Source organism: Electrona antarctica (assembly GCF_951216825.1).
Source record: "Electrona antarctica genome assembly, chromosome: 15".
Taxonomy (NCBI): domain Eukaryota; kingdom Metazoa; phylum Chordata; class Actinopteri; order Myctophiformes; family Myctophidae; genus Electrona; species Electrona antarctica.
This window is the reverse complement of record NC_136796.1, coordinates 44,236,810-44,308,898: the sequence shown is the minus strand read 5'-3', so window position 1 is coordinate 44,308,898 and position 72,089 is coordinate 44,236,810. Positions and strand designations below refer to the sequence as shown.

Below are 72,089 nucleotides of genomic sequence, written 5' to 3'. Positions count from 1 at the left end.
TATGAAGTCAATTAATTGACCACAACACGGTCCATTACTTTTTCGTGGGGCCCCTCCACCCCCCCCCCCCCCCCCCCCCCCTCACCCATGACCCCCAGCATGCCCCCCCCTCCCAGCCATCCTCTGCTACCCAGCGGAGAAGCAACATGGCATTCAGTATGGATCAAGACCAGTTGCTCAGACACGTGCAAACTCTTTGAACTCAGGGTTTATGTAAATATTATTGCGAATGAGGTTTTTTTAAAAACCTGTAGCCTATAGGCTGCAAACACATAGGACTGCGCGCCAAAAAAAAAAAGAAGAAAAAAAAAAAGGACAACATTTAAAAGGATGTGAAAAACATGTAAGCCTATATGGGGGCTGCATGGGATTTAGTTATACTGCTGAGGTTAAATAATCACATCCCTGTTACAAAGTGCTAGGTTTGGCCTTCTTGTCTTCGTGTCCCAGACATTTAGTTTTCATCCGACGTTCTATCCTCATATTTATTATTTTGCAGTTCTTTCCCGCGGGAAAACCACCATGAAAACCCCCTTTTGCTTCTCAACAAGTCCCTGGTTCAGCACTACAGTGCCGTTCTCCCCCTCCATGCCCATCTCATATCCTCGCACATCAAAGTGGGCTCCCCTGGCACGGGAGCTTTGCCGCTGTTTTTGTGCCTACAAAATGAAAACATGGCTCCCATAGGCGTTTCCCCCCAAAGGGTTGATCCCTCTGGTGAGAATGTGGACGACGTACGGACGGTGCTGATGTGAGCACCTGTTCCCACAATCAGACTAAACGTACTGTGTATAGCAGTGGCGTGCACAGACATTTAGAGGGGCAGGTGCTCAAGTTAAAAAAGGGCACCTTGTGCAGCGCGTGGAACCGGCCGGTTGCCTTAATCCATTTTGGGCGGGAACCCCTTTTGGTGTTAGCATTATGTTATGCTTTAGCTATTGAAAAATAGCAGATCTACAAGCTCATAGCGCGCCACCGAGTGGCGCGCTATGAACTTGTAGGTCTGCTATTTTTGAAAAATCAAAAAAAAGAAGAAAAAAATAAAGTTTTTTTTTCTTTTTTTTTTCAAAAGGGCACATTGCCAAAAGGGCAGGGGGTGCTCTAGCACCCCCTAGTGTCTATCTGTGCACGCCACTGATAGGACCAATATGTGATGATGGGAAAGCATTTTGCACACCACACTCTTTGTCATGAACTTTACTTTGACTTATAACCCTTAAATCCCCTTTGCGGTATGTTTTTTTGGGGACCATAGGTCATTTCTCCAGCTGGTGTTATGGGTCATCTTCTCTGTTTGTGTTCTTCCTCGTCTAGACCGTATAGATAGTGTCACCTTTGTCAGGAGGCAGCTTTAACATTTTTACTTGGTAAACAACATGCATTCAACGAAGGCTCGCAACCAGGGGCGTGCACAGACATTTAGAGGGGCAGGTGCTCAAGTGAAAAAAAGGGCACCATGTGCAGCACGTGAAACCGGCCGGTTGTCTTAATAGTGTGATATTTATAGATTTTGGGGCCTAAATACTATATTAGAAGCTTTTTATCAAGAATTGATCAATGTCACCATGGTCCACATACTGTACAAAAAAATAAAAATAATAATAATAATAATTATAATTTTTTCCCCCTTTTTTCCCAAAAGGGCACATTGCCAAAAGGGGCTCTAGCACCCCCTAGTGTATATCTGTGCACACCAGTGCTCGCAACTCACTTTTGTAATGCTCCGAGTATTAATTCACAATCACAGCAGGCAGGACATACGACGTTTCGACCGGTGTTGGTCTTTTTCAAGGTCTTTTTATACTTGAAAAAGACCAATAATACCGGGTCGAAACGTTGTATGTCCTGCCTGCTGTGATTGTGAATAAATACTCGGAGCATTACAAAAGTGAGTTGCAAAGCCTTTGCTTTTCTTCGTGATATCTGTTAGTATAACAGTTTGGCTCGAGCACCAAGATCGGAGGATATGTGCGCCGTTCTATTTTATTCTGAAACATGCATTCAACTCCGCGTCATTTTATACCTCATAGCCTGCTGATACTATCTCTTTTTTACCCAGTCTTTTTTATCAATGGCTGAAAAGAACTTTTTAACTGCAGCCGGATCTACCCAAGTTCCACCTAGTTTTAATGAGAGCAAAGCTCATAAAGTCCAGGCCCAAATGTATAGTTTGGAAGAGATGGGTGGATCAGAAGAAATAAACTACATTTTTTCACATACTGTACAAGGCTCTCTTTCTACTGGTGACACAAAAAAATTGCTTTTAGCCAAGTTTCGGTGAGATAGAAGAGCGATTTTGAGGTTTGCCTCAATGCAAATACTCTGACAGACTCCGCACAACAAGGTCGACTTCAGTCGAACGCTGAAAAACACGATGAAAGGTGGTGCTATTTTTTACCTCGGGCAGCTCAAGAAAGAGAACTTGCAGAAGAATTTTTGGCCTCCTCAAAAAGGCTAATGAGAAGAAAAAGTCTACCGTTTCCTGAGTGAAAGTTTGACGAGACGCCAATGCCTACATTGCATAATTTGTGTCGTGCATGCGGTCAAAGAGTGCAGAAATAGATATGACTTTCAGACTCTTTGGTATGGTTGAAGCCTTCTCATCCTGCAAGGCTCTCTCTGGGTATTTCTGCCCAAAAGTGGCCTCAAGGAGACCTGCTGGGGTTACAAAAGCACCTCTTCTTTAATGAGGAGGAGAGGTGGGGGGGGGGGGGGGACGGGACTAAAAATAGCCACGGCTCCTGGACAGAGCGAGCTGCACCGCTGCCTTTTCCTTCTCTGTTTCCCCCAGGATGTTGTTGAACGTCTGGTACATTCCTCACACGCTTGGCCAGGCTGCATTTTTGCCCCCCCCCCCCCCCCCCCCCCCCCCCCCCCCCACACACACCACCACCCCTACCCACCCCACTCCAGTGGTGGAAGAAGAAGTTATAAAGTCAGATTTTTCCTGAAGTATTGCTACTTTTTTTTTTAAAGAAAAAGTAGCAATAGCACAATGTAGAAATACTGCAAATGTTGCAAGTAAAAGACCTGCATTAATTAAAAATTGTACTCCGAAAGTCCAAAAGTAGTGCATCGAAATATACCCAAACGTAAAAGGTACTAAACGTTTTCAAAACTTTTTTTTTTTTATTATTATAAATATAGAAATCTACCACCTCTCAACGCTCACAACACACGTACAGTACGTCGCGATGTGTTGATCTGCTGTTATAAAATAGGGCTTAAATGGGGTAATAATGTATATTTTGTGATAAATCTGTTTTCAAATAATTGTCGTGTGGTAAAACTAAAAGGTACACAAAGGTATTTGCCTCTGAGATGTAGTGGAGTAAAACAGAAAAGTAAAAGTATCCATGCAAAATTGTACTTAAGTACAGGCCTTGAGTATATTAGCATACTTAGTTACTTTCCACCCCCCCCCCAATCCACCTTCTCATTGCCTGTAGAAGAATTCCGAAGGACACTTTGTACCATAGCTGTGGTTAACTGGCTCTTCTGAAGCATCGTCTAGTTATGTCGGGCAGCCGTGATGTCGAACACAGCTGGTTTGCTGTCATCTTTATTTACTTTTCATATTTTCTCCAAGAAGCTGGGACCGACCGCAGCACCAAATTGCCCTTTTTTTCTTTTCTTTTTTGCAGTTTCATAACTGTGATCGCCGGTGAACATTGAATGTCCCCCACTGTGCTTCCAACTCTCACGTAGAAGAGTTTTTCTTTTTTTGCTGCTGCTGACACGACACGACACGACACACACGCTCTGTGCTTGCATGCACTGCAGTGCCAACGTGCCTCGATCAAGTCGAGAACGCTTGTTTGTATATGAGCTCTGCTCTTGCAATTAACCTATTCTGGGCGGGAAACCCCTTTTGGTATTTGAAGGATTACTTTAGCTATTGAAAAATAGCAGATCTACAAGATCTGCTATTTTTGAAAAATTTGTGAAGATGTGGTGCAAAACTTGGAATATTCAGAGCGAACGTTTTTAACTCAAATCTTTGCTACTGGGAGGGTCCCTGGAACAACATATTTTCAGATGGGGGGGTCGGCGGCCAATTACATATATTCTTGAGGGTCCTAGACATGAAAATGTTTGAGAACGACTGACATAGAAATATGGGTTTTTTTCAGAAAACTGTCAGGATTTAGAAGCCATTTAAATGTCGACGTCAGGCCTAAACGGGTTAAGGCCATGTACTGTACAGTACAGTACATAGTGTCTACGTTCTCCCGTTTGCCCCTCGATCTGGACTCTCTGGAGGAGGAAACCCGATGTTAAGGTGATGTCCGATCGCTGCGGAACATCTGTCTGCCCTTCCGTGCAAGGCGTGTCACAGGAAGCATGAATGAAAGACATGATCCTCACTGTCTGCAGCACATGTGTTCCACACACACACACACACACACACACACACACACACACACACACACACACACACGCGCGCGCGCACGCGCACGCACGCACATTTCCACACCTGACCTATACAGCTTGGTCTTCCTGCGCCCTTCAAAACCAGTGAGGCCTTTCACGTCCGTTCTGCGTCCCCGATGTCCCAGAGTGACCCTCTTATTTTTGTTATATCCAAATATTTTCCTGTGTTTACGCACCAGCCACTGACCCCTATATACACTGGGACGGGCCAATAGATACAAGAAGAATTCCACCTTGCCCCATTGTACGTTCGTTCCCAGGAACTTCCAGTAAACCTCTGTTTCACCAGCTGTGATCTGCAGACCACCCTTGTTAAAACATCAATCAGTCAGTCAGTCAGTCAGGTGGCCAAAACGCCCACAGTACGCCAAACGCTTTCACTGACTTATTCTCTTACACTTTACAACTGTTTGAATTAAACCAGAATGTCACCTTTTAACACATCTGAGCTATGGGATATGAAATATGTGCAGGCTTAATATATATATGGATTAAATTAATTCAGGGTAGTGTTGATAGGAAAGGCTCATGGTAACGTGTTATGGCAAATTTATACTTCATCGCATACACCGTGTATGCTTTCGACAAGTGTGGTTTTATTATTATTATTACAAAAACAGTGAATTTCAAATTGAGAAAGTGTCGTACAACACGTTTTTGCTGCATGGCTCCGAGGGGCTGTTCTAGAATAGTGGTTCCCAAAGTGGGGTCCGGGGACCCCCAGGGGTCCTTGAGGGAGTTCCAGGGGGTCCCCCAGCTAAATGATAGTTTAGAACCAAATGGATTCTTATGGGTCTGTAACTCTGAGAGTGTACAAATGGAACCAAATGGACCCTAACAGGTCCATTTGGTTCCATTTGTATACACTCTCAGAGTTAAATTAACATTGATTTTGCAATATAAATTGGGGGTCCCAGAGAGAGAAATGCCATTAAATGGGGGTCCGTAGACTAATGCATGTCAAACTGGGGGTCCTTGAAATTAAACGGGTTGAGAATCACTGCTAGAGCCATAAATATCTTCTCTTATGGAGGTCCCTGGCATATATTTTCTAATGGGGGTCCGCAGGCTTATTTATAAGTATCAATTTGGGGGTCCTTGACATGAAAACGTTTGGGAACCACTGATTTAGAAGACTGTCCGTGTCTGTCTGTCTGTGGGGCTAATCCCACAATGCACTGGGCTGGTCAGTGTGTCTGTCTGTCTGTGGGGCTAATCCCACAATGCACTGGGCTGGTCAGTGTGTCTGTCTGTCTGTGGGGCTAATCCCACAATGCACTGGGCTGGTCAGTGTGTCTGTGGGGCTATAATCCCACAATGCACTGGGCTGGTCAGTGTGTCTGTGGGGCTAATCCCACAATGCACTGGGCTGGTCAGTGTGTCTGTGGGGCTAATCCCACAATGCACTGGGCTGGTCAGTGTGTCTGTCTGTCTGTCTGTGGGGCTAATCCCACAATGCACTGGGCTGGTCAGTGTGTCTGTCTGTCTGTGGGGCTAATCCCACAATGCACTGGGCTGGTCAGTGTGTCTGTGGGGCTATAATCCCACAATGCACTGGGCTGGTCAGTGCCACAGTTCGTGTGGACGCTGCCAGTAGGTCAAGGAAGTAAATTCTTCAATATTTTCCCACATATTGTAAATATTTATTTTACTTTACAGAACTTACATTTTACACTTTAAGGAAGTCCAGGAGCGCCAAATACGTGTTTTATACGTGTTATTTAGCGTTCAATTTAATGATAAACATATAATGTTGGCTTACCGCATATCAAAGCTCTCGGTCGGTCGATCGGCGAATCTGGGTTCGATTGGCTTTCCCTTCAGCCTCAATGCATGCATGGTGAAAACAAAAAGGTGGGGGCTGCATGGGGGGGGGGGGGGGGCTGAGGCATCTCTAGTCCTTTGTATCTGAAGATGATGTCACATGGAAGCCGTACCATTAGAAGTTGTTCAGTTGAAGCAAGCCTGTGTTGGTTTCATTCATAGATAAGTAGATCAATTAGTCTTCATGTTCAATAGATGCTGTACATTTGCAGACCGCGGCCATCTTGCCATCAGGGTTTGGAAGCACTCGTTTTCAGTAAAGCAATGTCCTGCTGCCTCTTGCGTTATGTGCAAATTCAAAACAGGTGGTACGCAGGACAGTTGAGTGATATCTAATGAGCGCTTCCAAACTGCAACACTTAGAAAAAGAATCACCTGCGAGGACAGAAAGTAGCTCATAACAACATGTCTACGGTGGATTTTTATGAAACAAACACTTCGAGGATAGAAAGAGAATAATTCAAGCTTTTCGTACAGCTGCAATGTTGGTGAGTTTGACGTTGTGTAATACAATCAGATCAGGACCTCTCTGTTTGGATGAATATGGCTGTCCAATGGGAAGTTGCACCTTGTTAGCACCATAGACATATAAAGGTAGACGCCCCTTTCGGCTCTGGAGCGTATGTGCTCAAGCTAGGGAGGGCAAAAAATTCCCGAGATTCCTTGCGAAGCCCCGGGGAAGCATGAGCGCATGTTCGGGTCTGATAAGTCCCGGAAAAGATGCGCTGTGATTGGCCAGTAGTCACTTTAGTGGCAGCGTGACGTAGCGTGCCTTCCACTCTTCCGGCGCTAGCGTACCAGTGTACATTCTTCCGACCTCCCGTCAACACACATCGCTCCAACGAACTGCAGCGGCCAATGAGGCATCTATTTTTGAGTGGTGTAAACCACTCCTACAACTGGCTTTGTTAGTTTGTCTGTCTGTCTGTTCGTACCAAAAAATGAGCATGGTTGCTATGGTCACCCAGTTCACATGGGTGTGATTTCATTACGTCAGACATTACGTCAGACCACAGCTGATCAGTCTATATAAGACCTTACACCACTCAGTTCACACGGGTGTGATTTTTTAAATATCTATGGTTAGCACCTTGCCATTAACTTATATGGTAAGATGGCCGCGGTCTGCATATGGTCCATACTTAGGTTGGAGAAGAAAATCTTGAAAGCGTTTAGGACCCACCTTGTTAAGTTATCAGATGGGTTTTGATGCCAGTCACAGTATATTTTCCAATCATTTGAGGGCAAAAAAAAGTGTATAAATAAATATAATAAAAGTTAAAATCCTTCATCTGAATGGTACTAATAGTGGCTATACTACTACTACTACTTTGGGAAGTTCAGCAATACAAATGCAATGCGAGTACACGACAACAACCCAACACACTTACACATACTTACACATACTTTGGGTGTGTCATCATCATATCCCTGAACCGGTATATAATTGTATTCATTATTATTTCAAAAATCTTAGTGTTTGATCGCCAATTATTTTGGGGCCCACTTGCAATACCCTCGTGGCCCACCAGTGGGTTCCTGCAGGCCCACAGCTTTGGAGCCGCGCCGCGGCGCCGCTGACCTGGGGAACACCCTATACTGGTCAATTATTTTCGCTCTCTAGAGTTGAATGAACGAACACTAGGTCGGGAACCCCCTAGGTTTTCATGTGTGAATTATAGGGCTTGAACTCTTATGTCGTATTCCTGTGGAGGAAACAACTACCGCATGCACCAAAAAGCTCCGGGGTGGTCCTACGTGGTCGTTTTAGGTCCGTTACAAAAACACTGTCATGACGTCATGCAACACTAAAATGCCTGTGGTCACACAGAGCTCTCAGTCCTTTGGTTTTATACCTCCTTCCATCTCCTCCCACTTTAGGTCATTTAGGCCTGAGCTCCATTCTATACAAAATGTCTTCTAAATCATGACAGTTTTCTGAAAAACCTCATGTTTCTTTGATTGATTGATTGAAATTTTTATTAACAGTTTGCAGAATTACAGTACATTTCAAGCACAAACTCAATACAAAGGCTGTTAACTGTGAGTGGACGACCCAATTAAGCATTACACTTGTTTACAACAGGGTCCACCATGTTCAATTCATCAGTGGCCAGTGGTCAGTGGTGCTCCAAACTATTTCATGTCAAGGACTCCAAAAATTACATGTATTTGGCCTCCGACCCCCAATCTGAAAATATGTTGTTCCAGGGACCTCCCCCCAGAAGCAAAGATTTGAGTTAAAAACGTTCGCTCTGAAAGAATATATATTCAAAGATTTGCGCCAACATTTTCACGATTTTTGCCACGCTATGAGCTTGTAGATCTGCTATTTTTCAATAGCTAAAGTTTATGTTTATGTTTATTCAACTTTCAGCATGATCACAGGTTTTAAAAGACAGGTGCCATTAAAAACACTGAATTATTTTGCCGATCACAAATATAAAATCTAAAATGCAATAGCCTATCTAAAAATCCAAATGGTGTAAAACTCAAATCTAAAATCCACTATAATTTATAACATAATACTTAAAAACACCAAAAAGGGGGTTCCCGCCCAGAGTGGGTTAGGTCAGGAGACCTCTGCGCTGCGCATGGACCTCTCTCTAAGGTACGTCAGGCCGTGGAAAGACCTGACATGGTCTGATTTATAGGACATCCTCTTGCCCTTCATAAAATGGAAATGGATAACTGCACATTTTCTCGGGTGTGTTCGTCTCAGAATTGCCAAGAAAAAAAGAAAAATGTGCATAACTCAGCATTCGCTTGACCTGAGATTGACTCAACTCTTAATAGCAATCAGATTTGGAGTGTGTGTGTGTGTGTGTGTGTGTGTGTGTGTGTGTGTGTGTGTGTGTGTGTGTGTGTGTGTGTGTGTGTGTGTCTGCTTGGCTTACACTCTTGATAACTTTTTTGGTTCGCATTAAAGCTCCTATATCCTTATTTTAACAAATCAGTTTGTGTAACCAATCTGTATGGTAGAGTTAGTGAACACGATGTAAACTATTATGCAGTACGGTTGGAGGTGATCTTCCTACCGTATCGGGAGGCATACTTTGGCATACTTTGGTTAGACATAACATACCATACATACCATATATAGGTCTTGATACCGGAAGGTCGCCAGTTCGAATCCCCGGACCGGCACGTTAAAATGACCACCGCTGAAGTGCCCTTGAGCAAGGCATTGAACCCCTACCATGAAATGTTCTATGAGCAGGGTGTGGCTGTAAACAAGCATCTCGAGCTTAGTCCACTTCCCTGGGTAAACAAAGAACTTTGCTTTATACCATATACCACTGTCTTGTCCGTGTCTTGTGTCTTGTCCGTGTTTAATGGCCAGCCCCCCAATGCATTTCCAATGGAAGTCACATGGTTGTTTCACCAAACATTTATGTTTGATGTGGGGGAGGGGGGCACAACACAGCCATCAAACAAAAATGTTTGGTCAAACCATGTGACTTCCATATTGGAAATGCATTGGGGGCGGCCATTAAACACGGACAAGACAGCCGTCTCAATAGTGTGAGTGAGGCCTTTAAGGCTTCGTACACACATATCAGACAAACATGCTCTGTGCTGTCCGTGTTTCATACATGGCCGCCTCAATGCTTTTCCAATGGAAGTCACGTGGTTTGACCAAACAGTTGTGTGTGATGGGGGGAGGGGGGGCAATCAAACACAAGTGTTTGGTCAAACCACGTGACTTCCATTGGAAAAGCATTGGGGCGGCCTTGAAACACAGGCAGAGCACAGCACAATTGTTCTTTATGTGTATACGAAGCCTAAGGCCTCACTCACACTATTGAGACGGCTGTCTTGTCCGTGTCTTGTCCGTGTTTAATGGCCAGCCCCAATGCATTTCCAATGGAAGTCACATGGTTGTTTCACCAAACATTTATGTTTGATGTGGGGGAGGGGGGCACAACACAGCCATCAAACAAAAATGTTTGGTCAAACCATGTGACTTCCATATTGGAAATGCATTGGGGGCGGCCATTAAACACGGACAAGACACAAGACACGGACAAGACAACCGTCTCAATAGTGTGAGTGAGGCCTAAGGCCCTGTACACACATATCAGACGGACATGCTCATGTGCTGTCCGTGTTTCATGGCCGCCTCAATGCTTTTCCAATGGAAGTCACGTGGTTTGACCAAACACTTGTGTTTGATTGCCCCCCTCCCCCCAATCAAACACAAGTGTTTGGTCAAACCACGTGACTTCCATTGGAAAAGCATTGTGTACGAAGGGTTGGGAGAGGGTTAAGGTTAGGTTTAGGAGGTGTGCTGTCCCGTGGGAGGTTATAGGGTTAGGATGAGGGTTTGAGATATCAGACCAACGGTATATGTCTAACCAAAAGCATGCACCCCCCGACACCAGGGTCTAAACGTGAGACGTTTAGACCCTGGTTTCGGGGTATAGGACACCTCCTGGTTGATCAGTATCTCCGCTGGCCTATACACAGCAGGCGATTCCGTCTTGGAAGAGCGCTGGAGGTTTGGTCTCCCGACTCTCCTGCAGTGCGGGAGACGTACACCGGGGGCTCAAACAGCTAGGAGGACATGACACTAACGGATTGCAGCTTTAATGTCTCCTCCTCCCTGAGGTTGGAAAGCTAGCTGCTTCCATCCCAGCTCTCCAACGGTCCCCTTTAATCCTGCCTGCTCTGGGAGGTCATGGCAGAGTCACTATAGTTCGGGGAGGTGTGTGTGTGTGCGTGCGTGTGCGTGTGCGTGTGCGTGTGTGTGTGTGTGTGTGTGTGTGTTTCCAGGGTCTGGTGCTGCCTTGGTGGCGGTGGTGAGATGCAATCAGTGGGGAATGAATGATCCATGCTGCTCTCTTGTGACAATTACGTGACTCAGAAAAGAATGATGAATGAAGGACTCATGCCTATATTAATGCAGTGGTTCTCAAAGTGGGGGACCCTGCACCGGGGTCCTGGAAAGGGTTCCAGGGGGTCCCCAGAAGACCGGGGAACCCACCGGGGTCCTGGAAAGGGTTCCAGGCGGTCCCCAGAAGACCAGGGAACCCATCGGGGTCCTGGAAAGGGTTCCAGGCGGTCCCCAGAAGACCAGGGAACCCACCGGGGTCCTGGAAAGGGTTCCAGGGGGTCCCCAGAAGACCAGGGAACCCACCGGGGTCCTGGAAAGGGTTCCAGGGGGTCCCCAGAAGACCGGGGGAGCCCACCGGGGGTCCTGGAAAGGGTTCCAGGGGGTCCCCAGAAGACCGGGGAACCCACCGGGGTCCTGGAAGGGGTTCCAGGGGGTCCCCAGAAGACCAGGGAACCCACCGGGGTCCTGGAAAGGGTTCCAGGGGGTCCCCATGCAGAGAAATGTGTTAAATATATCACGGTTTAACCACTTTAACCCTATTTTATACTTTGGATATTTATTTAATAATGAATACATTTTGTATTTGGAGTCATTTAAGAGATGTTGGAAAAATTGTAAAAAAGCAAATCTTTGAATATATATTCTTTCAGAGTGAACGTTTTCACTCTCCTCCTAATTTCTCCTCAGTGGCTGGAGCAATAGAGCGTATTCATTTAATAATGAATACATTTTGTATTTGGAGTCATTTAAGATATGTTGGAACTCAAATCTTCTATTCTGGGGTCCCTGACATATATAGCATCTTTTCAGATGGGGATCTGCGGCCGGGGCGCCCGCTGGCCTAGCGGTCCAGGCGCATCATGCCACATATATAGGCTCTGGCCTGACAGCGTGTCGCGTGTTCGAGTCCCGTTCTATGACCACCTTTGCTGCATGTCTCTCGATCCCTTCTCTCTATCCCTTTCAATCTTCACTTGATACTATCAATAAAGGCCTGTAAGACCCGGATATATTTCTACGTGCAAAAAAGAGATTTCAACCTTACTTTGTACTACTAGGACTTATGTTCTTTCACAATAATACATAACACATATTCTAGACATTCTAATGATCACAAAAATATATGTATTACATGCATTTTAGTTACTTCTATCAGGGTTAAAGATTAAAGGTCATAGGTCAAGAGATTCCAGAGATTTTTAAGTTGTGTAAATTTGGGCCTATATGCAAATGTCATGACCAATGGCCTTGCAAGACTAAACAATGAACATCAATGATGATGTTTAGGTGGAAAAAAGAGCAGAAAAATAATAATAATAATTAAGTAATTAATTAAAATAAAAATGTTACCGAGAAGCATCGTTGGGTCTTACAGGGCACATTACAACGTTTGAGAAGCACTGGCCTAAAGTCTGCTACGTCGTACGCTGGTGATTAAGCCAGGCTTCAAGTCGTTGAGAGTCAGTGAACGGCTCACTCGTCCATCGCAGCAGAGAGAGAGAGAGAGAGAGAGAGAGAGCCAAGGACATCAGATGCTGTCTCTCTCTGTGGGGGTTGGAGAACAGGCAGTTCTGAAGAACTGCAGAACCTGTAGTGTACATGAGCTCACATAAGCCCACCGGAATCAGGATTAGAAGGGCTGAATGAACTGAGGCTTAATGGAAGGCGATCCCCTCAGGATAAGGATGGAGGATGTTTGCAGCACACGGTGGATTGATCACATTTCTCAGGTGTTGTGTCATTCAGGAGGACAAGACAACAACATCCCAGAATCTGTTGAAATCGGGCCTCTGTGTGGTGTGCCGTGCACCAATAGCGTATCGGTTAGTGCGTTGACAATATGATATATATTTTGTATCTGAATACATAATGTTAAAAGACTTGGCCATGCATGATAATAGAGAGTATCATTATTTTTTCTATAATTTTTATCCCACAATTTTGTAACCCATTTTCTTTCACCCAGTGTCAATTATCTATTGTGATCCTGGGCTCTACACTCCCTCCGCCAATCTAGGGAGAGCAACGGACTGACCTCATGCTTCCTTCAATGCATGAGGAGTCCAAGCCGCTTCTTTTCACCCGACAGGGGGGGGAGTTTCCCCGGTTGGACGTAGCGCGTGGAAGGAACACGTTATTCCAACCAGTTCCCTCCATCAGGCGCCCCCGGCTGGCCAGGGGGAGGCAGTATAGAGACCAGTTCCTCTCCCCTCCATCAGGCGCCCCCGGCTGGCCAGGGGGAGGCAGTATAGAGACCGGTTCCTCTCCCCTCCATCAGGCGCCCCCGGCTGGCCAGGGGGAGGCAGTATAGAGACCGGTTCCTCTCCCCTCATTCAGGCGCCCCGGCTGGCCAGGGGGGAGGCAGTATAGAGACCGGTTCCTCTCCCCTCCATCAGGCGCCCCGGTTGGCCAGGGGGAGGCAGTATAGAGACCAGTTCCTCTCCCCTCCCATCAGGCGCTCCGGCTGGCCAGGGGGAGGCAGTATAGAGACCGGTTCCTCTCCCCTCCATCAGGCGTACCCGGCTGGCCAGGGGGAGGCAGTATAGAGACCGGTTCCTCTCCCCTCCATCAGGCGCCCCCGGCTGGCCAGGGGGAGGCAGTATAGAGACCAGTTCCTCTCCCCTCCATCAGGCGCCCCCGGCTGGCCAGGGGGAGGCAGTATAGAGACCAGTTCCTCTCCCCTCCATCAGGCGCCCCCGGCTGGCCAGGGGGAGGCAGTATAGAGACCAGTTCCTCTCCCCTCCATCAGGCGCCCCCGGCTGGCCAGGGGGAGGCAGTATAAGAGACCAGTTCCTCTCCCCTCCATCAGGCGCCCCCGGCTGGCCAGGGGGAGGCAGTACAGAGACCATTTCCTCTCCCCTCCAACAGGCGCCCCAGGCTGGCCAGGGGGAGGCAATATAGAGACCAGTTCCTCTCCCCTCCATCAGGCGCCCCCGGCTGGCCAGGGGGAGGCAGTATAGAGACCGGTTCTTCTCCCCTCCCATCAGGCGCCCCGGCTGGCCAGGGGGAGGCAGTATAGAGACCAGTTCCTCTCCCCTCCATCAGGCGCCCCCGGCTGGCCAGGGGGAGGCAGTATAGAGACCGGTTCCTCTCCCCTCCATCAGGCGCCCCCGGCTGGCCAGGGGGAAGGCAGTATAGAGACCAGTTCCTCTCCCCTCCATCAGGCGCCCCGGCTGGCCAGGGGGGAGGCAGTATAGAGACCAGTTCCTCTCCCCTCCATCAGGCACCCCAGCTGGCCAGGGGGAGGCAGTATAGAGACCAGTTCCTCTCCCCTCCCATCAGGCGCTCTGGCTGGCCAGGGGGAGGCAGTATAGAGACCAGTTCCTCTCCCCCTCCCATCAGGCGCCCCGGCTGGCCAGGGGGAGGCAGTATAGAGACCGGTTCCTCTCCCCTCCCATCAGGCTCTCCGGCTGGCCAGGGGGAGGCAGTATAGAGACCGGTTTCTCTCCCCTCCATCAGGCGCCCCGGCTGGCCAGGGGGAGGCAGTATAGAGACCAGTTCCTCTCCCCTCCCATCAGGCTCTCCGGCTGGACAGGGGGAGGCAGTATAGAGACCAGTTCCTCTCCCCTCCATCAGGCGCCCCGGCTGGCCAGGGGGAGGCAGTATAGAGACCAGTTCCTCTCCCCTCCATCAGGCGTCCCCGGCTGGCCAGGGGGAGGCAGTATAGAGACCGGTTCCTCTCCCCTCCATCAGGCGCCCCCGGCTGGCCAGGGGGAGGCAGTATAGAGACCGGTTCCTCTCCCCTCCATCAGGCGCCCCCGGCTGGCCAGGGGGAGGCAGTATAGAGACCAGTTCCTCTCCCCTCCATCAGGCGCCCCCGCCCCCGGCTGGCCAGGGGGAGGCAGTTTAGAGACCAGTTCCTCTCCCCTCCATCAGGCGCCCCCGGCTGGCCAGGGGGAGGCAGTTTAGAGACCAGTTCCTCTCCCCTCCCATCAGGCGCCCCGGCTGGCCAGGGGGAGGCAGTTTAGAGATGAGAGAGTTGGGTCAGGTGGTCTGTTCACAGAGACCACATCAGAAACCAGGCCTTTTCATTGGTATTCCGTGGTGTAAATGGGCCTCTATCCTATAAGGCTATTACAGTACAGGAAAATAACCTTTAAAATCACATAAGATCAAAGGCCTGATCCTACAAAGTAAACCCCTCAGTATTAAAGCTGCATTCCCGGAACTTATATTTTACTATATACTACTAGTACTATTATACTATGTTCTATATTTCACTACAACACCTTTAAACCCATTTTGGTGTTAGCATTATGTTATGCTTTAGCTATTGAAAAATAGCAGATCTACAAGCTCATAGCGCGCCACCGAGTGGCGCGTTACGAGCTTGTAGATCTGCTATTTTAAAAAAATCGAAGAACGACTGACATATAGAAACATAGCTTTTTCAGAAAACTGTCATTTTCAAACAGACATTTTTAGAATCTGATCCCAGGTCAAAATGGGTTAAACCTTGAGATGAACACACGTCACTGTGCTGGGTCCCTTAATTCACCTAACCTTCCCCTGTGGCAGGTGCACTTTCGGCTGGTTATAGACATCTAGCTTACCGCTGCTGTCGACGGGCAGAAACCTTGTATGTCTTTACGGCCTTGCTATAGCACAGTGGTTTGATCTCTGTGTGGGAAACAGACACAGGTCCAGGGGAACAGTCAGGAACCAGCAGGTTGGACTCATCAATCTTAGTCTAGTAGCCAGAATGTGAACCCGGACAATCCATTTCAAGCATTAGTTTTTCAAAATAGGGCTAAAAACGGCCATTGCCGTCATCACAAATGTGATGATGTCAGCACAATTGGGCAAGTGGGCATGGCCGTTTTTAGCCCAATGAGTGTTTTTTTTTTGTGCAAAACTAATGCTTGGAATGGATTCAGCATCATGAAAACCCCCTAGTTCGACACGTCACATGCTACATAAAGCATGATGACATTTTGAATATTTTGCCTTCTATAGGTTGTTAATGGTATGGTCACAGATTATGCCGATTACGAAAATTGCTCAACATATGCAAGTTAGCATCCGGCAGTTTCTAAATGCTGGGGACCCATACTAAACATTTCTAACATAAAACGTTGGTGTACTCAACATGTCCGGGTTCACAATGGGGCTCTATGGGCTGGCTACTAGACTATATCTATCAATGAGATCAATAATAAGACACGATCATATCAAATGATGCTACAATTGGGCTCCTCTGCAGCTGTTCTGTACACACCTAAACCTGACCAAAAACTGTGTCGACCCCCGACCCCGCCCACTGGTACTATATGGCAGATCTACAAGCTCACTGTGTGTCCCAATGCGGCGTGCTGTGAGCTTGTAGATTGGCTATATTTTCGCCATTTGTCATATACGACAAAATATACATACTAGGGTTTAAGTGGTTAACTGCAGCAAAGCTGCGAGCCAGAATGGCTTAATGTTACTTATTTTCTTTATCCATTCAAGTTAGAAAAACAAGACGTGTGCAGGTGGAAAAGCATCCATTTCCAGTAAAGTGCTCTAGTCCATTTTGGGCGGGAACCCCCTTTTGGTGTTTTAAACATTGTGTTATGCTATTGAAAAATAGCAGACCTACAAGCTCGTAGCGCGGCACCGAGTGCCGCGCTACGAGCTTGTAGGTCTGCTATTTTTGAAAAATAGTGAAAATGTGGCGCACATCTTTGAATATATATATATATAACGCTTTTGACTCAATTCTTTGCTTCTGGGAGGGGGGGGGGGGGGGGGGTCACTGGAACAACATATTTTAAGATGGGGGTCGGCGGCCAAACACATACAATCCTGGGGGTCCTTGACATGAAATAGTGTGAGAACCACTGACACAGAAACATAGGGTTTTCAGAAATGTTCAGATTTAGAAAAAAATGTGTTGAATCGTTCCATCAGGTCTAAACGGGCTACAGTCTCTGATCACCAGTAACTGCCCCTCCTGCCCGCATGTGTTATTCTAGCCTACCGATGGGGTCATGATTTCTCACAGGCAGCCGGGTCAGACTGTTACAGCATCCCACCGTCAACCACGTTTGTCTTAGTTAATATAACTTTTCACATTTAATTTTCCACCTGGAGTGGCATAGCAGGTGCAGCGTGCGTGCGTGCGTGCGTGCGTGCGTGCGTGCGTGCGTGCGTGCGTGCGAAAAGGCTTGTGGAAGAGGCAGAAAAAGGTTGTGGGAAACATAAGACTAGCATTATCCAAATAACGGGAGACCAGTGATCCTCAACCTTTTTAAAGGCATTAGGGGCACGGAGTCGGACGGACCCCCATTTGACATAATTGTCATCTTTGGGGGTCCCAATCTACACTGTAAGATTTAACTCAGTTATACACACCAGTAAACAATTAGATTCCTAATTATTAATCATTTTGCTGGAGACCCGCCTCTGGATCAATTCAATTCAAATCAATCTTTTATGTCAGGACTCCAAGGTTCCCTCCCCTTCAAGGACCCCTCCATGGAAGTCCCCTATAACTCTATGTACTGTATAACCTTACCAGTAAACCATGTAAAACCAAAAACCTTTAGAGTTTCATAAAAGGCTGTGTGTGTGTGTGTGTGTGTGTGTGTGTGAGTGCTTACGTGTGCGCATCTATATCAGCATTACATCAGAGCCCCTACCATCACCCCCCCCCCAACACACACACACACCAGTGGTGGAAAATAACTAAGTACTTTTACTTAAGTACTGTACTTAAATGTACAGTACTTATGTATAGTACTTAATGCGACGCATTGTCAGCTTGTAGATCGGCTATTTTCAATAGATTTTGTACACATTTTGAACTTGTGAAATGGAACATTCTGCAATATGAGTACTTTTACTTTTAGTACTTTAAGTACATTTTGATGCCGATACTTTTGTACTTTTACTCAAGTACATTTTCAATTCCGTACTTTTACTTGTTAGTTAGTTCTAAATTGCAGTATTGGTACTTTTACTTAAGTAAAACAATTGAGTACTTTTTCCACCACTGCCCCACACACACACACACGCACGCACGCACGCACGCACGCACGCACGCACGCACGCACGCACGCACGCACGCACGCACGCACGCACGCACGCACGCACGCACGCACGCACGCACGCACGCACGCATACGCACACGCACGCACACGCACACGCACACGCACACACACACACACACGACTTTGGGTACTTAGAAAAGCACTATATAAATTCCAGGAATTATTATTATTATTATTATTATCTCAGTGTCCAACTATTTTGGGTCGGTCTGTTTTGAGTATGGCACTCTCAGCAGCTGGGGGCAGCTCTTACATAACATTGTAACGTCAGGTGGAAACATATTGTATATGTCTAAAACCGTTAGTTTGCAGCAAGTGTAAAAAAAAACCTAGAAAAGTCGCAATTTTGAAAAATTGCAAAGTGTGGTTGCCGCAGTCACTTACATAGGCCCCTCCCACTCATTTTGCCAGCCAATTACAATGTCGCGTCACCCCTGTGATCATGTGTAAGTAATTCGGAGGGGATTTATGACCCCAAAAATCATTTTTCTGCAACAAACAGTTACATTTTCTTTTCATTTATGGCGCCCCCTATGGATGAAAATGGAATTGCTTTTGGCTTTTGGTTGATTAAACCACCCGCGACATTTGATTCAAATTTGGAGTGGATTGGACGTTTGGTTCGTGATTTGTTGCGTTTTTTGTCAAATAGGCCCCTTAGTCTTATACTCCAGTGAAAAGAAATAATAATAAAGTGTTACAATTACAATAGTCTGGTTGAACCACACTAATAAAGTGTTACAATTACAATAGTCTGGTTGAACCACACTAATAAAGTGTTACAATTACAATAGTCTGGTTGAACCACACTAATAACGGGTTACAATTACAATAGTCTGGTTGAACCACACTAATACAGTGTTACAATTACAATAGTCTGGTTGAACCACACTAATAAAGTGTTACAATTACAATAGTCTGGTTGAACCACACTAATAACGTGTTACAATTACAATAGTCTGGTTGAACCACACTAATAACGTGTTAGAATTACAATAGTCTGGTTGAACCACACTAATAACATGTTACAATTACAATAGTCTGGTTGAACCACACTAATAAAGTGTTACAATTACAATAGTCTGGTTGAACCACACTAATAACGTGTTACAATTACAATAGTCTGGTTGAACCACACTAATAACGTGTTAGAATTACAATAGTCTGGTTGAACCACACTAATAAAGTGTTACAATTACAATAGTCTGGTTGAACCACACTAATAAAGTGTTACAATTACAATAGTCTGGTTGCCCTGTTAGGGCAACCACACTAACTACAATTAAAACCTGCGTTGCAATGGGTCTTTCTTGTGTAGTTATTATAGTCACCAGTATAAGGCATTCATTTACGAAGAAAAGTTGGAATATGGAGCGAACACCATGTTCAATTAAACAGGGCATTGCAGCCAACGTGCTACACAGGTGGTACTCATCGAGACCCGAGACGACGTCAAATGAGAAGAACTTGAAACAGAAATCAAAGTAAAGTTGTGGCAGCTGTGGCGATCTAAACCTATTAGCAAGTTCACTCTTCATTGTTGTTGATGGTTTGTTTTTCATTCGAGAAGCCCGCCCGGGGCCCTGCAAGGCAGCACGGCCTAGCTAAATTTAGCTTTGGCTGAACAGGCTGCTGCCGTGATGTCTCTTAAAAAAAAAAGAAATCCTGGGTAATACACAGGCTGTCGTGCCCTTTTAAAAAAAAACCCTACAGCTGTATAAATGGAACACAGAGTGTGCATGCCTTGCTTGCAATGGAAAAGAAAGTCAGGCGGAGAGAGAGACGAGAACAAAGCAGGATTTAGAGGCAGGTGCGTGCATGACAAACAAGAAGTGGGGAAAAAAAGTGTCTAAAAAAAAAAAGTGTCTTCCTGTGAGGCTTGTAAAGAAAGGAGCTTCACGTGAATGACACAACCGTCCCGGTGTCTCTCTGTGGGTGGGTTTTTGTGCATGAGCAAATTGTAAATATGTGGTCAACAGAGTCTGCACTGATGTAACAGGTACTGTGCGTGTGCGTGCGTGTGCGCGTGCGTGCGTGTGTGTGTGTACCGGTCCTCATTGAACCTTTGTGAATATCATTTATTTGTATAGAGGGTATGCGCGTGACATCATCATCAAACCAGGAAGTTATGCAGGAACGCCTACTGAGTGGCAAAAAACTACTTTCTGGCCTTGACAGCCCATATATACATCCACACAGAAAAGTCATATCTGATTGCATTAAACAACATTAAACAATGTTAAACTCACTTTGCCTGTTGCTTTGCCACTCGATGTGCCATTCACTTTAAGCATGCGCATACTCTCTATAGTAGCCTTTATTAATCCCACAGCAGGAGAAATACATTTTCAGCTGCATCCAGCTGATGGCTGCTCAGATGGTCATGATGAGCCGCTGGGGGGGAGGGGAGGGGGGGGGGGGGGGGCTCCAGGTGTCCTCTTTTTATTCACGAAGCTATATGGCCACCATCATACTGTGTGTGTGTGTGTTATTATTTCCGTCTGTGAATTATATCACAAACATTTAGACAAAAATCCATTATACCGACACGTCGTGTATATAGAAGATCCATTATCGATGCTCTTTCTCGAAACACGAGCGATATATTTAAATCATATTTCTGTATCGTTTGGTTAATAACAAAAGACAAGTAGAGCTAATAATAATAAAAGGCAAAAGAAAACAGAAGCAGAAGGAGGGGGGGGGGGGGGGGGGAGAAGAAAAAAAAAGAAAAACAGAAAAATCTACAAGACCTGCAGGAATGTTCTCCACTGCAGGCCGCGCTGCTCGTTCACGGCAGGAAGTGCCAGTCAAACCGCAGGAATGCAAAGCACTACAGCAGACACTGCTTTCCACATGAGAACCGAGGAGAGGGAGGGTGTGTGTGTGTGTGTGTGTGTGTGTGCGTGTGTGTGTGTGTGTGTGTGTGTGTGCGTGTGTGTGTGTGTGTGTGCGTGTGTGCGTGTGTGTGTGTGTGTGTGTGTGTGTGAGAGAGTGACAAAGACAAAGTGAGAGTGGATAAACTGACAGTCATGATGTTAGAAACAGACTCCGGTACTTTATAAACAGAACAAATCGAATAATTATATTTATTAGCCCATTTAAGGCCTGACCTCAAAATTTAAAAAAAAATCTTCTAAATCCTCCAGTTTAATGAAATAAATATTTTCACGATTTTTCAAAAATAGCAGACCTACAAGCTTGTAGCAGATCTACAAGCTCATAGCGCGCCACTCGGTGGCGCGCTATGAGCTTGTAGATCTGCTATTTTCAATAGCTAAATTATAACATAATGTTTAAAACACCAAAAGGGGTTCCCGCCCAGAATGGGTTAGACTATAACATAACATTATATATCTCACCTTTCGGCTTTCCTTCAGTTATCATTTCTTCTAGGATTATGGATTGTATAGAGTCTTCATCGGCACCGCCGATCAGACCCTCCTCAGAATCCACAGTACTAAAAATCCTCATTGTTACTTTAGCTCGGAGATTAAATTCTCTTTCACACTTTTTACACACTCACTGAGTTCAAAGAACGCTGAGGATCTTTTACTGTGATGTATACCGACCGACCGACCGGAATGCATTGTGAGAGAGAAACAGGTGTCGTCGACGTAGAAAAGCATCCGCGGAGAAGAAGCGCTGACTCATCGGGGTCGTCATCTCGGCACTTAATGAACGCTCATCATTCACGATGGTGAGAGACACGAGGCCAAGATCTCAGATCGAGAGCCAAGCGATGTCTTGAACGAACGCCAAGAGTTGAGAAACATCTGTATGATCCCGACGAGTTATAGAAGAACTTTCTGACAATAAAACATCTTCACGGCTCTCGTAAGGCCGACGTGACAAGGGAGTTCCCTGTCGCCTCAGAGTCAGAGCCCCCTCGCTGAGATTATAATCATTAGCATGCTTCTTTCTTTCAGACACACACCGATACCGACATCGCAACGAGCTAACTGGAAGATAGTCTCACTGGAAGAAGTCCTTCTCGAGGATTCCAGATACCAAGAATTAGGCAACAGGCGCATTGTTATTGTCTTTTTAGACCTGAGGTCGATTCCTAGTTTAGTTTTAGTGTAGTTTAGTTTAGTTCGATCAATTCAACAGTTTAACATAAATCAGTACCTTAAATAAATAAAATAAAATCCTGACAGTTTTCTGAAAAGCCCTATGTTTCTATGTCAGTGGTTCTCAAACATTTTCATGTCAAAGACCCCCAAAAATATATGTATTTGGCCGCCGCCCACCATCTGAAAATATGTTTGATTCGCGCCACATTTTCACGATTTTTCAAAAATAGCAGATCTGCAAGCTCGTAGCGCGGCACTCGGTGCCGCGCTATGAGCTTGTAGATCTGCTATTTTTTTTCAATAGCTAAAGCATAACATAATGCTTAAAACACCAAAGGGGGTTCCCGCCCCAAAATAGGTTTTAATACAGGGACGGGAGAATCCTTGAGTTATTTGAATCTGACCAACTGTGAAATGAAGTGCTTGAAGAATAGGCGTGTGGCGTGTCGTGTGCACATCAAACACCTACACATAGGCCAGGTGTTGCTGGATAAACTAACGAGGCCATGAAAATATATAGACACTGTAATTTAAGCTTCCTGACAGGTATAGTGAGATATTTCTTCACACATGAAAAAAGGCCCATGTTTGAAAATGTCTTTATTTACTTCTGAACTCTGATCCATTTGTAACACAGAGTGTACACAATGAACCCTAATTGTACAACAGGTCGTTTCGAGGAAGCAATCTGATTGGTTGAAACAGCCTTCTAGCCAAACGAGCACAGCAAAGGATAGGCCTATCTCACAGCCCGCTTTCCACGCCCACTTCCGGTAAATAGTGGTGTCATTTAACATTAGCATTTACACGTTTTTTTCTCTGGAGAATCTAAGTACATTTTCTAATGTAAAAATGTGACAGACCAATATTATTATGAAGCAAACAAGATGGTAAATCAGCTCGAACAGATAGAACAAACCTTACCTTGAGAAAACAAAAGTTGTAGACTTCTTAAATTACCTCTGTTAACATGTAGCGTCTATGGAGTGACGTCACGCTATCACCACTAACCCCGAAAGGGGGCGTATTAAGGGGGCGGGGAAATTCTGTGAGATAGGCTTATTCAGCTGCTCTGTTCTCCCAGACTTGGCAAACTCGGTGGCTATGGCTAGCTAGTTTCTTGGGACATTTGTGGTTGTATAGTGACTATCTGTCATTAAACAAATATGTTTTTTCAGCGATTTTCTTAGTTTTAAGGGTAACTGTTGTATAATTGCAATATTACACTCGAGGGGGTGGTTTAACGTCATTAATGCACACCTGCGTGTAATATTGCTTAATTAACACTGAGCAGGTATCACACCGAGACTGTGTTGAGTTGGAATGTGTATACTGTACAAGCCTACTATTGGTGACATGCATGCAGGCACTCTAAAAAAGGCCCAACGGAGCTAAAGAGGGATTGCACTCGCCGCAGGATGCGGACAGAATATAGCCTGCCCCGTGGGCTGCCAAGTAGAGAGGGACCTCATCATCTGAAGTGGCTGCAGGCTGGAGGAGAGAGAGAGAGAGAGAGAGAGAGAGAGAGAGCTGTTTTGACTGCGAGGAGTTGGCAAAGGTATAGAAGCAAAGCGCCCCCCCTTGGGTTTTAACTGGAACAGATCTGAGAGGAAATACCACTGGCAGAGAGACAGAGACAGAGAGAGAGAGAGAGAGAGAGGGGGGGGGGCAGGTGGTCAGGCTCGGGGGTTGGCGGCGTGCGTGGGCCTGTGATAAAACACGACTGATCTGATCTGATGGGGCCAGCGTAGCGTTGGTTGTTGAGTGGAAAGTGGAGAGTGTAGGAGTAGGACGGACGGACGGTGGTGGATGGGAGGACATAACTAGCGTGCGTTGCTGCTGCGAGAGCCTGACAGCCCCCTCAAGGACAACTTAAGGGAGGGGGATTTTTCTTCATACTGGGTCCCAGAGGTACTCTGCAGAGGCTGGGGTGGCATATCACATTGCCCCCCCCCCCCCCCTCCCCTCCCCTCCCCCTTCCCCTCCTCCCCTCCCCACTCCTGTTCTCCTCTCTTAGCCCATTTATACCTGAGGACGACATTTAAAAAAATGTCTTCTAATTCTAAATCATGACAATTTTCGGAAAAAACCTCATGTTTCCGTATCAGCGGTGCTCAATATTTCATGTCAAGGTCCCCGGAAATTATATGTACCATCTGAAAATGTTGTTCCAGGGACCCACCCAGAAGCAAAACATTTGAGTTAAAAACGTTCGCTCTGAAAGAATATATATTCAAAGATTTACGCCACGTTTTCACGAATTTTTCAAAAAATTGCAGACCTATACAGACCTATGAGCTTGTAGATCTGCTATTTTTCAATAGCCAAAGTATAAGCAGGGACGGATTAACCCCCATGAGGGCCCCTGGGCCGGTAATATTTGAAGGGCCCCCATAGCGCGCATGTGCGCGACATTTTCGTGTTTTTCTTTGTTTTTATCATCTTTTTAACCTAAATTTAACAAAATCAACAGCCAATGAAGGGCCCCAGGAGCCCTTTTCAGGGCGTCAAACCTAGTACCTTACGGTCTAATTTCCCCGAAGGGCCCCTGAGAGCCAAGGGCCCCTGGGCCACGGCCCCACTGGCCCAATGGCTAATTTGTCCCTGAGTATAACATAATGCTTAAAACAAAACACCAAAAGGTGGTTCCCGCCCAAAATGCGTTAGCCATCTCACAGTTTCCTCTGAGTGCATTCACACACACCCAGACAGGAGAGACCCTTGAAGGCATTCCAGCTTCAACATTTGGGCCCCGTCTGGAAGGAATTAAGAGGGGAAAAAGGTGGATGAGGTGGTTGGACCAATTTTCCCAGAGTCAGGGAGACCCACCCAAAAACTCTGCGCCGCCCGGCCGTCGGTACCCCGAGTTCTTTCTCTCTCTCTCCCCCCACAATCCCCCTGTGACACCATTCCTCCTCATTTTTAAGTCCCGGGCCCACCGCCTCCTCCCCCCCCAGCACCACCACGCCATCTTTTATCCCCGCTTTTTGGATTCATACAAGCTCCTTTTTTGCGAAACATATTGTCAAATACTCAACTCTGTAATTGTCTGTAACTATCCTTAGCTCCCTTAAGTCACTCCGGGCGGGAACCCCCTGTTGGTCGTTTAAAGCATTATGTTATACTTTGGCTATTGAAAAATAGCAGATCTACAAGCTCGTAGCGCGGCACCGAGTGCCGCGCTACGAGCTTGTAGGTCTGCTATTTTTGAAAAAATCGTGAAAATGTCGCCCAAAATGTTTGAATATATTCTTTCAGAGCGAACGTTTTTAACTCAAATCTTTGCTTCCGGGAGGGGGGGTCCCTGGAACAACATATTTTCAGATGAGGGGGTCGGTGGCCAAATACATATATTTTTGTCCTTTATTCACAAGAAAACATTCAGAAAAGTGTCAAGATTTCAGAAGGCATGTATAGAATCGTCCTCAGGTCAAAATGGGTTAACTTGCACAGCAGATTCACATCAAAGGTTTCGTTCTCATTTAGATGTGGCGTATTGGCCCGGATCGAGCCCGTCGGGTTCTGGGACGGGGAATCGAGTGGTCGGTTCCTGCTCCATTACGGTAAGTCTCTCTCGCTTGGTCCCAGGGGAGCTCTAGGCTGTCTACAGGGGCCAGATTGTAACAGTAAGAGGCCAGCTGGCTGCCCCACACCAGACCAGAGACCCACGCACTGCTAGATAACATCAAGAACATTTTTTTACGTATGCATTTCCGCATGCCTTTTTTTTTATTTTTTTGCCTATTTCTCCCCCCCCCTCTCTCTCCTTTCCCGTGCAAACATGCACTATATACCGGTACATGTAACATGCACACAAGCCAGCACGCGCGCACACACACACACACACACACACACCAGTGGTGGAAAAAGTATACTCAATTGTTTTACTTAAGTAAAAGTACCAATGCTGCAATTTAGAGCCACTCCGTTACAAGTAGAAGTACGGAATTGAAAATGTACTTGAGTAAAAGTACAAAAGTATCGGCATCAAAGTGTACTTAAAGTACTAAAAGTAAAAGTACTCATATTGCAGAATGTCCCATTTCAATAGACTTTCACAAGTCTATTGAAAATAGCAGATCTACAAGCAGATCTATTGTGAGCTTGTAGATCGGCTATTTTCAAATGGCCAAAATGTATAGGGTTGAAGTGGTTGAAGTTTTCTAATCAAAATTGAAATCTCCAAAGTAACTAGTAACTAAAAAGTTAGTTTCAAATAATTGTATAGTGGAGTAAAAGTAAAAATTTTGGCTCTGAGATGTTAGTGGAGTAGAAGTAAAAGTACTGGAAATTGGAAATACTCAAGTAAAGTACAAATACCTCAAAGTTGTACTTAAGTAAAAGTACTTAGTTACTTTCCACCACTGACACACACACACGCACACACGCACGCACGCACACACACACACACACACACACGCACGCACGCACACACACACCCACACACACGCACACACGCACACACACACACCTTTCTCCCTCTCTCTCTCTCTCTCGATGCTTGACCTCCGAGATTAATGGCTTCTATTATTTGTCTGTGCTGCTTGGCTCCAGGGGCTGCGGTTGTGGCTGCCATCCTGTGGTAAAATGTGGGCGAGGCCCCCATCATCAGAGTATAGCTGACACCAGCTGTGAGGCCAGCCTGGCGCTTGCTCATGGGCCCATCCATGGCTTATCCCACTTTGGGCGGGAACCCCTTTTGGTGTTTTACATTATAATTTAGCTATTGAAAAATAGCAGATCTACAAGCTCATAGCGCGCCACCGAGTGGCGCGCTACGAGCTTGTATAGGTCTGCTATTTTTGAAAACTCGTGAAAATGTGGCGTAAAATCTTTGAATAAATATTCTTTCAGAACGTTTTTAACTCAAATCTTTGCTTCTATGGGGGGTTCCTCCTGGAACAACATATTTTCAGATGGGGGTCAATTACATATATTTTTGAGGGTCCTTAATTGACATGAAACTGTTTGAGAACCACTGACATATAGAAACATGAGGTTTTTCAGAAAACCGTCAGGATTTAGAAGACATTTGTAGAATCGGGTCAAAATGGATTATTGACACAGAGCAAATGATGGAAAAAAAAAAGAAAAAAGAATGCCGTTGTTGCAGGGATAGAAAGAAAGAAAAAAAAGAAGCCCATGCAACAAACGAACGAACGAACGAACGCTGTGGTTTTATTTCTGTCGACACAATGTCCTCCATATCTGATTGAAGGTGAGAGTGCATGTTGCCGAGGGGAGGTAATGGAGCCTGTGTTAAGCTCCAGAATCCACACAATGGTGGAGTCTGAGCTCCAAGCCGCTGTGTGTGAATAACTGAATACCACTGTGGGGTGAATGCCATTAAGTACAATGAATGTCAGGGCACTTCTGCACAGGGTGGGAAGGCACACTCTCAAAGGATACAAAAAAAAGACGATGAGAAAATAAGAAAATATGCACCACTGGGCTTTCATGTTGGCTTGCAGCATCTGCCCGAGCAGAAGAGCTGCACTGACTGAAGACTGTGAAAAGTCCTGCAGGAAGTTTATTTTATTTATTGTCTGTTGTGTCACTGCAGCGCTGATTAATTCAACTTCAAGTTCATTGTGAAAGCAGGTGTAAAAAAAAGTGTGGGTGACTTTATTTTCAGTTCAAGTTCTCACACATTTGCAGTTCAAAAGATAATCGCAAGAAAAGGGATCACGTCAAATGACAAAAATAACTAGTAAGAAGAGACATAATTCACAGTAGCAGCAGATCATTTTGTTGCCGTCCGGCAGAAACCACCTAACTCCATTTTTCAGGGTTTTTTTTTTTTCATAAATAAATGCTATTGAACACCTTTACGTCTGTGTGTTGGTTATACAAAATTGGAACCAATTATACAACTATTAAAAAGTGCTTTGGACAAAACCACCTAACTCCATTGGACTCTCAGACTGTCTGCTGTGTGTGTGTGTGTGTGTGTGTGTGTGTGTGTGTGTGTGCGCGCGTGCGTGTGTGCGCGTGCGTGTGCGCGTGCGAGAGAGAGTAAGTAAATGCACCAAAGAGAAGAAAGATCAGACAGAGATGCATTCTTTAACCAACCTGGCATCCCTATTTGGAATAATAATTATAGACATAAAACATAAACATACATGTTTTATGTTTTTAACATAAAATATATATTTTTTTAAAAAGCAAAAATAGCAGATCTACAAGCTCACCACTCACCGCATTGGCTATTTTTTTTTACAACATTTTTTTGTAGTTGAGGAACTTAAGGTCAACTTCCAGAGGCCATCTGTAAGAAGAAGCACTGACCTTTCACCTTTCAGGCTATTTTGGGGATGAATGAGGGTCTCTTGGGGGAAATCTTCAGCACGTGTTTGTTGGAAGAAGAGCACTATAGATCTGTTCCTGTAAGGGGAGGGGGGGGTCTTCCAAAAAGCATCATCCTAGGACAGGCCGAGTATAGAGACCTCGTGAGGTCGGAGGTCGGAGACATTACGAGACAACAAGAATGTTAAGCACATTTGCATGCGACGTGAGACGGGTGGCACATGGCGAGATGTAGCAACAACATCATGTGACGTGACATGGCACCATGCAGTGCAGTGTTGATTTCCTCGACTAAAACTAAGACGAAAAATGTTCGTCGACTACCTTTTTCCAGTGACAAAAACTAAATGGAAACTAAATGAAAACTAAGGTATGATGACTAAAACTAAGACTAAATATACTGACAATTTCGTCAACAAATAAAAACTAGACTAAAATGTTAGGAAGGGACTAGTGGACAAGGGATCCAGTACAAGTAATTTTACACTTGGTGGCATGCTGAAAATAGCAGATCTGCGACGCGTTGTGAGCTTGTAGATCTGCTATTTTCAGCAAGTGTAAAATGAGCCATTACGACGGCATCTAGGCCCGCCAAAATACATTTTAGTCGACTAAATCAACTGTAGATTTAGTCGACTAAAATCGTATGATATTTAGTCGACTAAAACTAGACTAAACACTAAAACATTCCAGGCGACTAAAATGTGACTAAAACTAAATGAAAACGTTTCAAGAGACTAATGACTAAAATCAAAATGTGCTGCCAAAAACAACACTTATGCAGTGTTGTTTTCGCCGACTAAAACTACGACGAAAAAAGTTTGTCGACTACTACTGATGGGATAAAGGATAGACCTTTTAAGCAGTTAACCATTACTTATAAGAGTGTGCACCCTAGCTGTGCTCAAGCAAGGTCACACAGAGAGACAGACAGTGGCCTTGTGGTTAGAGTGTCCGCCCTGGAACTGGGAGGTCGGGGTTCGATCCCCGGCCGGGTCATACCAAAGACTGTAAAAATGGGACCCAATGCCTCCCTGCTTGGCACTCAGCATCAAAGGGTTGGATTGGGGGTCAAATCTACTAATCAAATGATTCCCGAGTGCGGCGCACGCTGCAGCTCACCGCTCCTTGGCTGCGGCTCAACTGCTCCAAGAGATGGGTCAAATGCGGAGAACAAATTTCACTGTGGTAACGTGTGTGAAAAATCGTATGACTTTGACTTGGAGAAAGATTTCTATAAAAGTGTCTGGAAAAGTAAAGACACGAGAGAGCTCTCCAGGACAGTCGACCCCCTCTGGCCTGCGCTTCAACGGAACAACAGACTGATATGATCGAATGATTCGATTCGTGATGTAACAGGTCGGATTTGCGTTCATTCATGTCATTTGCTGTTCATATTCATGTCACATGGACGCGTTCATTTTGGGATGTGTACCCCGGGCAATCATTAAAATATGCCAGTTCTTAAAGGACCACTTCACCACTTTTCAACTTATCTTAAATCTATAATAGGTCCTCACTAATAATCATGATAAAATGGCACGATTTTTTTCTACTCAGTCTGTGTCTCATAGGAGGGCTGTGGGCAGTTTAGAAACCGTCCTCCAGTGACATCATCATTAGGCAGATTTCTTTTTAAAAACAAGATTTCTTTTTACAAAAATGTTTAGATTTTCATTATCGTGAGAACGATGGCTTCCATTTTCGCATTGCAACTTTTCAGGACTAGAAAGCCTGCAGTTTCTATTAGCTTGTATTCCCCATCGATGATGTCACTGGAGGACGGTTTCTGAACTGCCCACGGCCCTCCTATGAGACACAGACCGAGTAGAAAAAAACTGCGCCATTTTTTCATGATTATTAGTGAGGACCTATTATAATGAAGATCGGTTGAAAAGTGGTGAAGTGGTCCTTTAAGATTCCATGACTTGATGTTTACAGCCTGTTTATTGGACGGATCAGATAACCCTTGAACAATAACGACGCATTACTACCTTTTTCCACTGACGCAAACTAAATGGAAACTAAATGAAAGCTAAGCTATGATGACTAAAACTATAGGACTAAATATACTGACGATTTCGTCAACAAATAAAAACTAGACTAAAATGTTAGGAAGGGACTAGAGATCCACTATAAGTCATTTTACACTTGCATGCTGAAAATAGCAGATCTACAAGCTCACAACGCGTCGCAGCGCGACGCGTTGTGAACTTGTAGATCAGCTATTTTCAGCATATGTAAAATCAGTCATTATGACGGCATCAAGGCCCGCCAAAATACATTTTAGTTGACTAAATCACCTGTAGATTTAGTCGACTAAAATCTTATGATATTTAGTCGACTGAAACTAGACTAACACTAAAACATTCCAGGTGACTAAAATGTGACTAAAACTAAATGGAAACTATTCAAGAGACTATGACTAAAACTAAAAATGAATGAAGCCCCCTTTGATGTGCATGTGTGCACGTCCCATGCAGCCCATGGCAATTAATAATGCATTTATTTTAGTATCCTTTCCTTTCCAGGCTTATTTTTTAGAAAGAAAGAAAAAAAGAGTCTCTTTCCAGAGCAGGAGGAAGCAACATGCAACCTGGATTGTATAGAGAAGAAGTTTTGCGTTTCTGGGGGTCCATATTGGACATCCCATTATTTTTCCCTGAACTTTCTTCAACTTATACCCCACAGGAGACATGTGGGGGCAGCGGTGGCCGAACGGTTTGCGGAGCGGTCTTGTTATCGGAAGGTTGCCAGTTCGAATCCCCGGACCGGCACGTTCAAATTACCACCGCTGAAGTGCCCTTGAGCAAGGCATTGAACCCCTACCATGAAATGTTCTATGAGCAGGGTCTGGCTGTAAACAAGCATCTCGAGCTTAGTCCACTTCCCTGGGTAAACAAAGAACTTTGCTTGTGATAAATGATGTGATAAATGAGTGCTGCTCTTGGAGTTCAGATTGACAAGAGGCAGGGACGTGCAGAGAGTGTCACACTTTTGGACAAAAAAATAGCGAAAATAGCAGATCTACAAGTTCACAACGCGTTGAGAGCTTGTAGATCAGGTATTTTCGGGGTGCAACCCAGCACTCTTTATAGCTAGTGGAGATGTGGTGTGTAACGACATGGATTCCGAAAGAAATTTGTTCCAATGCAAAATGCTGCGTTCCAAGTTCAGGAGACTGAATGCTGCCTTCCGGTATATGGCATGGAAAGGAGGGGCGTGTGCATGTCTTTAACCACAAGTAAATGCTGCATTCAGGTGTCTGGAAAGGGCAGTTGTTTTACAGACAGGTAAAAAGGGGCAGGGGCTGAAGCCCCCTTTGATATGTCTATGTGTGCACGTCAGTGGCGTGCAGACATTTAGAGGGGCAGGTGCTCAAGTGAAAAAATGGGCACCTTGTGCAGTGCGTGGAACCGGCCGGTTGCCTTAATAGTGTGAGATTTATAGATTTTGGGGCCTAAATAATATATTAGAAGCTTTTTATCAAGAATTGATCAATGTCACCATGGTCCACATACTGTACGTGTACACTGTACAAAAAAAATAAAAAATAAAAATAAAAGTTCTCTTTTTTTCCCCAAAAGGGCACATTGCCAAAAGGGCAGGGGGTGCTCTAGCACCCCCTAGTGTCTATCTGTGCACGCCACTGCATGAGGGGATCGTATAGACGGCCGAGAGACATGAATGCCGCCCGGGGGCTAAGGATCACATTCACCTCCGTGCAAAAGCACTGCACGTTCATTCACACTGCATCCATCAATTGTGCAATTCAAACTCTCCTCAAAGAAGGGCATCTGTAATGTATGTGCGCGCGCGTGCGTGTGTGTGCGTGCGAGTATACGTGCGTGCGAGCGAGAGAGAGAGAGAGAGAGAGAGAGAGAGAGGTTAAAACACTTGGACGGTATCCCAGGATTGTCTCAACCTTATACCTGGCTGGAAAAAGGCTTTCTTAAGATCAGCAGGAGACAATTTAGAGACAGCCTTGGCCTCTGCAAGCACGTGCTAACAAGTAGCAGTCATTACATACCACTATAGCCACACAAAAACAAACCCTGCATTGGCTTAATTCAATGGTACCTACAAATGATTCAGCTGCAGGCAAGGAATGCACACTCACCTTTCTGGAGCCTAAACCAATTAAATGGTAAATGGTGCATTTATATAGCGCCTTTATCCAAGGCGCTTTACATAGATTGTGCATTACATTCACCCATTCATACACCGATGGCGGCGGAAGCCATGCAAGGTACCAACCAGCACATCGGGAGCAATTTGGGGTTCAGTGTCTTGCCCAAGGACACTTCGACATGTAGACAGGAGGAGCCGGGATTCGAACCGCCGACCCATGGATCATTGGACGACCTGCTCTACCTCCTGAGCCACAGTCGCCCATTGCTTGTACTTTCAAGGTAAATGGTCGGGTATAGGCTACAGCAGTGGTTCCCAAACTTTTTCATACCCCCAAATTGACATTTATTAGCCTGCGGACCCCCGTTTGAAAAAGATATGGCAGTGGGGGACCCCCCCACTAGAGAAGAATTGTATGGCTCTAGCAGTGATTCTCAACCGGACGCCCATTTAATGGCATTTCTTATCTCTGGGACCCCCAATTTATATTGTAAAATCAATGTTAATTTAACTCTGAGGGCAGTATTATGCGTGTCTTAAGTACCAGGTCTTATTACTTAACTTAAGACCTGGAGGCGTGATCAATGCCATTTGGCCAAACAGCATTGACCACGCCTCCAGGTCTTAAGTTAAGTAATAAGACCTGGTACTTAAAGGGATAGTTCAGATTTTTTGAACTTAAGTTGTATGAAATACTTGCCATTAATATAGTGGTTGCAACTGTATTAATTGATTGCCCGAGTCCCATGGTGGGAGTTCTGCTCTGGTTTTGGTCAATATTAAGTAGTTCCGGTCATTTTGTGGGGGCACTGGGGCCACGCAGTAAAAGTAAATGAATCCACAAAACCAACGTAATTTGTATTGTTGACCTATTTCTAAAATATTAGCGCGACTTTCGTTCAACTTTGACCCCTCTATCACATGGAACTATTTTTTGGGCGTAGTGATATGGACACAAAAAACATAGTTCTGTGTGATAGAGGGGTAAAAAAAGAACGGAAGTTGCACTAATATTTTAGAAATAGGTCAACAATACAAATTACGTTAGTTTTGTGGATTAATTTACTTTTACTGCGTGGCCCCCAGTGCCCCCCACAAAATGACCGGAACTACTTGATATTTCACCAAAACCAGAGCAGAACTCCCACCACAGGACTCGGGCAATCAATTAATACAGTTGCAACCACTATATTAATGGCAAGTATTTCATACAACTTAAGTTCAAAAAAATCTGAACTATCCCTTTAAGACACGCATAATACTGCCCTGAGAGTGTACAAATGGACCCGTTATAGGGTCGATTTGGTTCCATTTGTACACTCTCCATTTGTACACTCTGAGTTACAGACCCATAAGGGTCCATTTGGTTCCTATACTCATTTAGCTGGGTACCACCTGGAACTCCCTCAAGGACCCCTGGGGGTTCCCAGACCGGTAGATTCTACAGCCACCATCTCAGAAGCCTGCATGGAGGCCTTCCATGTTAGATGTCTCCAGAAGATTCTAAGCATCATCTGGAAGGACACACACAGAGTGCCACACACAGAGGTGTTGGAACGTGCTGGCCAGCGGCCGGCAATCATGGAGTCCATCCTGAACCAACACTAACTCAGGTGGCTGGGTCATGTCATCCGTATATGCCCAGCCATTAGACTCCCACGCAAAGTCCTCTATACGGCCAGTTACACCTCGGTCAACGCAGTGCCGGTGGGCAGAAGAAGAAGCGGTTCAAAGACCAAAATGAAGACCACACTGAAGAGAGGCCAGATCAACCCCTCTTCACTGGAGGACCCCTGGCGTTCTCGCTCCGCACAAGGAGCGGAGTATATATGGAAACACAACACCGTGCAGCAAAGCGTGCAAAGAGGCACGCCCGCAAAGCCACCCCTGTTCCCAGCCCTGTTCCCACCCCAGTACCGCTTGTATATGCCCGGTCTGCACCCGTGACTGTGGAGCCAGGATCGGACTATACAGCCACCGGAAGACTCACAAATAGGAGAAGATGGTCATCATCGGACATGATGGACAACCACAAGTGTGTGTGTGTGTGTGCGTGTGCGTGTGTGCGCTGTCTAGGGTTGAGTTCTTTTTTGTATAAATGCCGTTAAGACGAGATTAATCTAATTATGTACTGCCAGGGACGTAAAGACGGCTTTTATCACTTTTAAGTGGTGCAACCACTTCATTAGGGAGCTTTGTGTGTCCCTGGCTGGCTGGGTCTGAGCACGAAAATAGCGTTTTGGTTGGTTTTCACAACCAAGTGTCACTGTTGCGCAGCCACACACACACACACACACACACACACACACACACACACACACACACACACACACACACACACACACACACACACACACACACACACACACACACACACACACACACACACACACACACACACACACACACACACACACACACACACACACACACACACACACACACACACACACACACACACAGTATATATATGATGATTTTGGGTGTGACAGTACAGTACAGTACAGTACAGTACAGTACAGTACAGTACAGTGACCCCCTGGGGACCCCCACACGGTAACTGTAATTTCTCGACCGGGAACTCCCACACGGAGTTGCACCACTTCACGCGGGTGTGATTTTTAAAGAAAAAGAAGCATGTCGTCCGAAGTTGGCCTTAGACATTAAATAACAATGCCTTAGAGGAGAGGGTAGAATTATATGGAAGTGTGAGCCTTTTAACCACTTAAAGACCGGTACTTAATTGGCCACATTCCCATGGGCCCTATATATACTTAGTTGATCATATTCCCATAGGCTACACAAAGTACACAAAAAAATGCAGATCTACAAGCTCACAATGTGTCTCGTATAGATTGACTATTTTCACGGAATGTTCCCCCCAGAATGGGGACACAAGGGTTCAAAGTAAACCTCTCTCCATCATCTACGGTTCCTATCCACACAGCCGTGCAATGGAGGAGACGGGGAATATTCTAACGCCGGAGCTCAAAGCGTTGCTTCCTCCAACAGGGGATAGCCTGGCATCTGGATCGTGTTATAGGAGTGGATCCATGTTGATCCGGCATGGAAAACAAGGCACAGGGATCTGCCTTAAGTGACCACTAGGCTGGATGGGACCATCGCCCTGGGTTTATCCCATTCTGGGCGGGAACCCCTTTTGGTGCTTTAACTAAGCATTATGTTATACTTTAGCTATTGAAAAATAGCAGATCTACAAGCTCATAGCGCGCCACCGAGTGGCGCGCTATGAACTTGTAGGTCTGCTATTTTTGAAAAATCGTAAAAAATGCGGCACAAATCTTTGAATATATATTCTTTCAGAGCGAACGTTTTTTTTATTTCGACGTCAGGCCTAAACGGGTTATAGCTAGGGAGCCTGCGGGGACTTCCTTACCGTCTCACATGCCAACATACCGAGGGATTTACTGGAGAGCTGGACATTGTTTCCATTGTTTCCACTGTGGCGAGGGCAGCGAAGGCCAGAGGAAAACAAAGGGAGGTCACTAGGATAGTGTCGTCCTGGAAGATGCGGTGACAACAATGGAACCGCACCCCCCCCCCCCCTGCTGTGCGGGCGGGCGGGGGGTCAGAACGAAGGGGAGAGCTGCAGGCCGCCTCGGTGGCCGCGGGTACAGTTGATCTCTCGCCCCGTTCCAGCTCTCACTGGAAACACTGACGGCATTGGCGAGTCCCCCGTGGGGGGCGCGGTGACAAGAATAACGGAGGAATCAGGGATGGAGATGGACGACTGCTGCTGCAAGAAGAAGAAGAAGAAGAAAAAAACCGCGACAACTCTGTTGTGTTTTTTCGATAACCCATTTCCCAGCGATCAAAACCGTGGCGTTAAAGGACCACTTCACCACTTTTCAACCTATCTTCATATAATAGGTTCTCACTAATAATCATGATAAAATGGCACGATTTTTTTCTACTCGGTCTGTGTCTCATAGGAGGGCTGTGGGCAGTTTAGAAACCGTCTTCCAGTGACATCATCATTAGGCAGATTTTTTTACAAAAATGTTTAGATTTTCATTATCGTGAGAACGATGGCTTCCATTTTCGCATTGCAACTTTTCAGGACTAGTAAGCCTGCAGTTTCTATTAGCTTGTATTCCCCATCGATGATGTCACTGGAAGACGGTTTCTGAACTGCCCACAGCCCTCCTATGAGACACAGACTGAGTAGAACAAAATTGCGCCATTTTTTCAGGATTATTTGTGAGGACCTACTATATGAAGTTAGGTTGAAAAGTGGTGAAGTGGTCCTTTAACCCATTTAGACCTGAGCTCGATTCTACAAAATGTCTTCTAAATCAGCTTTCTGAAAAACCTATGTTTCTGTCTCAGTCGTTCTCAAACATTTTCATGCCAAGGAAAAAATATTTGAGTTAAAATGTTGCACTCTGTAATAATATATATTCAAAGATTTGAGGCACATTTTCACGATTTTTCAAAAATAGCAGACCTACAAGCTCGTAGCGCGGCACTCGGTGCCGCGCTATGAGCTTGTAGATCTGCTATTTTTCAACGGCTAAAGTATAACAATGCTTAAAACACCAAAAGGGGTTCCCGCCCAAAATGGCATTAAGGTGTGGTATAATGAAGAGTCCATGAAATCGAACGGGTGGGGGAGGAACCATGAATTAAAGCTGTAATAATGAGAGAAATGAAAAAGATTAGCTATTAAGAGGAGTCAGGGAGTATATAGGAAAACAGGAGGTTTTCATATTCATCCAACTCCCTGGAATCTCTCCTGAGACTCCAGGGTGGAGCCGGTGATAGAAATTTATGTCAAAAGTTAAATTGAAACATTTTTCCCCCTTATTCCAATCCTCGCTATAGTGAAAACAAAGATCCCCTCGTATGTACTGTCACTGTGTGTGCGCTGAAAGAATAGCCAGAGACAACAGACACCCACTAAGCAACACGCAGAGATATTCCCGAGTGTATACGACTGCGTGTGAAGCCACTACCTCTTTCAGGTCTGTATCTGTCCCTCGTTTCATCACTGCTGTAACGCCATGACTTAAAGGAGCATTCAGTGATTTGGGGGATTTGGAAAACCCCCTGGTCCTCCCTGGTAACAAGATGTGCACATGCACGCACTACAGTGGGGGGGACACGCGACAGGCCAACAGCACGTGCACCAAGGCCCGCCACCGCTCGATCGTGATTGGAGGAAGGCCCCTCTCATCCTGATTGGATGAAGGCTGGGCCACCTAGCCAAAAACGAAACCTACGGTGTTTTGACCCCAGGGGTTAACTGGGGACAGGGAGGAACTCCTTATATGGTCAGCACACTCTATAGTAGGGAGGATTATCACAACAAAACAAAAAAAGAAGTGATATTTGAATTAAGTGAAATCACTGAATATACCTTTAATGTTTTCCCCCTGCAGGATCAATAAAAGGTCTATTATTTATGTAAATGGTGTATTTATATAGCGCCTTTTATCCAAGGCGCTTTACATATAGATTGTTCATTACATTCACGCACACGTTCATACACACCGATGGCGGGCGGAAACCATGCAAGGCACCAAACCTGCACATCATAGGAGCAATTAGGGGTTCAGAGTCTTGCTCAAGGACACTTCGACACTAGCTCTGGGGGGAGCCCACTAGGGTTCGAACTGGCAACTTTGCGGTTCCCAATCCGGCCACTCTACCCCACGCCACTAGCTGCCGCCCATGTCAGCAATAACAATGGACATGAATGAACATGAAGGAGATGCTGAATGAGTTTAATCCTATTCATTTAAACAAAAAAAAATGAAAACTATAATCGTATGATATATGTTGACCACAGTCCCCCAGTTGGTATATATATAACTTGTCTATAGGGTCTATATATCTAATATACTAGGAGTTTGAACCTTGGTCCATCCTTTTTTCCCCCTCTACACCAAGTATCCATCCATCCATCTTCAACCGCTTATCCGTAGTCGGGTCGCGGGGTGCAACAGCTAGAGAGCTCCAGACATTCCTCTCCAGAGCAACATTAGTAACTTCCTCCTGGGGGATCCAGAGACGTTCCAAGGCCAGTGAGTCGATGTAATCCCTCCATCTGCGCCTTGGTCTGCCCCCGGGGGTCTCCTCCCAGTGGAACGTGCCTCGAGGACCTCCCTAGGGAGACGCCCGAGAGGCATCCTAACCAGATGCCCGAACCACCTAAGCTGGCTCCTTTCCAGGTGAAGGAGCAGCGGCTCTACTCCCGAGTCTCTCCCGCGTGACTGAACTTCTCACCCTATCTCTAAGGCCTCACTCAGACCTTTACTGCATGTTGTGTGTTGTGGAGTGTCATGGCCGTGTAGTGTCATGGCCGCCCCAATGCATTTCCAATGGGAGTCACATGGTTTGACACAACATTTGTGTTGTATGAGGGGGAGGGGCGCAGTCGAAACACAGCCGAAAGCCATACAACAGCTTGTAGTCCAAAATGTGGACTACAAACCATGTGACTTCCATTGGAAATGCATTGGGGCGGCCATGACACTACACGGCCATGACACTACACAACATGCAGTAAAGGTCTGAGTGAGGCCTAAGGGAGATGCCAGCCACCCCGCTTGTATTCGCGACCTTATTCTTTCATACACCAAGTATCTATGCTGAAAAGAGCCGTTCTCCCCAAGCTCACAGTGTGTTGCAAGAATATTTCCTCCAGAATATATTAGGAATGCAAGGGGATAATAGGAGTGTGTTTAATCACACAGGTTTCCTACAGTGTTTGTAAGCCGCGGTGCGACCCTGAGAGCATGGAGTGGACTCAGGGGGGATTCAGGGGCGTTGGTCGCCTTGTTAGGCCTTCCACCAATTTGGTATGTGCACAGTTTGCACACTGATTTTAGCTGTCCAGCCTGTCCACACTGTGCAGCCTCGCCCACACACGCACACGCACGCGCGCACACGCACGCACGCACGCACGCACGCACGCACGCACGCACGCACGCACGCACGCACGCACGCACGCACGCACGCACGCACGCACGCACGCACGCACACAGAGAGCGAGCGTCACGCCAAACATGGCCGACATCTGCAATCCATTGCTCATCTTAATTATCCCGGGGTGAACCTTATGGAAAATTGCAACACACGGCATCGGAATGTAAACACGGCCCAGAGGGAACTCCCCAGTATAGAATCCATTTTACATTAAGCTCCTGTCAGTCATGCTGTGCTCCTAGAGGGTTCAATCTGGAATTCAACTCACCTCTCTTTCGGAGGAGGACGATTCTACAAAATGCCTTTTAAATCCTTAGTTTTCTGAAAAAAACTCATGTTTCCGTGTCGGTCGTTCCTCAAACTATTTCATGTCAAGGAGCCCCAGAATTATCTGTATTTGGCCGCGGACCCACATCTGAAAATATGTTGTCGTCCCGTCCCGTCCCCCCCCCCCCAGAAGCAAAGATTTGAGTTAAAAACGTTCGCCGCTCTGAAAGAATATACATTCAAAGATTTGCGCCACATTTTCACGATTTTTCTAAAAATAGCAGACCTACAAGCTCGTAGCGCGGCACTCGGTGCCGCACTACGAGCTTGTAGATCTGCTATTTTTCCACAGCTAAAAGTATAACGTAATGCTTAAAACACCAAAAGGGGTTCCCGCCCAGAACATGTTAACTGTATGTATGTATGTACAGTATCATGCTGTGATTTTTGTGTTCCCGTTTTATTTTTTATTTTTTTGGTAATGTTTATTATTATTCCGTTGCAGCAATGCGTGTTAAAGGTAATGGGAAACATCATGTCCATTTTGCTAACAGTTAGGTCATAGCACACAAACGCAAAAAAGAAATATCATATGTTACCACTAAACTAAAAGGTCACAGTGCATGTGCATGTGCATGTGCATGTGCATGTGCATGTGCATGTGCATGCACCCGTGGGCAAAACCCTGCGTCATGCAAGCACCAAAACACAATTGTTTATTTGTGCTGAGAGAATTATCTCTAGCACAGCAATAAGCTGCTGATTTAACCCATTTTGGGGCGGGAACTCCTTTTGGTGTTTTTAGCATCGTGTTGTACTTTAGCTATTGAAAAATAGCAGATCTACAAGCTCATAGCGCGAGCTTGTAGGTCTGCTATTTTTTGAAAAATCGTGAAAATGTGCCTGAAATCTTTGAATATATATTGTTACGGAGCGAGTTTTGGGTCCCTGGAACAACATATTTTCAGATGGGGGGGGGTCGGCGGCCAATTACATATATCTTTTGGGGTGCTTGACACGAAATATTGAGAACCACTGATATAGAAACATGGGTTTTTCAGAAAACTGTCAGGATTTAGAAGACGTCAGGCCTAAATGGGTTAAAAAAAACATTGCCAGAATCTTCCCGGCATGCAAGACAAGCAAATCAGTAAAGAAGAAGAATGCATGCAGCAACATTTCCAAACACTGACTGAAGCAATTGTGGCGAGTCAGTCAAACTGAGCTGCAGAAACTAGCTATCAGAACATTGGACCCATGACAGAGAGAGAGAGACCCAACCTAGTCATATATTTAGTCAGTAGATTAAAATGCTTTCTTTAAAATGGAAAAAGAACAGGTGAGCAAAATGTAGGTCAGGCCTTTCTGGCAAAAGACCAAACCAACTTGGATGCAGTGTTGTTGATTTCGTCGACTAAAAACTAAGACGAAAAATGTTCGTCGACTACATTTTTTCCACTGACAAAAACTAAATTGAAACTAAATGAAAACTAAGCTATGGTGACTAAAACTAAGACTAAATATATTGACAATTTCGTCAACAAATAAAAACCAGAGTAAAATGTTAGGAAGGGACTAGTGGACAAGAGATCCAGTATAAGTTAGTTAGAACTTGGTTGCATGCTGAAAATAGCAGATCTACGAGCTTGTAGATCGGCTATTTTCAGCATGTGTAAAATCAGTCATTACGACGGCATCAAGGCCCGCCAAAATACATTTTAGTCGACTAAATCAACTGTAGATTTAGTCGACTAAAATCTTATGATATTTAGTCGACTGAAACTAGACTAAAATCAAAATGTGCTGCCGCAAAAACAACACTGCTTGGATGTGATGAAGTTGCATTGAGACTGCTGTACATTTTTTGGCACATTCATGAATATAGGCCACATTAGAGAAGTACACAATACTATATCAACATACAACCCATAGAGGCTTAGTAGTAATGCAATAAGTACTACATGTGTGCAACATGTTACCATAACATGTTACCATAATGAATCTCTTTGTTGCACAGTAAACGCCTATGGGTTGAATTTAACCCATTTAGACCCGAGGACGATTCTACAAAAACCTGACAGTTTTCTGAAAAAAAAAACATGTTTCTATGTCAGTGGTTCTCATACAGTTTTCACGTCAAGGACCCCCAAAAATATATGTAATTGGCCTCCGACCCCCATCTGAAAATATGTTGTTCCAGGGACCCCTCAAGTTAAAAATGTTCGCTCTGAAAGAATATATATTCCAAATTTTGCGCCACATTTTCACGATATTTCAAAAATAGCAGACCTACAAGCTCGTAGCGCGGCACTCGGTGCCGCGCTACGAGCTTGTAGATCTGCTATTTTTCAACAGCTAAAGAATAGGGGGGGTTTCCGCCCAGAATGTGTTTAACTATGAGTGTGAAAGAACGGATTCATATAGGGGTTCCCCCAGGAACGTTGAGAGCTATAAATGACATTTTGTGTATTGCAACTTGTGTTTTACATTTGTACATGTATGTACCGTTTTCGTTCCAGACGGTTGGATTGGTGTTGAAATGGGTTCACAGCAGCTGGATTTCATTCTAGAACAGACTTTTGAGGAAATGTGCGGCCCGGCCCGATCAGCCCCTCCCTAGTGTTCTACGACGATGCAAAGGGAACCCTGTGTCTGGCAGCCAGGCAACCCCTCTGTTCTGAGTCAACCATATACACCCCTAACTTAACCAGACGGCAAGTGTGTGTGTGTGTGCGTGTGTGTGTGTGTGTGTGTGTGTGTGTGTGTGTGTGTGTGTGTGTGTGTGTGTGTGTGTGTGTGTGTGTGTGTGTGTGTGTGTGCGCGTGCGTGCGTCTTCTTGGGGGGATAGAACGTAACTAAGTACAATTACTCAAGTACAAAGTTACTTTACTTGGGCTAGAAAGATGGACAAGGTAATTTAATTGAGGCCCCGCCCCTTTAACCAGCTGCAAGTAATGCTGAACACTAATGCTAAATTTGCTAATCCAATAATATTACTGCATAAGTACTTTTACAGTACATTTTGGTAGTGGAAGTACATGATATTGATAATACTTTTGTACTTATAAACTCAAGCAATTTTGAATGCAGGACTTCTATTCGGAACAGAGTATCTCTACACTGTGGTATTGTGTGTACTTTTATCAGAATACTTCTTCTTCCATTACTGCCGAACAGTGTTGTTTTTGGCAGTACATTTTGGTTTAGTCATAGTCTTTGGAATGCAACTTAATTTAGTTTTAGTCACATTTTAGTCACCAGGAATGCCTTAGTGTTAGTCTAGTTTTACTCGACTAAATGTCATAAGATTCAACTAAATCTACAGTTGATTTAGTCAACTAAAATGTATTTTGGAGGGCCTCGATGCCGTCGTCATGACTGTTTTTACACATGCTGAAAATAGCCGATCTACAAGCTCGCGACGCGTTGTGAGCTTGTAGATCGGCTATTTTCAGCATGCAACCAAGTGTAAAATGACTTATACTGGATCTCTTGTCCACTAGTCCCTTCCTAACATTTTAGTCTAGTTTTTATTTGTTGACGAAATTGTCAGTATATTTGGTCATAGTTTCATAGTCATCATAGCTTAGTTTTTATGTAGTTTCCATTTAGTTTTCGTCAGTAGAAAAAGGGTAGTCGACGGACATTTCTCGGCTTAGTTTTAGTCGACGAAATCAACACTGCTGCCCGAAACACCAAAAACGTGTGCAAAACTGTGCAGGTCACTTCCAAGACATGTGAGCTCCCTCCCTCGAGTAACGAACAACTATGTTACACTCTCCTCCTTCCATCGGACTTCTCACGCACCCCAAACGCCAGACAGAGTCAACTGGATTATCGAACCTGGCAGCTCTAAGTGGCTACCATTAGCTGGTCTGTTATGTACGGTAGACCAAAGGGAAAAAAAGTGGAAAGCCTAGGCTAATGTGCAAAGATAAAACAAATCAAACAACAAGATATAGTAGACATTTGTGCAGAACCTCTGGTTCATATTATCACACCCGCGGTGCCAATTTTTGGAGTAAGTGATGACAGTTGGTACCAAAGATGCTATATCCATTTCATAATCTACATCAATATGCAGATGTAGATTTAGTATTAGCCCTACTACCTTAGATACAGATCTCTTTTTCAGCAAGCAACACCTCCTTCGTGTGATGGAGTATTAACCCATTTAGGCCCGTCAGGTCGAGTCTACAAATGTCTTCTAAATCCTGACGTTTTTCTGAAAAACCTATGTTTCTGTCAGTCGTTCTCAAACTATTTCATGTCAAGGAACCCCCAAAAATATATGTAATTGGGCCGCCGACCCCCATCTGAAAATATGTTGTTCCAGGGACCCCCCAGAAGCAAAGATTTGAGTTAAAAATGTTCGCTCTCAAAGAATATATATTCAAATTTTTGCGCCACATTTTCACGATTTTTCAAAAATAGCAGACCTACAAGCTAGTAGCGCGCCACTCTTTGGCGCGCTACGACCTTGTAGATCTGCTATCTTTCAACAGCTAAAGTATAACACAATGCTTAAATCACCAAAAAGGCGTTCCCGTTCAGAACGGCTTAATTCAGGTTTAACCTCCACCTCTCTCCCCGCAGCCACGCGGGATTTACAGTTTTCAATCACACTTGACACGCATCGGAACGTAGCCTCAAACAAAGCGTGTGTAAAAACATTACACGACACCTTCGTAAAGGGCTGAAATGGTTCCCAGACGTCAGGATGTGACATCATGTCAGCAGTGCCAGTGAGCACAGTGGTAACGCCCAAAGCTGGTTTATAAACTATACCGTTTGAACACCTTCCTCATGAAAAGAGGAAAAAAAGGGGGGGGGTGTAACGCGATATCCATCCTAATTAAAAGGAAACCAAATGGTGTTCAAATTCCCCTGGACGGGGACGGTTGCTCTGGGGCCTCCCTTTTTTTGCACCACAACTGAGAGAAGGAAGGGGGGCCCCCTCCGTTTTCACGCACCTCAAAACTGTGTGCGAGGGTTGAAGGAGGGGGTAAAACTCACAAAAATTGGGTCACATATGTTGACATAATTGACATAAAGCGCAGAGAAACTTTAATGACTTTCAAAGGTTTTGGACAGCTCTGCTCGAGAGACAGATATATGGGGAAGTGAGAGTGGACTTGGACGCCTTTTGCTCAAAAGGGGCCAACGGTGCAAGAGCGCACAGCTGTTGCATAACGCTGAACTTCGTTAAGCCATTTTGGGCGGGAACCCCTTTTGGTGTTTTGAGCATTGTGTTACTTTAGCTATTGAAAAATAGCAGATCTACAAGCTCATAGCAGGCACCGAGTGCCGCGCTACGCGCTTGTAGGTCCGCTATTTTTGAAAGATCATGAAAATGTAGTGTAAATCTTTGAATGTTCTTTGCTTCTGGGAGGTCCCTGGAACAACATATTTTCAGATGGGAGGTCGGTGGCCATATTACATATAATTCTGGGGGTCCTTGACATGAAATAGTTTGAGAACCACTGACATAGAAACATTTACAGAAAACTTTAGAAGGCATTTGTAGAATTGTCTTCGGGTCTAAATTGGTTAAGTGGTCCAACTACTGTGGTTATCTGAAGATGTTAAATTGTGACTTGGGGGCCTTGTTTTCAGTAACTGGCTAGGCTGGAGTGTATAGGCTACTGTACCTTTTTCATTTTCCATCCCTCAACACCCCCGTCTTTCACTCTTCGAGGAGATGACTGAAGGGCTTCCCCAGTGGCGATACTCCATGACCTCCTCCATCATCTGGAATCAATCTATACGAGGAAGACCTGCGTTGCTCTGCTTGTTAAATAAAGGGATAAATAAAGCTGCTATAAGCAATAATAAGTTTTATTTATTTTTTGTATTAACCCATTTAGGCCTGACCTCGAAATTTAAAAAAAATCTTCTAAATCCTCCAGTTTTCTGAAATAAATATTTTCACGATTTTTAAAAAATAGCAGACCTACAAGCTCGTAGCGCGCCACTCGGTGGCGCGTTATGAGCTTGTAGATCTGCTATTTTTCAATAGCTAAATTATAACATAATGTTTAAAACACCAAAAGGGGTTCCCACCCAAAATGGGGTAAGACAGCCAGCAATGGGTAAAACGCTCTCACAAATAATTTAGTCTCTGTGACACATCTAGGGGCCACAATCTGCATTCAAAGATTTTCCTAGAAGCTTTGTCATTGGTCGATTTGCCTGTCTACTAACCTGATCGGTTAGTCATTTCGACCGGGTTTTTTTTCAACCAATGACAAAGCTTCTAGGAACATCTTTGAATGCAGATTGTGGACTCTAGATGTGTCACAGAGACTAATTTTTTTTCGGGGAGCGTTTTACTCATTGCTGGCTGCCTGAATACCAAAAAATTAAAATAAAACTTAGTCATAAAAAAATTGACATATTATTGCTTATAGCAGCTTTAAATCCAATTGTACAATAAAGAAATAAATACAATAACTGAACATACAGAAAGATGCAGGGATGAACACACCCATGAGGAACGATTTGTGCGATTTGTGTGTTCCTGATAAAAGGTTCCCGTTCTTCAATGACTTTGTCATTGACTGACGTTGTCATTGACTGGCGTTATTAGTAGCATTCATGACAAATCATGAATGCTACTAATTACTAATGTTCAAAGATTGTTGGACAACCACTTACACAACCACGTATGATAACAGCATCCTAAGGTTAGCAAGGAATATCACCTCTAATACTAAGCATGTGTTGTATGGAGAAAATAGGTTGCTACCTTCAGGAAGGATATGGTGTACCAGCATACAATAAGGTCAGACTGAAGAGGTATTTTGTCCATCAGTCGACTTTGAGGCTTAATCAGGAGTTGTAGTAGCCATGGGGTAATCTAAGCGGTGGACATTGCTCTTGTCTTCATGTCTTTATGTATGTAATATTGTCTTGTTCTTTGTGTTTGTGTCAAATGTGTGTATATGTGTTCTGCATACTTGGCTGCTGGGTCGCAAGACACATTTGTGTGTGAACTGACAAAGTACTAAATCATATCAATCATGATTGCTGCTAATAACACGTGTAGCGAGTCACATGTGTAAGGGTCGTCCCATGGCAAAGCATTATGCATAGGAATCGGTGTTGATTTTGGCAGCAAATTTCTATTTTAGTTTTAGTCATAGTCTCTTGAATAGTTTTCATTTAGTTTCAGTCACATTTTAGTCACCTGGAATGTTTTAGTGTTTAGTCTAGTTTTAGTCTAAATGTAAGATTTTAGTCGACTAAATCTAGTTGATTTAGTCGACTAAAATGTATTTTGGCGGGCCTTGATGCCGTCGTAATGACTGTTTTTACACTTGCTGAAAATAACCGATCTACAAGCTCACAACGCAACGCTATTTTCAGCATGCAACCAAGTGTAAAATGACTTATACTGGATCTCTTGTCCACTAGTCCCTTCCTAACATTTTAGTCCAGTTTTTATTTGTTGACGAATTTGTCAGTATATTAGTTAGTTTTAGTCATCGTAGCTTAGTTTTCATTTAGTTTCCATCAGTGGAAAAAGGTAGTCGACGGGACATTTTTCGTCTTTAGTTTTAGTCGACGAAATCAACCACATGTTCACAGAATCTCCTGTTATTCTGGGGGCTGCTGGGCAGAAAATTGGTACATTAAGTTGAGCATATCAGATATCCATCCTGTGGCCATGTTGTGGAGAAGCTTTTCATATCGCTTGCCTTATCCCGTAACAACACAGTGTGACTGAAGTGCTGTTAAGCCTAGTGGAATCAGTCCCTTCACTACTTATTAAACACATTTAGACCCGAGGACGATTCTACAAATGCATTCTAAATCCTGACATGTTTCTGTGTCAGTGGTTCTCAAACATTTTCATGTCAAGGATCCCCACAAATATATGTAATTGGCCGCCGACCCCCCCATCTGAAAATATGTAGTTCCAGGGACACCCCAGAAGCAAATATTTGAGTGAAAAACGTTCGCTCTGAAAGAACATGCTCAAAGATTTGCACCACATTTTCACAATTTAAAAAAAATAGCAGATCTACAAGCTCGTAGCGCGGCACTCGAGTGCCGCGCTACGAGCTTGTAGATCTGCTATTTTTTTTAAAAGCTAAAAGCATATGACACAATGCTTTAAAACACCAAAAGGGGGTTCCCATCCAGAATGGATTAAACAGTGAATGGCAGCAATGGAACAGAATCAACATACGTTTCCTCCAAACCAATGAACACGATTTAAATGTTGTTCATATGGGCAAAGGAAGGTCCTACAACATTTTAGTCCAACTAGACTTTTGGCAGCACTTTGGGGGCCCATATTTTGTCCTAGCAAATTAAAAAAAATTACATTATAAATCACTTTCATTGCCATGTTGAAGAGTCTCCAGGACCAAAAGTTGGAAATTAAGACTTAAGTCACTAAAAAATGAGCAGCAGTCCCTGGGTGGGAAATACCAAAAAGCCTCCTAGTTTGAGCAACTCTGACACCTGCTGTTCTATGAATGTTACTGCAGCCCCTTGGACATAAAATATAAGATAATAATAAAGATCTGCACATTTATTTACGCATAGGCATACTGGAAAAGAAAAGAGAAAAAAAAAGAACAAAAAAACGGCAGATAATCATTTAAAAACTGGTTGCATTTTACAGACAGTTCAGAATATTTAGGATGGTTTATAATAAAGGACTTTTTGTTATTATATTATATTATATTATATATACAAAAAATGTGTTTCCAATCCATAATGGAAATCTTCCCGTTCCGCTTACAGCAACTGCACGTTATCACACAAGTACAGTCATCGTCACATAGTATGTCCACCGGTACAGTACAGACATATCAGGTCCTACTGCTTCAAAGGCAACAATAAAAAGGGAATGCAAGGATGGAGTGCGTTTCGCTGATTATGCTAATGCGCAGGGACGTGCAGAGGGTGTTAGAGGGGCAGGGGCTAAAAATCCCCGTAAGAGGGCACTTTTGGACCAAAATAGCAGATCTACAAGCTCTCAACGCGTCGCAGCGCGACGCGTTGAGAGCTTGTAGATCTGCTATTTTCGGTGGCACATAACCCAGCACTCTTTATCTACTGGAGATGCGGTGTGTAACGCGACATGGATTTCGAAACAAATTTTTCGACACAAAATGCTACGTTCCGAGTTCAGGAGACTTTCGGGGGGAAAAAAGCAATTCTCCTGAATGCTGCCTTCCGGTATATATGGCACGGGAAAGGAGTGGCGTTTTGCATTTCTTTTACCACACAGTAAATGCTGCATTATTAGTGGTCTCTAAGTTGTTTTACAGACGGGTAAAAGGCCCCTTTGATGTCTATGTGTGCACGTCCCTGCTAATGCAAGCATACAGCTTTTTGCAAAGATGTTGATTATTTTTATCTTGTTTTTTTTTATTACATCTAGAGATCACCGTGTGTGTTCACCGGCTGACAGTAAAAACAGTGCTATATATATATATATATCACAACCTTGCATTACCTGAGAAATGCAAGGACCCAGAATCACATTGTCACACACACCTTCCATGTTAGAACCAAGTGTACTGTACAGGTAATTAAACAAAAACAAAAACAGAAGAGAATCATTTACAGTCCCTAAAAAAAGCCAGAGGTGAATTTTACACCAACGGTGAAAGCCTTATATAGAGGATATGCGTGTGTGTGACATCATCATCATCATACCCGGAAGTTATGCGGGAACACCTGAGTGGCAAAAAGAAAAACGGCTTTCTGGCCTTGACAGCCCAAACACATCCAAACTGAAAAGTCCAATCTGTTTGCATTAAACAACGTTAAGCTGACTTTGCCACTCAATTTGCCACTCCCATTATCCATGTGCATACCCTCTATTGGGTTCATACATAACTTAACACAACAACTTTCAAAATGGCGACCCAGGGTGCCCACTTTTTTTTTTTTTTTTACCAAGATGTCCACAGACGTCCTGGGCACTACATACGGTAGTGTGACGTCTGAGGACGTCTTGGGCATATATTGTGTTAAGTTCCCATTTTGAAATCATCCGTAAAGTCATTAGCAATAATAATAATAATTTCCGTTTAGAAATGCAATGGATGTTAGTGTTAGTGTGCAGTAAATAAGACAGGAAAACTAATGAAATGATAAAATGAATCTCATATTTTCCCAAATCCTTTCCACATTGTTCTATAAATCAGAAATAACAATATAATAACAACATGAATTTGTCCAGCCATGAATTACAGCAAAGGCTTTTGCTTATTAAGCTCAGGCCCATGCCGGAATTATTTCCTTCGTCCCCCCCCGACTCCCCCCCCCCCCCCCCATCCTTCAGCCCATGTAGTGCTCTGCTAACATTAACCCACCTGAGGTCGATTATAAAAGAAAATGTTTTCTAAATCCTGACAGTTTTCAGAAAAAAACATGTGTTTTCTATGTCCGTGGTGCTCAACCCTTTTTCATGTCAAGGACCCCCCCCCCCCCATCTGAAAATATGTTGTTCCAGGGACACCCCCTGCAGAAGCAATGATTTGAGTAAAAAGAATATATGTGTTCAAATATTTGCGCCACATTTTTCTAAAATAGCAGATCTACAAGCTCGTAGCGCAGCACTCGGTGCCGCGCTACGAGCTTGTAAGTTCTGCTATTTTTCAATAGCTAAAGTATAACATAATCCTTAAAAACGCCAAAAGGGGTCCCCGTCCAGAATGGGTTAACCACGTAAGCCATTGACATGAAAAATATAGCGTATTGTGCGCTTGTAGATCGGGGCTGTTTCGGCTACGTTTGAACATTTCGGGAACATTTTGAAAAAACTTTCTGAACATTTCCGAAAAGAACTCTTACCTATAATGAAATGCCAAAAGTAGGGATATAGCAGGTTGAAAAGGGGTTAATGGATGGATGTTCCCTTTCAAAGATCTTTTTCGCACTCTTATTCTTGATCCTTCTCGACTTCAGGAGGGCGGGGTGTGGGGTGTGGGGTGGGGTGGGTGTTGATAAAATAAATATATAGCGGTGTGAGAAAGGATGGTTTTGCGCTCCTCTCTTCATCTAGACGCTTGCCAGATGATGATGCCGAGTATGACGAGCACTATGGAGACGACCATAGCTAAGATGCACATCTTCTTACGCGACTTTTGCTGTGGGGGGAAAGAGGTTGAAGTCAGGTGGGTAATGATGCTCTAAGGCCTCACTCAGACCTTTACTGCATTGCTGTATGCTTGTTGGATGAATGTTGTGTAGTGTCATGGCCGCCCCAATGCATTTCCAATGGGAGTCACATGGTTTTACACAACATTTGTGTTGTATGAGGGGGAGGGGCACAGTCGAAACACAGCCGAAAGCCATACAACAGCTTGTAGTCCAAAATGTGGACTACAAACCATGTGACTTCCATTGGAAATGCATTGGGGCGGCCATGACACTACACAACATTCATCCAACAAGCATACAGCAATGCAGTAAAGGTCTGAGTGAGGCCTAAGTGTTCACTCAAAGAGGTGCTAAAATGGGGGCACGCGGGTGAAATCACCCCCTCAACGTCTTCTGACAGACATACTTAGGGGTTGGAATGTTGTGCATCCAAGCAAGCCCAACCCGGTAGTCACTTTGAGTGGCACCACACAAAGCCAACGGGTGAACATGTACTGTATGTCGGACATTGCTATTACTAACCCTACCACCAAACCCCCAAACCTGGGGGGTTCCAGACCCACAGGAACGCACCCAGGGTGCCGGCCCGATTCCGGCGAGCCACCCCGCATCCGAAACGGTTGAGAAATGACAGAGTTACCGTGTGGGGGTCCCTCTACTGTACTGTACTGTCACTGTACTATACTGGCACACCCAAAATCAATACAGTTAATATGTGCGTGTGTGTGCGTTAGGTTGCGCACAGGTGGTGAAAAACAACCATGCTGTTTCCGTGCTCCCACCCAGCCACCCACACACATAGTCACTTAAGGAAGTGGTTGCACCACTTAAAAACCACCGCCCAGTTAAGGAAAAACCCCGCCCAGTAGGGGAGGGGAATCCTCGATCCCCTGGCTTCCCTCCCCCATCCCCTCCCATATGTCTGTCAGAAGACCTTGAGGGTTGATTTCACCCAACACCTAAAAGCGGGAGGCTTGTTGGCCTTGCGTGTTGTTCACTCACCTGGTAGTAATTGGCTCTTTGCAGCTGTTCCGTTCCTCGCTCCACGTGAACCTCGGCATTCTCCACGTTGGCTTCGATGCTGTCTGCAGGACAACAGAAACATCGAGATCAGTGTTTACCCCTAGGGTAGGTATCCTCACTAAAAACATGCAGTAATCCTGGTCTCTGAACTGCCTCCCCCTGGCCAGCCGGGGCGCCTGATGGAGGGGGAAGGAACTGGTCGGAATAACGTGTTCCTTCCACACAGTGTTTATTTCAGACTAAAAAACTATGACGAAAAATGTTCGTCGACTACCTTTTTTTCCACAGACAAAAATAAAAACTAAGCTACCATGACTAAAACTAAGACTAAATATATTCACAATTTCGTCAACAAATAAAAACCAAGACTAAAATGTTAGGGAGGGACTAGTGGAGAAGAGATCCAGTAGAACTAAAAGACAGGTCATTTTATATTTGGTTGCACTCAGGTGTTGCGCTCTGAAAATAGCAGATCTACAAGCTCACGTGAGCTTGTAGGTCAGCTATTTTCAGTGTGCAACCAAGTGTAAAATCTGCCATTACATTACAACGCAATCACGGCCCGCCAAAGTACATTTTAGTCGACAAAATAAACTGTAGATTTAGTCCACTAAGATCTTATGATATAAGACTAAAACTAGACTAAACATTAAAACATTTCAGATGACAAAAATATGACTAAAACTAAACATTTCATTCCAAAGACTATGACTAAACTAAAACCAAATCCGCTGTCATTATCTTTGATTGATTGATTGAAAATTGTATTAACAGTTTGCAGAATTACAGTACATTTCAAGCACAAACTCAATACAAAGGCTGTTAACTGTGAGTGGACGACCCAATTAAGCATTACACTTGTTTACAACAGGGTCCACCATGTTCAATTCATCAAAACATTTAGAGACGTATAAATAGACACTTCTATCAACACTGGACTGTTGCAAGGACATCAAGCTTCCATACTTGGGAGGTAAGCAGTGAATACAATATATCATTCTGGAGTTCAAACTTCGGATTTCACAAGTTTTAAAGTACAAATGACTCACCGATCATCTCTCCCTGATCGTGGATCATTACTGCCAGGTCCTTGAAGATCTGGTTTACATCCATGATGTCCGACTGAAACAGACGATGAAAACTTACTGAATGAGCCAATACTGCCTAAGTGTCTTGAGCCAGTTATGGTGATAAGGATCACAGGTTCTCCTTGGGGGGAGGGGTTCCACACTAAGCACCAGGTGAAGTGATAAGGATCACAGGTGAAGGAGCCTAGGGAGGAATGGCTTGGCTCAGGCACACACTTTTAGATTATAGATTATACGGTTTTTACCGTTATTTACATGCATTGACAAAACTATGCTGTTTCCTGTTGGCAATATAATAAATGGGAACCTCACCCAACAGCAGTTGCACTGTTTGGACATTCATGATTTACTTGAAACGCGTTAAAACGGTTTCCCTATGCCCTGCCTAGCCGAGTGGCAAGTATGTTTGTTAGCCACCACACTTACAACATGAACAGATGTTGCGCTATCTTGGCACCGAAATTGCACAAAATTGGTTAGCCGTAGTTTTGTGTCCTATGATTGTGTGTTGGGGAGTGTTGGGCAGGAACCCCTTTTGGTGTTTTAAGTATTATGTTATACTTTTAGCTATTGAAAAATAGCAGATCTACAAGCTCATAGCGAGGCACTCGCTATGAGCGAGTTTTTTTTGTTTTTGATTTTAACTAAAATCTTTACTTCTGGCGGGTCCCTGGCTGGAACAACGTATTTTCAAATACCTTTTCAATATTTTTGGACAATGAAAAATAAAGTCTACTTTGATTCTTAGTAGCAGTTCCACAAACGTGCTTGAAGCTCCATTCTGAATGACATCCTGAATGTGTTTATGTCACGTTGATGGCATGCTATCCACACCCTGTACTTTTAATGGTGCTCTACGACCTCAAAACAGACACTCAAATGTCACCAAACATATCCAGTCAATTCTGGTAAATCTGTGAATTTTCTTTGTGTGTTTTAACCCATTTAGACCTGAGGACGATTCTACAAAGGTCTTCTTAATCATGACAGTTTGCTGAAAAACCCTATTTTTATCAGTGGTTTTCAAAATATTTCATGTCAAGGACCCCAAAAATGATATGTATTTGGCCACCGACCCCCATCTGAAAATATGTTGTTCCAGGAACCCCCCCCCCCCCCCCCCCCCATAAGCAAACATTTGAATTAAAAACTTTCGCTCTGAAAGAATATACAGTATATTCCAAATTTGTGCCACATTTTCACGATTTTCCAAAAATAGCAGACCTACAAGCTCGTAGTGCGGCACTCGGTGCCGCGCTATGAGCTTGTAGATCTGCTATTTTTCAATAGCTAAAGTATAACATCATGCTTGAAACACCAAAAGGGGTTCCCGCCCAGATTGGGTTAAAAAGCAGATTGGGTGGTCCTCTCAGTTTGGAATTTTTTTATTTTATTGTTTTTAACAATATACCTAGCGTCTATCTAAATAGTTGAAGAGAAGTTTAGACTCAAAGAAATGGAGCTCGACCGACACCAGGTTTTCTGGGAGCAATGCCGACCCCTATTTTGGACTTTGGAGAGTCCTAGAACACCGACTATTACTGATGCTTTGACGGATATTTTTTGCCAAATTGAAAGTTTTGATTTGAGATTTGAGAACTTTTAACAAACAAAAAAACACCAACATAACATAACGTTTTGATAGATTATAGATAAGAAAATTAAACAACCCGAGCAGATCTACAGGCTCACAATGTGTTGCACAGCACTGTAATGTGATTCGTCTGTGGGCTATTATTGAACAATGTTTAAAAACATTTATGTAAGCATTAAAAAAAAAGGAAAAAAAAAGAAAATCAGGACACATTTTGCGAATAGAGTCAAATAATAGCCGGTTTTTCAACCAGACCACCAGTGGGCCTTGAGGGGGTTCCAGGTGGTCCCCAGGGAGAGTTGGTAACCAAATGGACCATTATAGATCTTTAACTCTTGAGAGCGTAAAATGAAACCAAATGGACCCTTATAGATCTTTAACTCTTGAGAGCGTAAAATGAAACCAAATGGACCCTCCCGGGTCCATTTGGTTTCATTTTACGCTCTCAAGAGTTACATTATTGTTAAACATCTGCATTATTTAAGTTACAAGAAGTCGACACAATTCAACGTTTGCCTGTTATCTCTCCTATGGTACCAACATCTATACAGCATGGGAATTGTGGACAAAATCTTGTCCAACGACCAAAAATATTCTACGTTTTGGTTCTGAGAGGCTAAATGTCACCAAACGGTGGTTCCGTGGCTCAATTAAGCAATATTACACGAGAGGGTGTGGGTTAACGTGATTATTGCCACGACAGGGATGCGGTAAGGAAGGAACGAGACGAAAGTCTCGTTCCTTCCTTACCGCATCCCTGTCGTGGCAATAATCACGTTAACCCACACCCTCTCGTGTAATATTGCAATTATACCACAGTTACCCTTAAAACTAAGAGAATCGCTGAAAAAATTATTTTTTTTAATGACAGATGTAGTCACTACGACCACAAATGTCCCAAGAAACTAGCTAGCCTAGCCACCGAGTTTGCTAGCGCTCTGGGAGAACAGAGCAGCTGAATTCTTTGTTTTGATTAGGTGGTGAATGGTGCTGGTTTAACCCACGGCTAGAAGGCTGTTTCAACCAATCAGATTGCTTCCTCGAAACGACCTGTGGTATAATTACCCAATAAATAATGGGCCGGCCTTGATATGAAAAGGGTTGAAAAACAGACTGCTCTAGAAAGAAAGAAGAGAAATGAGTCACTCACCTCCAGCTGTCTTATGTTTGTCTCTCTCTCCTTGATGAGCTCCAGGTCTTCCTCCGTGATGGACGATTCCTCCAGCTGGGTGGTCGTCTGAGCCCAGTCATCTTGACTTTAACACACACACAAACCGTGAAATGTTATGTTCTTCTTCACACACATGGACAACACAGCACGGGACGCTTGGGATAACGCGAGTGACATTTAGGTGTGGGAGTTAGCCAGGGGTGAAACAGAGTCCAATAGATTCATCATTGACCAATAAATGTATTGAATAACACTTTGGCAGTCATATTTGGCTTAGTGATGTAATCATGACAATTAACGCCCTGATTGACGCAGCACGCTCCATGAGATAGCACAATTTCTGTCGACTCACTCTGGCCCCTTTTCCACCGGTGGGGAACCGGCTCAGTTCTTTTTGGTTCTTATAGTCCATGAGCCAGAGCTCCAACATTGGAACGTTAATTATGAAGTGAGTGGGCAAAACTATACCTAAATTAGGTATGTTATCACCATGAAACATCCCCAGTTGATTACTTACACAAAGACAATGATTGTTATGGTTTTACAAATCGTAAAAAAGGAAAAAGCTACTACTGTGGAAGGGTTATCATATATTAATTTACTATATCGATCCTATAAACCAGGGGTCTGCAACCTTTTGTGCCATGTTTTTAGTTTCTGGATAGTCAGTGTGTCACTTTAATGACACCACGCCACAATTCCAACATGTTTTGATTGTCCGCGAATAAAACCTTTTCCCTTGTTAAATATTCTTTCACATCGTTTATAATGATCATTAGACTCAGAGCATAGGCCTCCTATCGCCCTCCCCCAGTCAGAGTTCAGAGTTTTAATGAATGTAGAATGATGTGCAGGATGTAATTGACATAGAAATATGAGTGAATTCATTTATTTGACTACATTTTTTTAATTGTTTCTTTACCGGTATTCTTTTTTTGAGACAACTTTTTGATTGGTGTAAACCACTCCTACAACTGGCTTTTTGATTGGTGTAAACCACTCCTACAACTGGCTTTTTGATTGGTGTAAACCACTCCTACAACTGGCTTTTTGATTGGTGTAAACCACTCCTACAACTGGCTTTTTTGTGCAGAAAAAATGAGCATGGTTGCTATGTTCACCCTGTTGTAATGACGTAATGAAATCACACCCGGGTGAACAGGGTCAACATAGCAACCATGCTCATTTTTTCTGCACAAACAAAGCCAGGTAATGAAATCACACCCGGGTGTGATTTCATTACGTCAGACAGACCTCACACCACTCAGTTCACACGGGTGTGATTTTTTTTTTTTTATGCGTGTGTGCCAGTGATCACCCTCCTTTGTGCCAAGGTTGGCACCAGTGCCAAAGGTTGCCTACCCCTGCTATAAACAATTTAATATAGGTAGGAAAAGCGCCTTGGGAAGAGTTTGCTGGCCAATCGGAGGGGAGAATAGAGTTATTGCAATTGAAATGTTTTTAAATGGGCGTAACAACAATAGTCTGCTTTGCCCATAGGCAACCACACTAATTAAGAAACCATTGTTCTTGCATTCATTAACCCATTTTGGGCGGGAACCCCTTTTGGTGTTAACATTATGTTATGCTTTAGCTATTGAAAAATAGCAGATCTACAAGCTCATAGCGCGCCACTCGGTGGCGCGCTATGAGCTTGTAGGTCTGCTATTTTTGAAAAATCGAAGAACGACTGACATAGAAACATAGCTTTTTCAGAAAACCGTCAGGATGTAGAAGACATTTTTAGAATCTGATCTCAGGTCAAAATGGGTTAAAAATATATAAATATCTGTTTGAAACGGCCATATCTGCATGCAGACAATGTCACTGGTACTAGGCACGTTTCTGATCCGTCGACACTCAACAGCCCCTCCCGGAGGCTGCCTGAGACACTGAGTAGACAGAAATGGTGCCACCTTATAATGAGCATTAGTGGGGCCCAATTATATGATAGGTCCAAAATGGTAAAGTGGACCTTTAAAGATGGAATGCCGTGATCCCCCCCCCCCCCCCAAAACATGATCATCAGGTACTATGAGATTATACTAGGAGAAAGATTTTTTTTTTAGTGTTCAAAAGTGTACAGAAAGTGTTAAGATTATGTTTTGTATGTGGCCACACCCACCAGTTCATTAAGTATGCCTGGTTTACTTTTCAGGTGGGTGGTGATCCACCTGAACTGTTTTTTTTTTTTATGTTTTTTTGCGGCTTTCGCCTTTATTTTATATTTTTTATAGAGGGACAGACAGTAGGCTGACAGGAAATGGGGGAGAGAGATGGTGGAGTGACATGCAGTAAAGGCCGTCGGGATCGGGAGTCGAACCCGCGGCACACTGCCAGACTCGGACTACCGGCCAAGGTGCCTGGACCGCTGAGCCACGGCCCAGGCCCACATGAACTGTTGTTGTATGATGGGGGGAGGGGTTGATATTGTGATGTCACTAACGTGTTGTACTTCGATTGGGCCTTTTGACTCAAAGGCTTTTAGGAAGAAACCGAAAATACACCGGGAAGACATATTTCAATATTCTAACCACACCCGGGGGACTAGTAATGTTAACTCCATAGACACATACAAAACAGAAAAAGTAACAATCACGGCACTCCATCTTTATAATAATTATAATAATAAGTGCAACAGGAATAAGAAAAGTAATTACATAGACAATAGATCACTCGATTATATATATAAAAAAAAAAGACATTGTTCCGTTGCAGCCCTGTGCGGATGGAAATGAATGATGCTGAACTTACTTGTCAAAGGACACAAGCTGTTCATCGTTAGCACCATCTTCAGCCTGAAAGAGAAAGACTCAGAGATCACACCAATGTGCAATAAGCATTCAAATGAAGCCTCGATGACACAGATGTTCTGGGAACCTGAATTTCTGTTAGAATCATTAGTCCATTCTTCGTGGACCTGAAGGGTTACAGACACCAAAAAAAAGAACAACGTACCGAGAGGCGGGATCCGGCTCTGGCTCGGGCGACAGACTCCTTCTCCTTCTCGGCTGCGTGGCGCTGCACGGACTGGAAGTTGTTGAGTGCTGCGGAGAAGTCGTTCATCAGCCGTTCCCTCTGGATCTTCTGTTGTCTCTGTTGAGGGAGGGTGTTGAGGTCAGACACAGAGACACAAGATGGCCAGAAAACGAGAGGGAAAGTGGATGGAGGGGGGGGGGAAAGAATGGGTGGAAAAAATAGGGCAAAGAGTCATTCAGCTTGCAGATAATCAGTTCCCATAGACCAGGGATGGGCAACTTTGACAATGGAGAGGGCCACTATAGTTCCACACTCACTCCAGAGGGCCACTATAGTTCCACACTCACTCCAGAGGGCCACTATAGTTCCACACTCACTCCAGAGGGCCACTATGGTTCCACACTTACCCCAGAGGGCCCACATTGCATATTACTGTTGTAGCAAAAATAGCCGATCTACAAGCTCGAAACGCGTCGCAGTGCGACGCGTTTTGGTGAGGCGAGTAGTACTCTAGCCTCGGAGACCACTGGTGTTTTGTTTCAAAGGAGAAAAGAACACCTGGGCGAGAGACATGCATGAGAACAACAGGCATATATACGAGCGGAGTGAACCTTGTATTCTCGCTAACCAATAAGGGTGCAGAGAGAGGAGCGTCACTCCAAATGTAGTGATATCACTGTTCCCCGCTGTGTGGAGTCGGGAGCAGAGGGGGGGCGAGGGGGTGGGCACATAGGTTGGTGAACCAATAGGAAGTCCCCAGCTGTCTCAGCCGGGGAGATGGGCGGACCGCCCATCTATGCCCAGAAAACCATACTGTAGGTCTCTCTTTCAGGCTAGTAGCACTATGATGTTAGCAATGAGAGAGTGTGTGTGTGTGTGTGTGTGTGTGTGTGTGTGTGTGTGTGTGTGTGTGTGCGAGTGTGTGTGTGTGTGTGAGAGAGTGTGTCACGGGGGAAATCAGCCCTCAGCAATTTCTGTCAGAAATATGGGGAGGGGATTTCACAAAACACTGGGTAGCGACCCAGTGGAGAAATTGGCACAGAGTACTTGGAGGCCAGTCTATGACATCAGCACTATGACATCAGTAATATGCCAGTACTATAGGTCGGTCTATATGGGTCCCAGCTGTTGTCAGTCAGATATGATGATGTCAGCACTGACACTGTGAAACTGTGCAATGAGTGCAGGAACCTCTAGATGTCTTTGTTGCTCAATGTGCGCACTGCATATCGGTGTCATTTATCTTTGTAATAAATCTGTGTAATAGCTTCCGGGATTGTATTATGCCTCTGTGAGCCTAATAGTCTACTTGCCAGCCCATGGAACCCCATTGTAAGTGGTGCATTTATAGATTGTGCATCAATTCACCCATTCACACACACATTCATAGCCACCAGCCGTTTTAGCACAATGAAGGTTTTTGTGCAAAACCAATGCTTGGGATGGATTCAGCATCATGAAAACATGGACATGGTTTAAATGTAAACACATACCTGTTCTGAAGGTGATGAAGGCAAAGGAATTGAACCCAAGTCTTTCAGGTGCTTATTAGTTTCTTTTGCCAGTTGGTTGGTATAGTGTTGTATCTGCTGCCTGCGAGATCACAAACGGGTTTGGAATTAACCCATTTTGGGCGGGAACCCCTTCTGGTGTTAGCATTATGTTATGCTTTAGCTATTGAAAAATAGCAGATCTACAAGCTCATAGCGCGCCACCGAGTGGCGCGCTACGAGCTTGTAGGTCTGCTATTTTTGAAAAAACGAAGAACGATTGACATAGAAACATAGCTTTTTCAGAGAACTGACAGGATGTAGAAGACATTTTTAGAATCTGATCTCAGGTCAGGTCGAAGAGCGAGACAGAACGGTATCCGGAGAACTCGCCAGTTTACCGACTCGCCGCGATTTAGTGCATTTTAGTTTTACTTCACCTTCATTTAAATTGCATTGAATTGAGAGAGAGAGAGGATAGTTGTTTAGAGTTTACACTAGAGAAAGTAGGAATGCTAAAAGTTTAGACACCAAAGTACCGAAACAATGTAATTCATTAGTCAACAATATCCTGAAATGGTAGGCCTATACTTATCATTGGTATTCACATACTCACCTTTTTATCATCATCTAGCTGACCATTTAATTGCACAAAATAATTTGATCACTTTGGAAATTAACTATAACATCTGTGAGTTTGACTACACTGATGAAGACAGCATGTTAGCATAACGATGAAGACATTGATGAAGAATTGTCGCCACGGCGACTTGGTAAAACTGGTGAGTTCTCCGGTATCCGACAGAACAGTGTGCAATGACAACAAAGAGCTGGTGACACTTACAGTCGGTCCTGAAGTTCACTATTATCCTGTCTCGTCCCTACTTGGTTCACCATAGACTTGATCTGAGCAGCTGTCGGGGAAATAAACCAACATATAGTTTAGATTGAACCCTGAGCTGGAATCGACATCCAAACACAACATAGCGACGGATAGATGAGACAAAATATACTGACAATTTCGTGTTTCGTCAAGAAATAAAAACTAGACTAAAATGTTAGGAAGGGACTAGTGGACAAGAGATCAAGTATAAGTCATTTTACACTGAAAATAGCCGATCTACAAGCCCACAACGCGTCGCATTTTCATTACGATGCCATCAAGGCCCGCAAAAATACACTAAATCAACTGTAGATTTAGTTGACTAAAACTAGACTAAACACTAAGACATTCCAGGAATTTCCAGGTGACTAAAATGTGACTAAAACTAAATGAAAACTATTCAAGAGACTACGACTAAAACTAAAATGTACTGCCAAAAACAACACTGTTGTTGAGAAGGGGGAAAGAAACATACTATTCTGTGTAATCTTTTGGATGTTGGAACTGCATGTTTGAATGAGAGTATTGAAGTCCCGAGGCGCCGCGGCGCGGTAGCTGTCTGCGTTTCCGTAAGACATGGCTGCTGTCGGAGGCGTTGGCGAGGCTTAGATTGGAGAGACCGGATCTTATCTGGAGGCAGACGTCTGTAGAGGCTGGACCCGAAGACAATGCTGTAGAACGTAAAATAATGACATATTGTTAAGGGTAGGATCCTGATCAATATACTAGTGATGCACCGAATATTCGTCTGCAGAAAATATTCGGCCGAAAATGGCTAAAAATGCATTTTAGGCCTATTCGGTTTCGGCCCAAATAGGCCGAAAATATATCACCGAATTGTGTATGCAATTAATGCATTCAAAAGTGATGAATAAATGTTTTATGGACCCATAAATAAATTTAAGTGATTATTATTTAAGTTAAGTTTTGCCATGACAACAATGGTAGGAAAAAAGATATAGAATATTAATCATACTCTGCTATTCGGATTTCGGGCAATTGTTTCCTATATTCGGTATTGGCCAAGAATTTCCCTTTCGGTGCATCCCTACAATATACTAACATACTTGACTAAAATATGCAAAACCTGTGAGGACCACAGAATAACTTTTTTTATTTATTTTTTATATATCTATTTTGATAGATACTATGCAGAGAACAGAGCACATTTATTTATGGTAGTTATTCACATACTTATGTTGTTTAGATAGATATATACTAGTTTCCCTTGAACACCAAATGCTAAGAATGTTATTTACATAACATGCATTTGTTAGGTTGGTTTTCCTGGTTCCACAACATTCATCTGGGGTCCGACACAGGTCATCTTTGCTGTGAGTGACCGTTCTGCTTTGTACAGGCCCAGTTGTTAGTGACCAACTGTATTATGGCTCCTCGTGAGTAACTACCATATTATGGTATTATTATTATTTTATTTTTTTGTAACTATAAAAACTACACAGAACTAGCTACAATACAAACACCTTGATTGATTGATTGCAATTTTTATTTCAGTATGCATTCTGCATACTGAAATAAAAATACATTTCAAGTCAATGCAAAAACTGTTACTTTGTGGACGAACCATAAAGCACTAAACTAAACAGCTTACTGCTTTACAAGGTTCTTACCAGACTGTAGGTAAGAAACGATATAAATTAAATGGCTTATATCCTGAATGAGCACCTCAGTAAAGACAGTTCTTAAAAAAGGGCAGAGAAAGTAAAGTCACCTATAGCTACGCCTACCCAAGACGGAATTTTGATTGATTTGATTGATTGAAGTATTTATTAACAGTTTGCAGAATTACAGTACATTTCAAGCACAGCTCAATACAAAAAAAACTGTTAACTATGAGTGGACGACCCAATAAAGCACTACACTTGTTCACAAGAGGGTCCACCTTGTTCAATTCATCATAACATTTAACGGCCGGTCGAACCTTTAAACCTATATTGGCAAATAACACTAGCTCATGCTTGCTTGGCAACATCGTATTGCCAACAAGGCATTGGTTATCTGTCCAGATAGCATGTTGCCAATAAAGGACAGATAATCCATGCCTTATTGTGACGGTACAATGCAAGAATGACAGGTCATAACATCATCTGATAGCTAACGGTTAGCCATTAGCGTCGAGCTGTAAAAAGGATGTTAGAATTAGCTCACAAACAGTTTCTCATTGGGTTAAAGCAAATCCTATTGTAGCAATAGCTTCCACTAAACGTATCGTGGATGTGAAAAATAAGGGGGAAGTACTTGCATATTCGTCTGTTAAAATGAGAATTCCGTCAACAGTAGCTGGTTTTGGTTTTTCCTCCACCCCAGAAGAGAAATGCTAGACTTCCTAGTCTGGCGTGTGACGTCACTGACGTCATCACGTAATGTCACGCATGGGGTGTGACCCTGACCACCCCCCCCCCCCCCCCAGTCACACGCACACACACACACACGCACTCTCTCTCTCACACATACACCGTCTCTCTCGCTCTCTAAATACACACACACACTGTAGCTTTGATGTACTGTATGTTATAGATATTTTTGATTTGATGTACTGTATATGTTATACAACATAGGCCTACATCAAAGTAAAAAAAAAAAGTCTAAATTAAATGTGTCCTCTCGCAAAGAAAGAAACACATTTATTTAGAGAAATGATCCTTGCTGAGGAATTAAATGGAAACCAGATTATAACTGTAAACAGCTCATGGATGGCTAGCCCCCCTACTTTGGTCATTGGAGTACCTTGTGACCGTCATGAGGTTGCTGGCGGCTTGCTTCCACAGGGCCTAATAAAAGCCAAGAGTGTGTGTGACTGTGTGTGTGTGTGTGGAGGGGGAGAGGGAGGGGGGCACAAATTCAGCCTGGACTTTAGTTATCAGTTTATTTCAATGGAAAACACAAAACAAAAATAATTATACAATGACATGGCTTTACACAACCTATTTAGAGGGAATGAAACATTCATTGTCTTCTAATAACATACAAGATTCATTTTCTTGGGCCAGAATGGGTAAAGAGTCTCCAAGGAGATGCCAGTAAATAAAAAATAAAAACATTTTTTTTTGAACAGGTAAAACATGCTGTATGAAGAAGAGCAAAGACCTCATTGCATAGAGCCATGTATGGAAGTAAGATCACACAGAAGTAATGTAATGGCAAAGTGTACACATGCAAGGTGCCAAAGTAAGTACCGGTAGTTACAAACAGGAGTTCCAGCAAGTCTTGGCCATTTTAATGTGCCAATATTTTGTCAATATTTCTTTGAGAATTGCAGGCAACCATTTGCTACAACCAAGATGACCATAGCAGAAAAAAACTCCTATAATTGCCTATTTCACTTCGATTCAACAAGGTGTAATTTCAGATAGAAAGAAAACTTTGGTACATACACAGTAAACGTGTGACACCCATGGAAATTATTATTTTCTTTTTGTTAATCTTTGTACATTGCATGTGTACATTTTTGAGAGGCGCCAGCCCCTCCTATATACATTGTCTTTAGTTCAATGGTTTGTTTTGTAAACGCCATTGACAATGAAGGGAAAATGTACGTCATAATGTGCCTCATTACGTCATATTGTCTATGTATTTTTAATGGCGTTTAATGTTTGTGTTGGCACCGTTTGTTTTACATCACCATTACATCACCTAATCAACAGGAGTTAAACTTTAATATAATTAGCGCCCCTCACTTCACACGGGTGTGATTTTGGAATTTACACTGCCTTACCGGCAATGACGTAATTTCAAAAGCCAGCAAAAATGGTTTGGTATTTGTACTTTGGGTTCAATTCAAGTTTAAAAATGCAGGAAAGAAAAAAGCCAAAAGGGGGAAGAAAAGGCATTTTACACAGTAAAATCCTCAAGTGTTCATTTAACTCTGTGTGTACAAAATGAAACCAAATAGATCCATACTCTGGATTTTACAGTGTACTGTCAAAGGAGAAAACATGGCAAGAGTCCTCTGAGGCTCAACTATAAACGGATTCTGGTATGCCTGAAGTAGCTTTAAAGTCCTGTTCTGTAGAGATGTCCAATGGCTGCCAGTGACACTCACTAAGAGCATCATACAGCTCTTCACTGAGTTCCATAAACCGTTTGTTGGCTTCTACCACATTCAGCTCCGAGTTGGGGTCTGTAATAAATGGACAGTTTCATTAAAATTCATTGCACAGTATTGACAAACATTGGGAATAGATTTGGGAATTCTTGTTTGCCAAGTTGTAGCAAAAATATGCTAATCAGCCCAGAGAGTGATTTTCCACTGTGGACACATTTTAGGGACACTGAAAATACTAACCTTCCAGGCCATCGTCCTCAGCGGCAGTTTCCTAAAAAGGGTAAAGCGTATCAGGTCACAACAACAAAGAATCAATATAGACAAAACATTTAAGACAATTAAGCAACTAGCGAGGAGACCAGCAGCAGACTCAGGTCCTCCTCATTTCCTATGCTTGCATCCTTTCCTTAAAAAGTCAAAGTCATACAATTTGTCACACATGTTACCGCAGTGAAAATTGTTCTCCGCATTTGACCCATCTCTTGGAGCGGTGAGCCGCAGCCGTGCCGCGCTCGGGAATCATTTGATTAGTTGATTTGACCCCCCAATCCAACCCATTGATGCTGAGTGCCAAGCAGGGAGTCATTGGGTCCCATTTTTACAGTCTTTGGTATGACCCGTCCGGGGATCGAACCCCGACCTCCCAGTTTCAGGGTGGACACTTTAACCACAAGGCCACTGTCTGGTCTTATATAGTAAACGAGAAGAGCAAGGTCATTTCTAAAAGAAGGTACGATCATCTATGTCATTTTATCTATCCAGCAATTCCAGCTGGCAGACTCGGCACACTGGGAGGCAAACTGCAGCCGACGAGGTCGATGGAATGCATTGCAGTCAATGAGGGCCAGGTGGACTAGCTTATGAACAAACACTATTTCTGAACGTTTGAGACCTTTGTAAAACTCAGTTCAGGACAATAAAACACATGAATAAAACGTTGTGTCGCTTTTTAACGAAGCAGTAAAAAGTGACATGTGTTCATTTATACACCGTCATACTGTCAAGATGTAAGCTGACTGATAAAGGGAACTTACCTGAGGCTGTGGTGGAGGATATTGTTGTGTGTAATCATACTGGTTGTAGCCATAGTTTCCTCCATTCATGTCATAACCCCAGTTTGCATAGTACCCGTTACCAGAATAGGTCTGCTGCTGTTGGTACGGTTGGTAGTTTTCTCTGTATCCTCCTGAGTTTGACTGCCACGATCTGTCTGGTTGTCTGTTCCTAAAACTCGCAAGAGAACAAAGAATGGATTCGCACATGAACTTGGAGGCGAGAGGAATAGCTGATTAACCGTTCACGCCAATTGACTAAAATGAGGGCTTGTCAGTGGGAATGGCCCGTCCTAATGCACATAACGTGTTAACAGATTAACCCCGTAAAAAATAAAATAGTTATCATGGAGTCATGGACCCTGGTGACCGTTTTGTTGTCTTCAACATCCAGAGGCCACTAACTGTTGGTATCTCATGTGTAGTGTGTAGAGAGTAAAGGGCCTTGCAAACGTGAAGCGAGGAACGCAGGCGTTGTTGCCTGGATCAACGACATGGTCTCCTCCAGGTCTGTTGAAGAGGGGGCGCAACAACGCAAGCGTAAAAAAAAAAGAAGCTAAATAGAATCCAGGTCTGGTGAGTCGCGGGCGTGTGCACGTAACGAGCACAAATTCACGGGACCGCGCTCACGTAAATACGCTTGCGTTGTCGCACTGCGACTGCTCCGAGCAAAAACGCAGGTCTCATTGAAAATGAACTATAGGCGCGTTTTATTGCTCCCCGTTGGCAAGGCCCTTTATGCATCATGGAGTTCTATCGGTCAAAAGTACCAACATGTTGGCAGAGATCTGTGCTAGTTTTTTCCATTTGGAAGACGGAAGAAATACAGCTTGGGTTTGAGAGGTTATTGAGAGAGGAGTCATGATGACATACGCATTGCAGAGAACTTACTTGTTTGCAGCTAGACTCAGTCGGAGCGGTTTCCCACCGAGACCCACTGCCCCCTGACACTCCTCCAATGACTTCTTCTGCAGTCTCTCGTCAGGGAACTGAACAAAGCCACACCCTCTGAACACAGGCAGCGTTTTTAATTACAGTTATTAAAATCAAGTGACAGACATAATCATAACACCAGAATTGCCAGCCTCTGCCATTTAACACTCCCTGCTCCAAAAAACGAACCTCCTTAAACAAACAGTTATGTATCGATCAATATCATTTTGGAACATGTTACCACCCCACATTTATATAATACAAAATAAATTATCTTTCAAATATGCTTTAAAGGAACACTTGTTACAGCTGACCACATGACCGGAATGTAAATGGTAAAAAATGGTAAATGGGGCATTTATATAGCGCCTTTATCCAAGGCGCTTTACATAGATTGTGCATCAATTCACCCAATTCACCCACACATTCATACACCGATGGCGGCAGAAACCATGCAAGGCACTAGCCAGCACATCGGGAGCAATTTAGGGTTCAGTGTCTTGCTCAAGGACACTTCGACACTAACTCTGGGGGAGCCCGGGTTTGAACAGGCAACCTTGCGGTTACCATCCAGCCACTCTACCCCTGAGCCACCGACATGTAATTCTTATTATGTTGTATTTAATTTTATAGAATACATTGTAATTATGTATTGTCATGTATTTAATCTTGTAGAAATGTATTTGTAATGATGTATTAATGTGCTTTTTGTATGTATTTTATATGGACCCCAGGAAGCTTAGCTGTCGCCCCGGCGTCAGCTAATGGGGATCCATTCAATAAACAATCAGTTTAGCCACTAAAAACAATTAGAGGGCCATTGTATATAGCAGTGGTTCTCAACCAGTGGTCCTTGAGGACGTTCCAGGTGGTCCCCAACTAAATGATGGAGTTTGTAACCAAATGGACCCTCATACTCTTAGGAGTGTCAAATGTGCACTCTTAGGAGTGTCAAATGTGCATTTTACGCTCTCTGGAGTTAAATCATTGTTAAAACATCTGCATGACTTAATTTACAAGAAGTCTACACAATTAGAGAATGTAGAATAATTGTTATTTTGATCGTTTGCCTGTTATCTCTCCCATGGCACCACATAAATACAGCATGGAATTGTAGACAACATCACATCAAACGATAACAAAAATATTCAAAGTTTTGGGTCTGAGAGGTTAAATCTCATCAAATGGTGGTCCGTGGCTCAAATGCCGAATAAATAATGGATCTTGATATGAAAAGGGTCTTTTGTTTTTCTTGTTTGTTTTTGTTTTTCTCCAGAGGAAAAAAAAAAGAAAATGTAACTTTGGTCACCATTCAGAACAAATATACCTGTGAGATACGAGCACAAACGATTGTAATGCACTTGACCACATGATGTAAGGTAGTTCACTATGCTTGTACACAATGACCAAAATAAAAACATAATTAAAAAAAAAAAAAAAAGGGTTGAAAACCACTGGTATAGAGCATTCAACTTTTTGGTTTAATAAAAATCCTGTCATCTACTAGGTGGGACCCCTCTATGGCAATCAGCAGGGCTTTAATTTGTGCCGGAGCTGGGCTGAGCTGAGCTCCAGTACCTGCCTAACCTCGCCTCACCAGGCTTTCCACCACCTCGGAGGACAGCCTGGTCTCTGTTTCAAAAGTCCGTATGATCCTGTCGGGAGCGGATGATATCGTTACGTCATGTTGTAGTATTGTTTTGTAGGCGACAGGCAGGAACAACAGGCGGCAACTTCCTTTTCCCTCAAACAATAAAAGCTCTCGTAGCCTGTAGCTTTTATTGAGAAAAATCGGTTTGAGGGAAAAGGAAGTTGCCGCCTGTTGTTCCTGCCTGTCGACTAAAATCCGCTCCCGACAGGATCATATACCTAAATGAAATGGTGCCCAGGCTAGTACCTGCCTGCTGCACTCCAGGAAATGTAGAAGGCGCTCCGTCACCTCAAATGTACATACAATACTGTACGTTTTATTTTAGGCTATTTATAATTTTCACATTTTCCCCTCAGTGAAATGAAACAAGAGTTACATTTGTAAATCGCCACAATTTAAATGCATTATTATTCGCCGTTAGAATGGTTGCACCAGTGACCCGGGTGATCCAATCCTACACTCGCATAACTTTGTCAGATTCATGACCTTCGGCACCTAATAATATTGTCACATTCCCAAAATAGGGACAGCAGGATTCATGTGGTTAAGCCAGGGCTTAAACCCAAAGAAAATCCCAAGACTGAAAATGTTTTTTTGCAAATCTGCACTGAACCCATTAAATGACCCCTATGAAATCCTCAGGACTGAAATCAGTCCCCAGGACTGAGAACTTAACCCTGGGTTAAGCACAGACCACAGTTAAGTGAGAGTTATTGATTAGTTATTGAGTTAGTGATTATAGTCAAGGGGTCGACTCACTTTGAGTTCCCCGTGCTGTCTAGGATCACCTTCCCGCCACGACAGGAGGGGTAACGGTTGTAGAAGAACTCGTACAGCATGCCGTCATCCACTTCTGGTGTGAGATCGCCAACAAACAGGGAGAACATCTGACTGTGATGGAGAGAAGAAAAGACTGGCGTCTCAATGATCCATGTTGATGATAATTTTGTCCCGACTTTGGGCCGTTTCCATCCATCCTTAAATTGTGACTGAGGACTATAGAGCACCGAAGTCTGATGTCAATATCGGTAGAAGGCGCAAATCCACATGTACTTTTTTATTTGCATTGTAATCCCCATAGGAGGATTTTAGATCGCCTCATATAATAACTGTGTTTGAAAAATAAACAAATCATCCAGGCCGCTTCACTCATATGGATATGAAGAATCAACTGACTGAGAGAAAACGCTATAGTTACTTCTACTGAATTAGTTACATTTTCGCTAGAAACAGACTGTTATCATATGAGTGACTGACTGTCGCGAACGATACAGAGACACCTCCCTGACAATAACGCAGAGACAGCTCGTTTATTTTTGGACCACAACGCTTATATGAAACGATTTTAAGATGACCCCATGTTATTCTCCATAGAGAAATTACTTCCGTGAACCAGGCAGAACCAGGGGATGAGCGAGTGACGTCAGGACTTCGGCGCTCTATTACTACTATGGAAACTTCATCATACCTCTCTTTCAGAATCAATCAATTGTCTTTCACCCAGACAGCAGCACTCACCCACTTTCCCCTTGTTTCCCAAAAGTGGCTCGGTTTAGCTTGAATCTTCTAGCCTGCATGAAATCAAAACATGTTATAAAGCAAGCATGACTTCTGTCTCATTGCGTCCCGTCAACTGAAATGTGGACAAATCTAACATTTTGGGAAAATGGACGTTTTACTGGATTGGATCCCGGCAGGGCTTTTCCATTGACTTTACGCAGACATCTTTCAGCCGTTCCCTCGTCTGTCAGTTCCACAAAGCAGTAACCCAAAGCACCCCTGGGTAGTTTGTAAAAACAAACGTATACAGATGAAAAAAATAAAATATATATTGAAATTTTATTTTCATTTAGAGGTTAGCCCCTTGAGATGAATCATCTCGTTTTAGGAGGGGGTCCTCGAAATAAAAGAATAGAAGCAGTAACATTTTATGTAAGATGCTAAAAAGGGTCAAATCAAATTAAAATAAGTACTATAGTCACCCTGTCACTTTGTTCCGTATGATCCGGACATTTATCACCTGTTCACCCATGGTCCCAAAGGCTCGGGTGACAAACTTCTCGTCCATGTAGGGCTCCAACTATAACAAGGAAAAGGAAATCATGCATTGGTTGATTGATTGAAGTATTTATTAACAGTATGCAGAATTACAGTACATTTCAATCACAACTCAATACAAAAAACGTGGACGACCCAATAAAGCACTACACTTGTTTACAAGAGGGTCCACCTTGTTGAATTCATCATAACATTTAGAGACGTACAAATATACACTTCTATATAGCCAAAAAACAGGAAATCATCATCAAAAAGGAGGCATGACTTAATTTTATGACTGTTAGCGTGGATTTACTATTTGGTACTCTCTTTAAGCATTGATGGCAGCAATGTTTTTGTTGTAGCTGCTGCAACATTCGTTTTATTTATCATAATACAACTTATGTGGAGGTTGGTGAGCTAACAACGATAGTTAAACCTAGCTGCATTTTCTTTTTATAGAATAACTCACATTCCCCATCCATAGGGTGCTCATGGTGACGGTGTAGCTCTAGAGATCGACAATTTAAATATCCTTTTTCGGAAAATGTAGTTTGCAAGTTCACCCGTAAACACAAACGATCTGGTTAATCCTCTGAACATGAAACACACGCGCGTCGCACACAGTACACGTCACGTCACAGCGTCGGTGGCGCTTAAAAACAACGTACGTCACGCAAGGAACACCCATCACCATAGACTAGAGCATAGATATATATAAACTCTAGATAGCTCACCCGCGCTGTTGGCCAATGGAGAGCGACGTCGTTACGTGGCGGCCATCTTACCTCGGGACACATAACATTGTGTCTATGGGGCATGTACTCTTAAATGACCATAACTTGCTCAATTTTCAACCGATTTTCAAACGGTTTGGTTTGTTATAAACGTCAGAGACGTCCGCATACGTATATGATTTTATACGACGTTCATATAAAAAACATAAATTAAGCAGATAAGCGTCCTGAATCATAGCCACGTTGACAACGTTTGTAATAAACCAACCCGTTTGTAAATCCGTCAAGATTTGAGCGAGTTATGACTGTTTTTGTTTGAGCTGCCATTGAACATACTGTACTGTAGCCCCGAAGTAAGATGGCTGCCGGGTGAACGACGTCAGAAACTCCGCCTT

General features: G+C 43.8%; 2 protein-coding genes across 3 annotated transcripts; both read right to left on the bottom strand.

Moving 5' to 3' along the window:
* Nucleotides 1-50,794: 50,794 nt before the first annotated feature.
* Nucleotides 50,795-63,630, bottom strand: stx12 (syntaxin 12). The gene is made up of 10 exons (XM_079522289.1): nt 63,482-63,630; nt 61,694-61,889; nt 61,180-61,249; nt 60,339-60,438; nt 58,825-58,962; nt 58,621-58,664; nt 55,846-55,951; nt 53,063-53,135; nt 51,993-52,075; nt 50,795-50,977 (listed from the first exon to the last, which is right to left on the bottom strand). Exons 2-10 carry the CDS (start codon nt 61,794-61,796, stop codon nt 50,885-50,887), a joined length of 810 nt encoding a protein of 269 aa, XP_079378415.1. The 5' UTR covers nt 61,797-61,889; nt 63,482-63,630; the 3' UTR covers nt 50,795-50,884.
* A 458-nt stretch (nt 63,631-64,088) lies between these two features.
* On the bottom strand, nt 64,089-71,635 carry LOC306938911 (tRNA selenocysteine 1-associated protein 1-like). 2 transcript variants are annotated; one of them, XR_013791797.1, is made up of 10 exons: nt 71,430-71,635; nt 70,903-71,000; nt 70,600-70,699; nt 70,439-70,491; nt 69,680-69,811; nt 67,228-67,344; nt 66,319-66,508; nt 65,525-65,555; nt 64,610-65,359; nt 64,089-64,445 (listed from the first exon to the last, which is right to left on the bottom strand). XR_013791797.1 is itself a non-coding variant. In XM_079523278.1 (9 exons), the coding sequence occupies exons 1-9, from the start codon at nt 71,451-71,453 to the stop codon at nt 65,196-65,198; spliced, it is 909 nt and encodes a 302-aa protein (XP_079379404.1). In that variant the 5' UTR covers nt 71,454-71,635; the 3' UTR covers nt 64,089-65,195. The 2 variants fall into 2 exon arrangements, 1 of the variants encoding a protein (XP_079379404.1); XM_079523278.1 differs by having other exon boundaries at nt 64,089-65,359.
* Between the last annotated feature and the right edge of the window lie 454 nt (nt 71,636-72,089).

Excerpts from the sequence above, each read along its gene's own strand:
- stx12 (XM_079522289.1), bottom strand. The coding sequence starts at position 61,796 with ATGTCTTACGGAAACGCAGACAGCTACCGCGCCGCGGCGCCTCGGGAC. Across the intron at positions 60,439-61,179 it reads AGTGAACTTCAGGACCGACT|GCAGCAGATACAACACTATA; the intron begins GTAAGTGTCACC and ends GTGATCTCGCAG. Across the intron at positions 50,978-51,992 it reads AAAGAGCCAATTACTACCAG|CAAAAGTCGCGTAAGAAGAT; the intron begins GTGAGTGAACAA and ends TTCCCCCCACAG.
- LOC306938911 (XM_079523278.1), bottom strand. The coding sequence starts at position 71,453 with ATGAGCACCCTATGGATGGGGAAT. Across the intron at positions 65,556-66,318 it reads ATCCTCCACCACAGCCTCAG|GAAACTGCCGCTGAGGACGA; the intron begins GTAAGTTCCCTT and ends TACCCTTTTTAG. Across the intron at positions 65,360-65,524 it reads TGAGGACGATGGCCTGGAAG|ACCCCAACTCGGAGCTGAAT; the intron begins GTTAGTATTTTC and ends CATTTATTACAG.